The 72,089-nt window shown below is 35.8% G+C and overlaps 3 protein-coding genes across 6 annotated transcripts in view; 2 read left to right on the top strand and 1 right to left on the bottom strand.

Annotated features, from left to right (window-relative positions):
• LOC106883660 (receptor-type tyrosine-protein phosphatase mu) overlaps positions 1 to 900 on the top strand; it is a 51,183-nt gene extending 50,283 nt beyond the window's left edge. The window contains exon 12 of the mRNA XM_089347672.1: positions 490 to 900. Within this exon, the coding sequence (XP_089203798.1) occupies positions 490 to 627 (138 nt within the window). The 3' untranslated portion in view covers positions 628 to 900. The remainder of the gene's footprint in view (positions 1 to 489) is intronic.
• A 13,810-nt stretch (positions 901 to 14,710) lies between these two features.
• LOC106882971 (uncharacterized) lies at positions 14,711 to 43,432 on the top strand. 2 transcript variants are annotated; one of them, XM_052965588.2, is made up of 10 exons: positions 14,711 to 15,040; positions 22,133 to 22,290; positions 24,439 to 24,583; positions 26,143 to 26,336; positions 28,159 to 28,309; positions 33,583 to 33,782; positions 36,019 to 36,203; positions 38,432 to 38,823; positions 40,513 to 41,156; positions 42,353 to 43,432. In XM_052965588.2, exons 2-10 carry the CDS (start codon positions 22,215 to 22,217, stop codon positions 42,409 to 42,411), a joined length of 2,046 nt encoding a protein of 681 aa, XP_052821548.1. In that variant the 5' UTR covers positions 14,711 to 15,040; positions 22,133 to 22,214; the 3' UTR covers positions 42,412 to 43,432. The 2 variants fall into 2 exon arrangements, with proteins under 2 accessions (XP_052821548.1, XP_089203794.1); XM_089347668.1 differs by lacking the exon at positions 22,133 to 22,290 and having other exon boundaries at positions 14,837 to 15,040.
• Positions 43,433 to 51,695: 8,263 nt separating this feature from the next.
• The window catches only part of LOC106882970 (pleckstrin homology domain-containing family A member 8), a 53,355-nt gene continuing 32,961 nt past the window's right edge, over positions 51,696 to 72,089 (bottom strand). Inside the window, exons 2-12 of one of the 3 annotated variants that reach the window (XM_052965589.2) lie at positions 70,085 to 70,201; positions 67,900 to 68,055; positions 67,251 to 67,378; positions 63,940 to 64,110; positions 60,520 to 60,560; positions 59,280 to 59,558; positions 58,696 to 58,781; positions 58,375 to 58,433; positions 56,942 to 57,069; positions 54,643 to 54,775; positions 51,696 to 53,443 (exon numbers count right to left, since the gene is read on the bottom strand). In XM_052965589.2, coding sequence (XP_052821549.1) covers positions 53,246 to 53,443; positions 54,643 to 54,775; positions 56,942 to 57,069; positions 58,375 to 58,433; positions 58,696 to 58,781; positions 59,280 to 59,558; positions 60,520 to 60,560; positions 63,940 to 64,110; positions 67,251 to 67,378; positions 67,900 to 68,055; positions 70,085 to 70,201 — 1,496 coding nt within the window. In that variant the 3' untranslated portion in view covers positions 51,696 to 53,245. The remainder of the gene's footprint in view (positions 53,444 to 54,642; positions 54,776 to 56,941; positions 57,070 to 58,374; positions 58,434 to 58,695; positions 58,782 to 59,279; positions 59,559 to 60,519; positions 60,561 to 63,939; positions 64,111 to 67,250; positions 67,379 to 67,899; positions 68,056 to 70,084; positions 70,202 to 72,089) is intronic. The other 2 variants (XM_089347669.1, XM_052965590.2) reach the window with 2 other exon arrangements.

Raw genomic sequence — 72,089 nt, 5'->3', positions numbered from 1 at the left:
GGTGGTGCCTCAACATGGGCGCAGCCTAATGACTGAAACAAGTAAAAGATGAAAATTATATCGTAAAAATCTACTATAATAATATTCTTGTGTTTTCTCCGTCACAACATTTGAATGAGAAAGGAAGGGGTGATGATAAGCTGGTAGTGGAATGATGGAAATTCTACAGTGAAAAAATCAAACAGCGTTTCAACCCTGTGTGAGTATATATGTGTGCGTATACAAAGGAAGTATGTGAATGTTTGTATGTGTGATTATTATGTACCTTATTTTGTACCTTATTTATATATAAATTACTTCAATTAGCCGTCATTTCCAATGGCACGGGGTCAGCTAGTGTAAATGATAACATTTTAGACAACGGTTAGTTTTATGTCCGAATTTTACGGATTCGGATTATTGCATGTTACTCAAATTTCTAACAATATCCGTATAACGACAGTTTCCCAGCTGAAGAGATCTTATGTGATATCTTTTTTCTTTTTACAGAAGCAGTATAGATTCTGTTACAGCCTTTTGGATCTTTACAATCGTTTCATAACTACTAAAAACAATAAAGATCAGAAGAATCAAGACAAAAATGTACAAAATAACATTCACAAACAAAATACTTCAATTTCCTCATAACCTAAGCGGTAATATTTCATGTAAGACTAATCGCAGTAAGTTTTCTCTGTTGAAAAGTGTCAATTCTCTACAATCGGTTTGTTAATCTTCAAATGAGGTAGTTCAGAGAGAAAACAGGATTTAAATTGGCGCAATTTCTTTCGTTTTTTTTTTTTTTAATGTAACATCCGAAAGAAATTGGGGATCTTTTTGGTTTGACGGGCAACACTTGTTTTCTTAACGAAACACTTTCAAACTTGGGATACTGGTAGAATGTGTCATATAAAACATCTTTTTCTCTTAGCCTTCTTAACAAAAATTAGTTCTTAATAAGTTATTTCATGTTAAAGTTGTCGCATTTCTGTAATTTCAACCAATCACTGACGTCTATTCAGCTGAATACAGTTAGTGCTCTTTTTATAAACAATAATTTTTACCGGTGTCAAGAGTGTTATTCCCTGTTTAATTATATCATTATTCCCTAGTAAGGGTTTAGGGTTTTAGGGTTAGGGTTCGGGTTTTAGAGTTAGGGTTAGGGTTTTAGGGTTAGGGTTGGGGTTAGGGTTATGGTTGAGTTTTAGGGTTAGGGTAAGGGTTATGAGTGAGGTTATGGCAAAAATAATCATAACCCTAACCGTAATCCTAAAACTAACCCTAACTCTAAAACCCGAACCCTAACCCTAAAACCCTAAAGCTAAAACCAGTACAATCACACGAACGATGTCATAAATAAGAGTAACACGGGTAGTTGTTGTTGACAAACAACGGCACTAATTTTATTCAAGGGAAAAGATCCCATGACACCATTGTTTACATTCCACGCCATTAATTGTTTTCACCTCAATAGACGCCAGTGATTGGTTGAAATTACCGAAATACGACAACTTTTTACATGAAATAACTTCGAATACAAAATTTTTTATCTGTTCTATAATACAAAATATACAAGTATACGAAGTTTGAAAGTGTTTCGGTACCAAAAACACTACATAAAACATTAATGAAAAATGTTGCCCGTCAAACCAAAAAGATCCGAAATTGGTGACATGAAACTATGCAGGTTAAGCGTTAAAAAGAATAATCTCACTCAAGCACGAGTTCTGTATTCTTGAGAATGGAGAAAGGAACTAACAAAGCGCCGGTGATTTTCCCAAGGCCAATATTGATAGAGATGAAATGTCTCTGATTTCATTAAGAATTGAGTTCAAATTTCAGCCAAAGATCACAAACGAATTATAAACTTATTACAGGATCAGCAACATCAACAACATAATAAGTGTCACCTACCCAAAATTCAATACAATGGCTGATAGGAGGCACAACAAGTAAAAAAGAATGCAATAATATTATAGAAATTCCACGCATTTTTTCCTGACATTTTAGAATCATGTAATATTATTATCGAATTTCGATTTTGTATACAAAGCAAACATTTATATTTTTTTACTGGAATTATACTTTTCATAACTAATTATATTTATAAGCTTTTCATTCGTGTGAACAGGATGTTATGAAATATTTCCAACTAGTTTCTCTTCTGGAAATAAATATTTAAATCATTTGCGACCATTCAATATCGTTTTATTGTTAATATATTGTCGGTGTTAGTATTATAATTTGCTTTTTAAAATACAATGATCCTTCTTATATAAAAAAAAAATGGTTTGATAACTGAAAGAAATTTGGTTGTTATTATTCATTATATTTTACTCTCAGGTTTATAGATTTGCTCGTTGTTCATCTTCAGAAACGAATCAGTTAGCATCGACCGCCTAAAGATAACTCACCTTGAGTCTAAAACAATGTCGACTTTACCACCTGATCAAACTGATCAAACACCAAAGCATTCTTCTACTGATACCTCCAGTGACGGAAGCGAGATAAAGTCGGCAAGTACACTGGCCATCGCCAGTACAAGAGTTAAATTTTTTTTTTTAAACTGTTTCTTCATCAAAATTGCATTTGTAAACTGATTTCAATTACTTTCCGCTTAGTCACGCATACATTTGAACATATATACATCACACACACATCGACATGTGTATATGCAAGAGCATATAACATGAATTCAAGCACCCAGTATACGCACAACACGGACTCAAGCACCTTGAAAATACGCATTCACTGTTAGCAGTACGAGCATGCATTTACTACATGTTTACCACATGTAGGCAATACTAGTCTACTTCAGTTCCTTTCGTTCAAACTCTAGCAAAATAGCTGAATTGGTTTGCTATGCAACCCACATTCAGTTTCTCATGAACAACATTGTTTACTTGTATGACAGTGACGCTCGTTTTTCAATTATCATGTGATGTCAAGACAAGGGGACACACACGGATATACACACATATATCAATGTGTGTGTGTGTGTGTGTGTGTGTGAGAGAGAGAGAGAGAGAGAGAGAGTAAGAGAGACGAAAAATATCTAGCACTGACGGTGGAACTGCTAGATCACGTGATTTCTGTGTGTTTGCCCGTCATTAGTTGGAGGTATTGACAATCACCGCATGCTACCAAAACTTCGCCTCAACTGATATAAAACAAACCAGTGACTAATCAGTTTGGCTAGCATGCGGTGATTGCGGATACCTGCTGCTGACGACGCGCAACCGCGAAGAAATCATATGATCTAGCAGTTCCGCCGTCAGTTCTTGACATTTTTCGACTGTTGCTGATACTTCTGCGCTTTTTAACGATACATGTCTATAGGAGGTGTTTTCTCCAGACGAACACTGCAGTATTATGGCATTCTTACAATACATCCACGTTAAGTAGGATATGCAGATTGCTTGCTCTCTCTCACTCTCTCTTCCCCCTCTCTCTATCTCTATACACACACACACACAGTGAACTCCTGGTAGTTTCCATCTACCAAATCCACTCATAAGGCTTTGGTTGGCCCAGGGCTATAGTAGAAAACACTTGTCTGAGTTGCCGCATTGTTGGATTAATATGTAATCACAAACTCCTTAACCACTCAGGTATGCCTGTGACAATGAAATTAATTTCTTTACAGTGAGTAGATTTAAACTTATCCTTTGAAGTTTGATAAACGCAAAGGACCAAAATCTCTAAGATTAGTGACCAAAACCTATTTTCATTTTCTCCTAAAAAAGATACAATTTTAATATAATCAGTAAATTAAAACTGACCAGCAGACGAGTGATGCGGCTTTTTCTAATTGGATGCCATATTTCATTATTATTCATTTAACTGGAAGAAGAAAGACATTGTCTTTGGTCCTTCCAGACTGGTAAGATCAATACAGTACATGGTTAGAACTTCTGAAGACTGATATTTGGGGGAAAATGTCGGAAATTAATGAGCGCCAAAGACTGAATTTCTGAACTGGAAAGTTTGAATAAATTATATTTAGCGTTGAAAAGTGGGGATAACGAGTGGAAAAGAGGTGGGTGCAGTTTGGGAGTGGGGACGATGGAACAATATGTCCCGGGTAACACTTTATGGGGGGCACTTCTAGGTCTTCTATATAAGCCTGTACAGGCTGTATAGACCCTAACCCGGGAGGGGTGGCAGACTCAAAGGCTGTCCGGATGGCACACACTCTAGCAACGTCACTGAATGCGTGCATGAGGAACACTTATGTAGAGATATTATAGAGTTTGTAAAGAATAAAAAGTCTTGAATGGTACAACAATGTACTATAATACAAAAAATGGACTATATACCTGTTGTAATTTAGTTATCTATAGTCCGATAATATTTCGGAAGCGACTCTATCTAAGAATATCTGAAGAAGGAATTGTATTCCGAAATATCATCGGACTATAGATAACTAAATTACAACAGGTATATAGTCCATTTTTTGTATTATAGTGCATTGTTGTACCATTCAAAACTTTTTATTCTTTACAAACAATACACAATGCTTCAATACTACAATACTCTCCTATTATAGAGTTTGCTAGTTCAAAAATGTCTAAGCCATTACAGTATAGGTAGAAAAGACAAAAAGGAAGCAACGCATCTGCAGGCCGCTTGGTAAGTTAGCGAGCGAATACTTGCCAATAAGTAGGATGTGGGTTGCAGTTTAACTTGGAGCAGTGACTGATCAGTGCTAAGGCATTTTATAGCTGTGAAAAAGTTTAGCCTTTTGATCACAACTTTGAAAATGTTATAGATGTATGATCACAATGAAAAGCTATCAAAAGTTATGACGCCTAAAAATGTGTAGCATGACAATGTTTAGCTGTGATAGAAAGAAAGAGGAAGCTATCTACAAGCTCTACAGGCATGGCTCGAGAAACACGGGGCTGACCTGCCCGAGATGCGGTCAGAGCGACGAAACCATTCTGCACACACTCGTACAGTGTCCAACCATTTCCGACCTGTGGGCCTATGTCGAACGACTGCTATCGCGTGTGGGACGAGTCAGTTTATCAACCGAGTCTATCGTGAATATTGTCGCGCCTCCTTCCTTGAAACGGGAAGGAAGAGCCATTTTCATCGTACTTGTGGCTATGGCGAAAGAATGTGTATGGTGTTCGCGTCTGAAAGATCTAGAGGCAAACACTTTCCTCTCTGGTGAATTTCTCATCAACTTCTTCAAGTATCACTTGAAGAGGGTGAGAGTAGAGAGGGAAGTTTTGTCAAGTGAATGTTTAAAAAAAAGACGGGTGAATGTAGCAAAGATGGCACTTGTGATTGATGAAGCTACCTTGAGCATAATTCTATGAATCAAAAAAAAGAAAGAAAGGAAAAAAGTGAGTCACTTACTGTAATGCGTTTATTTGCATGACATTATTGCCCGAGGTTACCGTGGTCTTTTCTGTAGGCTTTTCTTTCTCTGGATAAACCTAATCTGTTTCCCCTTTTTACATCATGACATTTCTGTGATACACGATCTCTATTGATCGGCTTTTTTTTTTTTTAACGATCCCTTTTGATCGAATTTCTACCCCCCCCCCCCCTCCTTTCCTTTTTTTTCTCTTCCTCTTCCCAAACAGAAAAACTCTACTTTGTATTTTGTCCCCTCTGTATTCAGCCCTGTGTGGCCAATAAAGAAGCATATCTATCTATCTATCTATCTATCTATCCATCCATCTATCTATCTCTTTCTTCACTCTTGGCATATCAACAAGTGACAATACAATCTTCCCTTTCTCTACTCGTCAACCCAGCGAGGTTAATTTTCTTACTCTTTCTCTTTCCTCCTTCCTTTGATCTTTTAGTGGAAAGTGGGTTATACATCATTAGATGTACACCTGACTTTCCTATATAAAATTAGAATAAAACGGAACGCTGAACTCCAGACTATCAACTCAACAATATTTATTCAAGGTGGAGAATATACATCTTTAATCTTGTTTGTTGAGACGTCTTCGGTGTGTGAGAACATGGTTGTTGGGACGTTGGTATGTAGATGTGAGCGAGCTGTCTAGCGTAAGTTCGAAAGATGGAGAGAGACAGCTAAACACGTCCTTGCTCAATCGCTGGCCAGCAAGAAAGAGATCGATCAAAGCGGGAAAACGTGGATGTTTAATTCCACGCATGCGTGAGACTACGCATGCGCACAGCGTTACTACAATCTCTTAGCAGTCACCTACAGATGAACACAACTACCTACGAAATGGACAACAGAACTTCAACTAATCTTTATATAACAATAACTCGGAGCAGTTGTTTTTATACTGTAATGGTAAAATTAAGGCCATTTCAACTATTATCTTATGCCATTTATTCCATGGACTTCAAAGCAACTTATCCATTACGTTCTTAGACCTGACACCTATGACACATCCTACCAACTCTTGCATTTGACTGGCACTTATTTAAATAAATAAGTACCGACGTTAGAAAAACCAGCCATCAACATACAAACGTTTGCATTTCCCTACAAACTGTTTTATGTTGTATGATTGCTTCCTGATATACGCAGTGGTTGTATTTAGATGCTATTGAAAATATCTAGACTTGCTATATACTCACTGAAGTGAGTCCGATGATTTATATTCATTTAGTTTTATTATATTCATGTGTGCCATACAAATATGTCATAAAGTTTCTAGATTTCATCAGGACGATTGATGGAGTTCGAAGGTTAAGGAGAATTAAGGGTTATTATCATTGGTGTAGAAGTATGTGTTGTTAGAAGTGAAGAATGAAAGTTAGTAAGATACAGAATTATCTTAATTGGGGAAAATATAATCGACTCTTGGATCACCATTGCATACTGTAATGTAACAAACCGTCAAATAGAAAATCTATCCAAAAGATGAGACTATAGGGCAGGATTTGTGACAGACGATCTGTAGAGAGGAACTTAGCTGCGGGCTAGCTAGAAAGTTGGTCGTCAGCAAAAAGGAACTTCCGGTAGGAGAAGAAAAACAAAAGAATGTCAACAGTGAGTGTTAAACGAATTTGAATGGACTAAACAGAAATAACTGGCAACTTAAGCCCTGATGTACGTAAAGTAATAAACCTTTGACAAATGTATTCTCGTCTCCACTAGTTTGTTTGGTTAACAAAGCTATAAGACGTTCGAAACGCTGACAAATACCGTTGTCGGAGGTTTTACTGATGAAAATAACAACAACATTGCTTTAGCCGAAGTTTTCAAGGGCGGGAAACCTCTAATACGTATCAGAAATAAATAGATTTGTGGTTCATCAGACCCTTGTTAAGTCAAAACATTTTCTTGTCAAATAAAAATTAAATGAATTAATGAGAATATAGATTTGCGCTGTGGAAATATACTGTCAGGGTGTTACAAATGAACAAAGTCATGTAATATACTTAGCACTGAGATGCATAGAACAATATTTTTCCAAATCGGTGCTTTCGTGAAAGCAAATTGCGCTTGGAGCAGCTGATCTTAGTACATAATCGATGTGTATATAATCAATTCAAAAACGATCAAAACAAGGTCGACTTGGGATAACGAATTATATACAATAAACTAAGAAGGTTGATATTTTATTAATGCAAAAACAAAAAACCTGAATATTTTCAATTTTCTGTGCGTATTTAAGTGTTTTCTCGGGTTATTCGAATATACACGCATTACTTCTACCACAAGAACACTTTTAAACGCCGATGGATATCTGACTGAAGCACTAGCGTAGCTAGAGTGTGTACCGCCCGGGACGCGGACCTTCCGTTTGCCGCCCCCCGGACCTCACAAAAAACACATATTGCCTACAGCAGACCCAAAAGTGCCGCCCGGCGCGGACCGCCCCCTCCCCAACTTGCTCTGCTAGTGGACCGAAGTAGCTTCAAATGATATCTAACTGTATCTCGGCCAGCCTGTCTTTTTTCCTCGACGGTAAAAAGCTGGACGGTATGACGATTTTTCCCGTTCCGTGGTGGGAAATGCCATCTGCTGATACCGTCTCCAATGACAACTTAATGTCAGCTACCATCCCAGGCTCCGCTGCTCGTCAGGCTGAGAAAAAAAACTGTCATGGTATCGGTTGCTTTCTGACAGATTTATGGTCGAGCCTGTGGCAATGGAGACCTCCCGCGTTCTTGGCTCCCTGACCATATCCCAACTCAATGCTATCGGAGCAGAGATAGCTGTCTGCAGATGCGAGCCCCATAGGTCAGAGTGGCTGTTTCAGCGCATGCCCCTCGCCATCCTCCAGGGCAACGCCTTTTCCATTTTGTCTACTGGAGCCATGAGAAATATTTGTATATTGTGAGAGGCAAGATTTTTCAAAATTAATTCAAATAAAGACAGTGTATTTCATTTACTCGAATTCCCTAGAAAGATGAAAATACATTCTTTTGCTTATTTCAGTCATTTGACTGTGGCCATGCTAGAACACCACCTTTAGTCGAACGAATCGGCCCCAGCACTTATTCTTTGTACGCCTAATATTTATTCTATCGATCTCTTTTGCCGAACCGCTAAGTTACGGGTACGTAAACACACGAACATCGGTTGTCAAGCGATGGTGGGGGGACAAACAGACACACAGACATATATATATATATATATATATATATATAGATAGATAGATATACGACGAGCTTCTTTCAGTTTCCATCTACCAAATCCACTCATAAGGCTTTGGTCGGCACGAGGTTATAGTAGAAGACGCTTGCCCAAGGTGCCACGCAGTGAGACTGAACCCGGAACCATATGGCTTGGAAGCGAGCTTCTTACCACACAGCCGCGCCTGCGCCTATAAATTACGTAAGCTACACTGATTTTCATTGATAATGATAAATTTTGTCTTGGAAACAATCCACCTATCACAATACAGAACATATCCACCTCCTTTGATATACTTTATGGATCTTTTTTAAAACGGGGGCCACATTTTTCATTAACGAAACACTTTGAAACTTGGAACACTGGTACAATGTGTCATATAAAACATCTTTTTATCTTAGTCTTCTTTAAAAAAAAAAGAAATCCAGAAGTTATTCCATGTTAAAGTTGTCGTATTTCTGTAATTTCAACCAATCACTGACGTCCATTCAGCCGATATACATTAAGTGCCAACTACATAAGCAAACGATTCTGAAACAATTAACCCTAGGGTTAGGGTTAGGGTTAGGGTTAGGGTTAAAGCAAATTTAAAATGAAAAAAGCAAATAAAACGAGGGTATGGAGATTAAATACGCTTTACACCAAAGGAGTAAATGTAAACAACTGAATACTTGTCAGTGATTGGTTGAAATTATCGAAATAGGACAATTTTTTACATTAAATAAATTCGAATACAAAAATATTTTTCTGTTCTATAACACAAAATAGATAAGTATACGAAGTTTGAAAGTCTTTCGGTACCAAAAACACTACGTAAAACATTAATGAAAAATGTGGCCTCCGTTTTAAAATAGATCCTATTTTATTAATCACCGCCCTAATGTTTAATAATTAATCATGCTATTATGCAAGTAACATGATAAATAGACAACACAAGAACTTAAAGAAATTCAATAACTTGTAGCATAGCAAGGCAGTCGAATTACTTCGCCTCAGCGTAGCAACACACTGGTGCTGCGTTCCTCTGCTCTTTAAAGGCTAGTGGCGGAGGAATACAAATGACGACTCCCGCCCAAGTAATAACGCGCACTTTTCAAGAGCGTTTTATTTAGTCGCTGTGGAGGCGCAATGGCCCAGTGGTTAGGGCAGCGGACTCGCGGTCTTAGGATCGCGGTTTCGATTCCCAGACCGGGCGTTGTGTTTGTTTATTGAGCGAAAATACCTAAAGCTCCTCGGGGCTCCGTCAGGGTATGGTGGCGAATCCTGCTCTACTCTTCCACCACTACTTTCTCTCACTCTTTCTTCCTGTTTCTGTTGTGCCTGTAATTCAAAGGGTCAGCCTTGTCACACTGTGTCACGCTGAATATCCCCAAGAACTACGTTAAGGGTACACGTGTCTGTGGAGTGCTCAGCCACTTGCACGTTAATTTCACGAGCAGGCTGTTCCGTTGATCGGATCAACTGGAACCCTCGACGTCGTAAGCGACGGAGTGCCAACAACAACATTTAGTCGCTATCTAAAGGTTGAAACGCTAACGCTTGGTTCTCTTTCGTCGCTGCTTCGCTTTATCCCATTCAGATGTAGACATTAAACTATCGACAAGCTTGTGGCTCGTCTAGCTCGACACGCTATGGGATTTCCGTGACCGGTAATAAAGTCACAATTGATTTATGGGATCCGGACAAAGCCCTTGGGATTTTTTTTTTTTTTTTTTTTTTTTTGCCTGGATTCGAGATTTCTACCTCACCTCACTACCACAGCAAAACTCATTGGATATTTTAGATCTGCAGCCAAGTACCGGTGTATTGATGTGTATTAAGGAAGTAACTCATTCTCCTACACCCTGTTGTCTTGTACGCTTATCTCTGTTGTGCCAGCTACTTCATGTGTGAGCAAGGAATAAATTTTGTTTGTTAACCATAAACATTGCCTTTTCATATTTATCGTTACCTTTATGTAAAACATGCATTTATACATTTCAAAGCTCCTTAAATGCACACAGCTAAATATACTTCCTAAACTGGTAAAGTCCAACTCTTCATTGACCTCTTTTTACCACTTTGACACTACTTAAATACAGAGGCCCCGGTGCATCTACGTAACGATATGAAGAGGAGGGTTAGTTTTAGGGTTAGGGTGTCATTACACGTCCACACAGCGTACATTTAAAATGTTTTGTACGTAACACCTGTATTTAAGTAGTAGTACCGTTAAGGGACCTCTGTATTTAAGTAGTACCACAACTTTTTCAATCAATGCCTCCTCCATAATTTATCGACAAAACAAATGCCAAGATATTTTTAACGAAATACAATCGATTGAAATTGTGTTTATTAGAAGAACTTGGGCGACATTTAAACATAGAACGTGTAAAATGAAACTAGATCTTGATTTCAAATTTTGGCACAAGGCCGGCAGTTTGGTGGGAGGAGATTAGTTGATTACATCGACTTTAGATGGTACTTACTTTATCGACTCCGAAAGGATGAAAGGCATAGTTGACCTCGGCGGAATTTGAACTCAGAACGTAAAAGCAGACGAAATACTGCTAAGCATTTTGCCCGGCGTGGTAACGACTCTCACAGCTAGAGGTACAAGGCCTGACATTTTGCGAGCGGGGCACAATTCAATTACATCAACCCCAGTGTTTCATTGGTACTTATTTCATCGACCCCGAAAGGATGAAAGGCAAAGTCGATCTCGGCGGAATTTGAACTCAGAACGTAGCGGCAGACGAAATACCGCTAAGCATTTCGTCCAGGGTGCTAACGATTCTGCCAGCTCACCGCCTTATGTTGAAACTAAATGTTAAAGCTATTTAGTTAGACACTCTGTGGGTCTTACGTTATTAGTCAATGACAGTAAACACTTTTTTTCTTTTTGGTCACTAGTTGAAATATGTTAGCTATTGCCACAATATAAATACAACATAATCGCCAAAGACAGGTAATGCAGCGGTTCTCAAACTGTCAAACAGGACTCATAAACAGGCGGTTCAGGTTCAAATAGGCAAGAAGGAGTCGGAAAGACTTCCTTTTGTACACCCCCCCACCTCATAAAAATGTTTTTAAAAATATTACACATGATGGAAAAATGATTTCCTACCATGTGTTATAATAAAGATGATGAGAAAGTCATAAAAATTAAGAATTTCTATTAAAAAGGCTTAATTTCTGTATTGTGTTTATTCATGTCCCAAGGTTAGGCAAATTTCATAGAGTTAGACAATTTAGGCCTTAACGTTGGGCAAATTGGGACATAATACAGAAATTAAGTTTTCTTTAATAGTAATTCTTAATTTTTATGACTTTCACATCATTATTATTATAAGACATGCCTGGAAATCAATTTTCCACCATGTATAATATTTAAAAAAAAATTTTATGATGAGGTACGAGGGGTGTATGAAAAGTCTTGAGCCTCAAAAAACAAAACATGGTACAAGACTTCTGATGATTTATTTTTCAACATAGTCTTGCCTCGATGGCTGAACACTTTCTCCAGTGGTGCTGAAGCGCCATTATCCCGGCGTAGAAGAACTCTTTTGTTTGAGACTCCAAGAAACTTCCTACAGTGTTTATGACGTCATTGTCACTGGCAAAATGGTGACCAGCCAGGGCTTTTTTCATTATTGGAAATAGATGAAAGTCTGGCGAATAAGGCGGATGGGGAACAAGTTCGTATCCACAATCACGAACTGTTGCCATGGCAACCACTAAGGTGTGGGCTGGAGCATTATCATGATGAAAATGGACTCCTCTGGTGAGCATTCCCGGCCTTTTTTCTTTGAGGCGTTTCAGTAGCTGAGAATGATACGGCCCTGTCACGGTGTGACCCTTTTCAAGGTAATCGATCAGCAAGACACCTTGAGAATCCCAAAAAACGGACACCATGACCTTGCCAACTGAAGGAATGACCCTGGCCTTTTTTGGGGTAGGAGAAGATGTGTGCTCCCACTGCTTTGATTGTTCTTTGGTTTCAGGCTGGTAGTGATGGACCCAACTTTTGTCCATAGTGATGAAACGAGCAAGAAAATTCTCTTCATCAGCTTCAAACAGTTCCAGATTGCTCGTGGACAAAGTGCACCTGGTACGTTTTTGTTCAGGAGTCAAAAGGCGAGGGACCCACCTTGCAGAAACCTTTGAGAACCCAAGTTCTTTTGTCACAATGTTGTCTGTACTTTCTGTTGAGATGCCCAGTCTCTCGGCTATCTGACGATATGACATTCGGCGATCTTGCATTATCATACCAAGAGCAAGGTCATGGTTATCCTTGGTGGTTGCAGTTGGAGGTCTCCCTGGTCTGGGATCATCTTCCGCACACTCTCTGCTACGCTTAAATTCATTTACCCAGCGTTTGACTGTTGGATATGAAGGAGCATTGTCTGTTAAGGTCCTCACCAGATCTTCATGAATTTCTGATGGAGTCATGCCTTTCAAATGAAGGTACTTTATGACAGGACGACACTCAGTTTTTTCCATTTTCCTTGTAAACTCGAAGCTTGTTTATTAAAAAATCTGCAACAAAAAAAAATTAAAATATCAGAATCATGAAAATGGGCAAGAATACTCCGAAAAGACTGTACTTACCAGAAAAAATTGTTTCAGCTATATAGCAGCCCCGTTTCTAGGTTAGGCTCAAAACTTTTCATACAACCCTCGTACAAAAGGAAGTCTATAACTATCTGCGGAGCTTATCCCTAGGTAAAAAAAAAAAAAAATAAATAATATAGAATAAAATATAAAAAAACTTACTACCCCTTTGTGAATTTTGAGTTTCCCCTTTCTGAAAGTCGACTTGTTTCGCCGTGCCAAATTTCTCTCAGAGGTCCTGGTGACAAATACCTCTGGCAAAACTGTTAAGTATGTAAAAACAAATGAGTGTGAATCCCCACCTTTCTTAATGAGAGTGAAGATGCGTGCCTTTGTAGTTAGGGTATTCGACTTACGATCATAAGGTAGTGAGTTCGATTCCCAGCGGCGCAATGTGTCCTTGAGCAAGACTCTTTGTCTCACATTGCTTTATCCACTCAGCTGGCAAAAATGAGTGATATTTGTATTTCAAAGGGTCAGCTTCGTCACGCTGATTTTCCCTCAAAACTACGTTGAGGGTATGTGTGTCAGTGGAGTGCTCGGCCACTAGCACGTTAATTTCACGAGCAGGCTGTTCTGTTGATCGGATCAACTGGAATACTCGCCGTTGTAACCGATGGAGTGTCAGTTATTAGTGAAGAAACTTAAACTTTGCACCCATATAATTCTTCTTTGTTCGCTATAGCTTTGGACAAGATTAAATAGTTTGAAACTATCTTAACTTTATTATATTAGACAATATATATCTGTCTCACTAGTGGAGGGAGGGCACTGAGAGAAACACTGAATTAATGAAATAACTTAATTAATCAGATGATGACATGCTTCGTTCGGTGATATTGTCGGCTGTCGAATACAAACGCATTGTGTCAAATGAAGACCTAATACTTATAAGACAACAATGTAATAGAAACTAATGTACCGTGAGATAGATAGACAGATAGATAGAGAGAAAGAGGCGGCGAGCTGGCAGAAACGATAGCACGCCGGGCGAAATGTTTAGCGGTATTTCGTCTGCCGCTACGTTCTGAGTTCAAATTCCGCCCAGGTCAACTTTGCCTTTCATCCTTTCGGGGTCGATTAAATAAGTTCCAGTTAGGCACTGGGGTCGATATAATCGACTTAATCCGTTTGTCTGTCCTTGTTTGTCCCCTCTGTGTTTAGCCCCTTGTGGGCAGTAAAGAAATAAGATAGAGAGAGAGAGAGAATTAGAGAAAACGGGGAGGGACAGATATGTGTGTGTGTGTGCGTGTGCGTGTGTGTGTGTGTAAGAGAGAAAAAGAGGGAGAGAGAGAGAATTAGAGAAAACGGGGAGGGACAGATAAATGTGTGTGTGTGTGTGTGTGTGTGAGAGAGAGAGAGAGAGAGTGGTAAGTGTGAGGCATAGAAATTGAAAGAGAGAAAGCGAGAATAGTGAGACAGTAAAAAGCGAAAGAAAAGAAAATAGAGAGAAGAGTGAATGATGGAGAAAAGGGGACGGGAAAGCAGAGAGGAGAATGAAGGGTAGTAGAGAGAGAAGAAAGAGCTAGAGGAGAGGGAGAGGGAGAGAGAGAGAGAGAGAGATGTGTGGTGATGCCATTAGAAGTAAAAACCTTTAATTGAAACAACTTTTTAACAGTCGATCTTCTTGTTGCTAGCAACCATTGAATATTGATTGCATTAACACAATCATGGCGAGTCTTTTGTGTATTAGTAACCGAGATCGTTTACGTAACCAGGTGACACTTGTAGTTAAACGGTATTAGGAAATATTGCGAAAATAGAATGTAACTTAATAGCTTTGATTATCGGTTGCTAGGGCGATGTTACCTCTACTGTGACGGGTGTGAATACTTAAGTAACACACACGAAGAGACCAGGGTTAAAAAGGCTAGATTTCAGGTATGTATCTCTTTGCTCAGTTGCTATTATGTAGGATAGTCAGCTTCTGTGTAGGTGTGAGTGCGAGTTTCTTTTTTTTTTTTTTTTCCTTGTAATAATCATGTGTAGTTTGCTGTGTTTATTTCACTCCAGCTCAACCTACAGGGTGTCCACAAAGTCTGGGTACATGGGGATTAACACATACTTCAAGAAATTATTACTTCTTATATTTAATTGTTTATATTATGATTTTATTTACTCCATGTACCCAGACTTTGTGGACACCCTGTATAAGAAAACCTATGACGAAATGTATTCTACCCGTGCCCGTCCAGTCTTATATATTTACTGATATATTCACATAAACAATCTTGCAGACACCCGTTGTTTGTATTTGTAATTATATACCATTTCTCCGGTTTTTTTTTTCGTCCTTGTTTTCGTATACATTCGCTTGTTTTCTTCCAAAGAATCTACTGCTCTTAGCTTAGATTTTCTTGGGGCCGGCCAGATTAGAGCGGTCTCGAGAGGAACCGGCCAAAACTGCTAAGGCTATCTGGTACTCGACTGAAGATTGAAAGCTCCGAATGACCCGTCCTTGTTTTTTCCTGTCCTTTTTTTTTTGTATTGTCTAACTCTCCGAATGTTTTGTTGTCGCCTGTTATGTTTATGTTTCATTTTTTGCTTTGTTTACACACGCGCGCGCGCACGCACGCACACACACACACACACACACACACACACACACACACACACACATATATATTCTTTTAGTTGTTTCAGTCATTTGACTGAAGCCATACTGGAGCACCGCATTTAGTCGAACAAATCAACTCCAGGACTTATTCTTTGTAAGCCTAGTACTTATTCTATCGATCTCTTTTGCCAAACCGCTAAGTTACGGGGGCGTAAACATGCCGACATCGGTTGTCAAGCGATGCTGGGGGGACAGACACAGACACACAAGCACACAAACACACACATATACATATATATACATACGACGGATTCTGTTAGTTTCCATCTACCAAATCCACTCACATGGTTTTGGTCGGCTCGAGGCTATAGTAGAAGATACTTTCCCAAGGTGCCACGCGGTGGGACTGAACCCAGAACCATGTGGTTTTGAAGCATATATATATATATATATATATATAATGTATCAATTCATTCTTAATACGTTTTAGCAGATTCGAACATAAATGACTGGCCGTTGTTAATGCGCGTGCACGTAACATCCCATACTGCTTAGCCAGAAGAATCCGTACCATTGTAGAGGATCTAAAGACCAGAAATCAGCGCCTGATGGAACTGAAAAAATTTCTGATCAAACAAAAATACCCGTCACAACTTATAGAAAATGGTATTCAGCGGGCTTCGAAAATACCCATACAACAACTGAGGACACCGCAAAGAAGAGAAAAACAAGAGCAAATTATACCATTTATAGTGACACAATCTATGCCACCAGAACATCTTCAATATCGCTAAAGCAAACCTACCAATCCTTGCACAAAGTAAGGAATTGAGAAATATCATTACAGATCAAAGTATAACTCAGTAAGAGACAGCCTAAAAGCTTGAAAAAATTATTAACAACAGCAAGGTTTGACCTTAGCAACAAAAATCAAACATTCACTGTGTCCAAATGCAATGATAGCCGATGCGGTACATGCCAATTAATTCATACCGGCCCATATATGAACACAAAAACAGGGAAAATATTCACCAATGCGAACATGAACTGCAAAAGTAGAAATCTTATCTGCTGCATCAAATGCCCAAATTGTGAAGAACTGTGCGTTGGCCAGACAGGTAATGCACTATCAGAACGCTCACGTGCGCTTCGACAACAGATAAAAAAAACCCTTGTTCTAAGGCCAACAGAATTATTCAGTATTAAGAGTTAAGAAATCTCAGAAGTAGATGACATTATTTTAAATTTCTGCTGCATTACATAACACTTAGTTCAAAGTAGCAGCGAATACTGGAGAACAAGAGTTATTATATTTGATGGCATATACGACACATTTTCCCCCCATGAAATTATCTAAAAAAAAAAAAATCACTTCGGGTCCTATATGCGAAGTTGAGCCTCCCATAACTTAATTTTGTCCCTAATGCTCACTGGTATGAGCAGGCAGACTTTGATCCGAACGGTCTCCTCTAACTAAGCTAACTCCGTAATAATCCTTTCTAATATAGGTATAAAGCCTAAAATTTGGGGTAAGGGAGTATGATTTGACCGGTACTTTATTTTATTGACCCCAAAATGATGAAAGGCAAAGTCGACTGCGCGGAGATTTGAACCCAGAACGTAAAACCGGAAGCAATGCCGCTAAATATTTTGTCCAACTTGGTTTCTTTATGCTTATAATAATAATATTTAGTTTTTAGCATTCAGATTAATATAATTAATACAAATGTAATAATTATATATTCACATTTTATAAACCCTGTATTATCTCATAGCTTTGAGATTTCGAAGATGTGATTGTTTATTTTTAGAATGATATTAAAGGGTAGGTGTGAGAGGCTGGATCTGGCCAGTTTGAACATAAAACAAGAAGAATATTTGGGCCGGATATGGCCGATTTAAATACTAAAGGGTTAACATGCAGTAATATGTTTGGCTCTAGCTAAGGTTCTCTTAATATTTTGTAATGTATTACTCTGCTAGTTTGCTTAAAATGTTATATACTTTAATGCACTAAAATCTGTTTTCTCTGAAATATGTGCTGTTGAAAATGAGGTGCGTCAAATATGCCTCTGCTCCTTTGCCAAAAAATACGGTAAACTCCTAGAGAGAAAGTTTTGATTTCGGATAGACGTTTCGCCATTGACAAAGTATGAATATCACAAAAAACCGTCTTTCTTTAAAAACTACAAGATTTGGGTCGAGTTACAAGAAGCTATATTGTTATCATTTTTTTTCTACAAGGAAAGGTACTTAACGCACCTCTTAGCTTAAAAGAACATAACTAACGTACTTAACAACTACAAGGTATTTTGTCCTGGGCTCTAACTTCACTGCCATCCATCACCTTTCAGAAAAGGTGTTATGTTTAACCAAGAGCATAAAATACTCGATTACTTGTTTTTGTTGCTTTTTTTCGCTCATTTTTATTTCCCTTATTTTGCAAACACGTCTAGTATACAGTATTTCACAGTGGCGAGGCTCTTTCGTTTATATCAAGACAGCGCCTGGGGTTTGTGGTTACCTGGAATGATTGATATCTGGATATTAAAATTGTGCACGCGCCTTTGTGTGTTGTGAGCGCGTCACAACAGAACAAGTTTGTATGTTTCGTTACTATATAGTGTGTGTGTGTAAGGATTATGTGCATATGTTCATCAAGGAACCCCTAGATGGAGAATCACTGAAATGTTTTACAAATCTATACTGTTCCTCTGATCAATTATATCTGGAGAATGCGAATCAGTTTGTTTGGTTCTTTTGGGGAGAACACAAATATTTTTAGACTTCTATGCAATTGTTTTTCTTACTTAGCCAAGTGAACCTATTTTAACAGAAACAAGTAAAAATTTATTGCCTAGGTATTAGAGTTGTAGATTTGTCATCAGTTCTCTTTAGATGTTCTACTCTTCAAACTTCTGAAGAGACATTCTCATCAGCGGGACAACTGATCTCTATAATGGTGCACAGCTCTTGTTCCTTGACCCATACAACTATGGCATAACTACAGATTCCTGTCCCCAACGCCGACTTTGGATGATCATAACTTTCAGAAAAATGGATATTTTTGAATGAAATTTTCTACAAATATGTGTTATATCATGCAGATTCCGAATATACAAAACTTTTGAGGGGAAAGTGTTTCTGGAGGGGATGAGGTGAGGAATTTCGGAAAATTCACCGGCGTCCACTTCAATTCGTCTTAACTTCCAAGAAAATGGATATGTAGATTCCGAGAACATAGGAACTTGGGCGGGGTAAACAATTTGGGATACTTTTGAGGACCGTTCCCCACTCGGGGGTGTTTCGAAACAAGTCGTTCATATTTGTTTCATTTTCTCCGTTTTGTGCGTTTGTGCATCTGTAGATAGTCCGAGGTATATTTGTAGAACATTTCATTAAAAAATATCCCTTTTTCTGAAAGTTATGATCATCCAAAGTCGGAGGGTGGGGCAGGAATCTGTTGTTATGCCTACAGCTATATCTGGATTGTTGTGCTTACAACGGGTTGGATGCTGTTTTTATTGGATTGCTCCATTAATATTCTTTATTTTTAAAGGTTTGGATTCTTTTTGGCCGTGGTGGGCCTTTGGTATAGCAATCAAAACACTTCTTTCTCCGTATAGCATTGAAGAGTATCTCAGCGTCAATTTATTGTCTCGTGGAAGGTGGTGAGCTGGCAGGAACGTTAGCACGCCGGGTGAAATGCTTAGCAAAAATCTTATAATCTGCATTCAACAGAGTTATAGGCCTAAAAAAAATTTAATTTGGTTCCCCTTGTTCGGGTCCTTTCCCAACAACATCACCGATCCACGGCTCACAGCACTGGAAATTCTCCCGTTCTGCTGCTAGTTGTAGACATCTGCCAAGAGATCACTGAAGAAATCTGGCGTATGAAAATAAAGCTCGAAGGGTAAACCATCCAACCCTGGAGACTTCTCTCTTACGCAGTTAGTCATCACGTCCCGTATATCTTCGGCTGTTTTCGGTATTTCGTACAATTCCGCATCCCTGGCTGAAGGGATGCGGAATTGTCACTGTGACAGAAGGTGACATCCATCACTGTCCCCGACACACCGTGCGCCCCGTACAGTTCAGCAAAGTGCCGCTGAAATCCTGCGCACGTCTACTTGGACTCGGGTATCATGTACTCATCACTGCTCCTCAAAGACCGAATTGTAGCTTTGTTTCCACGTAACGCCTCCGTCACCCGGGCTCATCGAACGGCTTTCGTCTCCTCCTGTTTCAGTGCACGCGCACAAGCTCTGATAACGCAACCTTCGTTCTTGGCATTGAAGAAATCAAGAGACAATATCGCCGCCAGCACATCAGCCGTCCAAGATACCTCTAACGCTATTTCCTTACTAAACTCTACCGCCTCTACTCTAATAGCCCTTTTCAGAGCTATCAACCATCGGTTGTTTCGACAACTTCCGATAGGTTAACTTGCTAACCCGGTCTCTGAAAGATTGGCGCGCCGGGAAGGATTCCAGTATCCGGGGCCCTGTGTATGGATCCTATCTCTGTTGACCGTACAAATCACAAATTTGTTGTTCGTGTAGCCAACGACTTTGAACTATAGACAACTTACACTATGTCTATCTACAAGCCTACAAAGTACTATTTCTAGATATGATCTGTAAGATCCGATGCGGTTTGCCCAGGTCCACATTGGCGCATCCGAGAAATCCAGTCAGTACTTATCAGCCAACTGGAAGTGACTGAGTTGGTTTGTGGAGCTTTTACTCCCCCTCTCCTATCAGCTAGTCCCACCCTATCCAGACGTGCGTCCAAGATGGCGTTCCAGTCGCCCACTAGTATTAAAGAGCGTGACGTCCCAAGGAAAACCTCCAATCGTCTGAAGAAATCTGGCAACCCCGCCCCTGTCGGAGCGTATACAGCGACTAGTCTAAAGGCACCACTTTCGCTGTTACTCACATCCAGGACCACCTCCTCCGGGCCCAGGAAGATTGTCCGAACCACGAGATCCACACCTTTCCTAAACAGCACTGTCACCCTGCCTCTCATTCCAGGCTGACTAAGAGATGCGTAGATCTCAAAATCATCGAAATTGGGGGCTAAATCACGTGTGTCAAAGATTCTGGTTTCACTGGTTGCTATCACATCTATTAAGGATGTGGCCTTGCTTCAAGGGTGATCTCAGGCCGCGCCCATTTATGCAACCCACTCTGATATCTGCTATGTTGGCCCGAAAGTGTTGAGAGAAATAATAATAATGATTATTATTATTATTATTTCTACTCTAGGCACAAGGCCTTGAAATTTTAGGGGGAGGGTGCTAGCCGATTATATCGACCCTAGTATGTAACTGGTACGTAATTTATCAACCCCGAAAGGATGAAAGGCAAGGTCGACCCCGGTGGAATTTGAACACAGAATGTAGCGGTGGGCGAAATACCGCTAAGCATTTGGTCCGGCGTGTTAACGATTCTGCCAGCTCGCAGTGGTGGTGGTGATGGTGCATTATTTTAAAGATGGAAAGACAGCGTTGAAACTGCTCTTCCAGCATCTGGTCTCACTCCTTTGACTTTTTGCCAAAAAAGTGAGTCAAAGCTACAAAATAAAACACAGATTCCGTCCCGAAGGAGCGAAAATGTCATAAAGCCAAGTAGCCTCGGGTGATGGTGGCTAGTTTGATAACGAAACGAATAACTTTTTTGAAGAACAAAATTCAATAACAACTCAAGCACCAAAACGACGCCTTATTCTTACCAACAAATATTTTTTTTTTTCCTGAGGACAAGTCGATTATATCAACCTCAATATTCAACTGGTACTTTTTTAATCGACTCCAAAAGGATGAAAGACAAAGTTGTCCTCGGCAGGATTTGAACTTAGGCGATAAAGAGCTGGGAACAAATAATAAATACAAAGAAAAATTCATTTTCTAATGCTCTAATTATTTTTTCTGGTTAATATATCTAACTGGAGAGTATTATTATAACAAGTCGGAGAGCTGGCAGAATCGTTAGCAGGGTTCAATATAACGCTTAGTGGCATCTCTTCTGACGTTTTTCTTTCGCAATTCAAATCTTGTCGAAGTCAACTTTACTATTCATCCTTCTGGAGTTGATAAAATAAGTACCAGTCAAGTACTGGGCTCGATGTAATCGACTAAACCTCTTAACCCAAATTGGTGAACTTTATTTTTGATATAATGGTCTAACTAAAGCACTCTTTGAAAAGTAAATTCAGTAGGCGCTTCTATAAAGACTCAGTCGAATCTTGAGTTAATGTTCATTGACATAGACCTTTATTTAATTGAAGTGCCTCACCTATAAGCGAAATGCGTCTTTTTTTTAAAATTCTCTTCCTTTAAATATCCTTTACCTTTAAATATCTAAAACATGTCTTTAAAACATTCATATCAAAATATATGTTCATATGTAATGCAGATTTCACATAAAGTCCGAGTGAAGAGAGTGAAAGAACAGCATCTGCAGGGTTACCTGTTACTCTGCTTGGAAGCAGTGCAATATGAAAAAAAACATTTGTCTCTTGTGCACGCTGCTGTTATTCTTATTCAAACGTGACAACTGCCAAGTCACAAACGGTAAGGAACAAATTTGTTTCTACTACATTAAAATAAAATAATCCCCCATCTTTAAAGTGTGATTGTAATTTTTTAAAAAGGAAGACAAAAAGAAAAACTAGTTCAGTGTTATGAATAGATGATTCTTACTTATCTTGGTGAACTTATTTTTGATATACTGGGCTGTCTCCAACACTGGGCTATGTCTAGTACAAAGACACATCACTCATTAGTAACCGAATCCCCTTGTAAGTGTGTTCGGTGAGAACGTACAGGTAAATGTGCGGTGAGAATGGGGATACTAGATGAATAGATCACAGTGTTAAGGCGATGCCGTGACTTAATCAAAACCATATGTTGATAAGCGACATATTCAATTGGAAAAATACCTGCAGCATCCCAAACTCTTAAGCTGGCAAGTAATATGTGTGTGTATATATATATATATATATATATATATATATATATATATATATGTATATATATGCGTAACCAAGTTTTATTTCGTCGATCTCCGATGAATGAAGGGTAAAGTTGACTTTGACTAGAATTGAGCATCCGACTGTGTGATGCTAAAACCAAACTGACATCTACTCTAATTCTGATATATAATCTTTTTTTTAATAATGTAATTACATGTGCCATAGATAAAAGGATACGCATCAGGTGAACAAAGTATATGAGCAGATTTTGCTGCTTTTTTAATGCAAATCTATTTTCCATTACGCTTCAATGCTATTAAAGACAAGTATGGATAAGTCACATTCTCACTCTTCCACAAATTTACAGCCTTGTACCTTCGTGAAAGATCGTTAAGAAAAACATGGAACAAAATTTAACTGTAATCTGAAAGGCTCTAGTTAGTATTAACATGCATCTCATTCTCGTTCGAAATTATTTTACCTTTATCATACTTATAGGTAAAGGTAGTGGTGGTAGATTTAGTAGAGTACCAAAAAATACCCAAGTGTTGTCTTTCATTTCTGAACTTAAATTCCATCCAATAGCATAAGCATAAGCATAATGGCATAAGCATTAATCACTTACTCATTTCATCTTACTCGACTCGACCCCCATCCCAAAATGTGTAGTCGTTTGCCCATGTTGCAAATTGTGGGGAGAACGGAATGAAAGAAACGATAAGACAATGGATTAAACACTTTGTAACGTGTGGCTACCTTCATTAACGTCTGCTCTCAAAACCTGGTGATGCTGATATTTGCGCTTCATTGTCTGAGCTAATTAAGTCGACTACATCTCGTTCAAAGATGTGTAGTCCTATGCTAATGTTAGAAATCCTTACAATTATCATTAATGATTGTAGACATTGTTGAGACTACAGAGGATCTAACAAAAAGTATTATATTTAGTTATATCCTCTTCATTCTGAATTTAAACTCTTCCTTGGTACTGACATTTTATTGTAGTTGATTCGGTTGGAAAACTAAGCATTTGAACTTCGTTGTCATATTGTTCATATTACTACAATTGCTGCATCACGCATCCTCTCAGAAGTCAACAATGTCAACAATGTTAGGAAGCAATTAGATCTAATATTCTTCCTTTTAGCTATGTACACATTCACGCAACTACTTCTTCTTATAATAGTTGATTGAGTTATTAGTATGAAAGTTTCAAACTGGCATCACCATGAAATAAGACATTACACCTCCCAACATATGACATCATGTATCATGCATACAGAGACATATCTATTCTTCATGCTAAAACTTTGAGGGCTATAATCCATATTGTGAATACATTATCTATCACAAAGTAAATTTCGCGATTTCTAATCTCTTGAGTAGTTTTATTACACGGGCTCTCTAATTAAGTTCAAACCCTCCTTATAATCTGTAACATACAAAAGTGCTGTGAATACACAACTACTCAACAAAGCGGCTTAGTGTTGTGGAATAAAATGGATGATTATTTTTGTTAATGTTTGACATAAAGCAACGTTTTCTGGACGTTACAGAACATACGCAAAATCTTAGATTAAATCCAGAGATCACGCTAAAGATAAATAAAGCTATATGAGAGTCTAATGAGACTCATAATTGTGAGGATGGCTTGCTGTCCGCAACCTACTACAATAATAAGCTTATGTACATAGTACATTGTTATAGCTATTGATTAATTCCAATCTTCACACATCTTTTATTCCAGTTAAAATCGTTCCATTTGAGACAAATGGTTTAAACACCATCAAAGGCCGAGTGGAGATATTTCACAACAATTCTTGGGGTTCAATATGCGACGACGGCTTTGACAACACAAATGCTTATGTTGTATGCAAATCACTCAACTACAAGTAAGTGCGACGGTTTCATAAGAATTTTACTTTGTGTGACTTTCTCAAATGAATTTCCTTTCAGTAAATTTCTGTTATTCCAGTAAAATATTAACAAAAAATATAAAAAGAATTCTAAAAACGCTTGATGTTGCATTCAGACGATTTATTAAGTAAATAATAATTTGTCATACAGTATATGTAGGTGCACGCGCATATGTGTATGTGTTCATGCGCATGTATTTGTACCAAAGTATTATTTGTATGTATGTATGTATGTAGAAATTACGATTCAGTTGAATTAGGTACCTAAATTGAAGCACCAAGTCAGTCCGGTGTTATCCACACAGCTCGAAGTAAGGTGAATAAAATCAAAATAAGTAACAGATTTCAAGTAGTAACACAGTACGACCATTTCAAGCGGCTCCGTTTAATTGAACAATGCAATCATTACATCAATTTAAATATTGCGCTATCTTCAGATGTAAAAATATGGAACTTCAACAGAAAAATACATTAATATAATTTTTCTTAACTATTTTAAATATGTATGTATGCATGCATGCATACATGCAAGCATGTAGGTATCTGCGTGCGTGTGTGTTCTACTAGTGCGTGCTTTTCATATTCTTTGTCATTCAGAAAATAGATCAACTTTTTCTAACGCTTTGAAAGAATAATGAAAAACTTTTAAAGGCTTTTAGTGGCCAGATATCCTTGAAATTTTTTCTTACACAAGATCTTATATCAAAAGAGTACAAAGGTCAAATCATTTTATGTACACTATGCCGTATTTAATATAGAATAAAGGAACACGCATGTAGACAGAAAGAATTTTAATTTTAGTTTTAAAACAAGGTCCTCTTTTATATTTTTATTTCTAATATCTTTGATCTCCGATTCAATAAAAAATTCTCTCTACAGCAAAAATCAGTATACTAGCTAAAGGATTAAAATTTACTCGAACCCCACGAAGATCTAACCACAATGAAATTAAAGACAATATTTCGAAATTCTGCAGAAACAACACTAACTGAAAGACAATATCCACCCTCACTTATAGAAGATGGAATTAAGCGTGCTAAACAATGAGATATTAAAACACTCAGGGCAACAAAACGTAACACCACGCCTCATCTCAAAACACTACTGTATATATCAACCCACAACCCTAGAAACAGTGAGGCATACAACACTATTGTACAAAATCTACCTATGCTCACTAGAGATTCAAAAAGAAATACAAACATTTTTATCTGTTCTATAACACAAAATATACAAGTATACGAAGTTTGAAAGTGTTTCGGTACCAAAAACACTACATAAAACATAAATGAAAAATGTTGCCCGTCAAACCAAAAAGATCCAAACGTTTTTCTTTTAATGTATTTATATAAAGAAATTCAAATGTACCTAATTTTTTAAAAAGTAGCATTTTCGTTCTTCTTTTTCACATACATACATACATACATACATACATACATACATACATACATACATACGTTATATTGATATACGTGTGTGATGTACGTATATATGAATACACATGCGTAAGTAGAATTTTTTTTGTTTTTTGAAAGATCTGGGAAAATTCTTCCTGCTGAAAGTTACGAAGTCGCCAAAGGAAAGATCTGGATGGATGATGTCCGATGTGTTGGGAACGAAAAGACTATTTTCGATTGCCAATATAGTCCCCTTGGTACCCACGATTGCACTCATAAACAAGATGTAATGATAAGCTGTACATCCGCAATTGACAACCAACTAACAGTTTGTAAGTGTATTTACTGATACTATTTAACTTTTCTAAAGATTTTTTTAAAATTCTGTTATTGGCATTGGATAGTAAATTTAGCTTGAAGCATCACTCAATAGCAAACCTAAGACTCTGACTCTTCTTTAATACAGTCTCTTTTCTTTCTTTCTCGTTTTTTTTCTTTTCCCTTGTTTTAGTCATTGGAATGCGGCCATGCCGGGGCCTTGAAATGTTCAGTCGAACAAATCATCTCCTGCACTATTTTTTTTTTTTTTAATTTGGTACTTATTCTCTCAGCTACTTTTGCCGAACTGCTAGGTTACGGGTACCTAAGCAAATCAATACCGATTGTCAACTGGTTGAAGGAGGACAAACTCAAACACAAAGACACACACAGACTCACACAAATGTGTGTGTGTGTGTGTGTGTGCTCAACTTTCCACAGTTTTTCTCTGCCAAATTCACTCACATTTCATTGATCGGTTCGTTCGGAACTACAGCAGAAGACACTTGCCCAATGTTTCACACGTGGGATTGAACCTGTGACAAAGTGGCTGCAACCATGTTTGCGCCTATATTCAACCTTTTTGAAAAACAATTCACGCGTAAAAGAACTTGTTCTTCCAGATTATAAAACCTAAAGATATGTTTCGTCAAATGACTATAAAATGAATCAAAAACGTTTTAAATGTAAATACATCTTACTATTGGTATTATCATTCCTTCTGTGAAATAAATGTTACTAATTCAATTATTCTATCATTCTAGATTGGTGTGGGTGACCAAATGAGTATGATTTTTGACTAGATGCAATACACATAGTAATGTACAGAGATCAATGTTTAATGCTCGTTGTGATACTTTTATGTACTCAGAACAACATCGCGTGTGTGTGTGTTATATGTCAACAAATATTGGGAAGACTCTAGTTAGATGAAGGGTGAAACGGAACCAAAAAGTGCTGTTTTTGACTGCAAGAGAGCACGAATTCCAAAAGAAATCTCGTTGCTAACGTTAGCTTGAACTCTAAAAACTGAACTCTTCGCAAGATGCCTTCACATGGATATGTACATACCTGCTGACTTGAAAGCCCTGCAATTGAACCACAAAACACCTTCAAGTATCATCTTGCAGTGAAGCAGTGTTCTCTCTTCTTGTAACCCCTTTTTCTTTTTCTTCTCTAAAAACATTCCCTCCTCCTCCCTTCACTTCCTCCTTCTTCCACTTCCTCTTTCTCTCAGTCCTTGTCCTACCTACAATTTTCTTTGTAGTTCAGTAATAAATATAGGCGACTATATGTTTAAAATATGAAAGATCAAAATTTACATCAATCAAAATAAACTTTCGTAAATGTGTTTGTGAGAATGTAGGTACATATTTTTTGTGTTCTACAAATTTAATGAAAAGCATAGAAATAAGTGATCATATTTTCTTATTTGTAGAATCAAATGTATGCAAGTAGATAAATGGTCATTAGTAATGAGTAAAATCAAATAATAAACATGTATTTAAACTGTAGGGATTTAGCAAATGGTAAATGATTTTTATTCAGTTTAAGATGGCCTATTCTTTCAAAACAAACAAATTGCCAGATAAAAACTACCAAGAAAGTGTGAAATGATACAGCTCACCTGTAGTCACTGAAGACAGAAGAAGTGAAAAAGAGTTTTACTTCTGTATAAGTAAAGGTAACTTACGGGATGCTGTCTCTGATATGGCCAAAAACATCATGTGATAAAATGGTGAAACTATATTCAACAATCATATAATCTACTATGCATGTATAGATCACTGCTATTCAAAAAAAAAAAAACTAAAGCAGGCATTTTTTTTTTAACAGGTCAGAATTCTTCCAATTTGATACGTTTAAATGGTGCTACTGAAGGTATTGGTTTGGTTGAAGTATTTATGAATGGAAGTTGGACATCAATATGTGATGATTACTGGGATTTAAATGATGCCAAAGTTGTCTGTAGACAACTCTGTTATGAGTATATATCATTTATCAATATATTCTTTCTTTATCTTTTACTTGTTTCAGTTATTGGACTGTGGCCATACTAGGGCACTACCTTCAAGAGTTTAGTTGAATTAAATAAACCCAGTAGTTATTTTTTAAGCCTGGTATTTATTTTGTTGGTCTGTTTTGCCAGTCCACAAAGTTATGGGCACATAAACAGACCAACACCAGATGTCAAGTAGTGTGGGGGGACAAAAACACACACACACAAATATATATATATATATATATATATATATATATATATATATATACATTTATATATATATATTTATACATATATCATCATCATCATCATCGTTTAACGTCCGCTGTCCATGCTAGAGCTAATTTTGATTTTCATCCCTCCTGGAGTCTATCAAATAAATATTAGCTATGCATGTATTTCAGTCAGTTCTAGCCCTGCTCTTCAAAGCACTGGTTTTGTATCCATCTAAAACAAAATCATTATTTTTAAAGTAATGGTACCACTCAAATATTTTAGTCCCATTTTCTGATCTTGCCAGAGATTATATCAATGTTACAACACAAACTGTGCTTACTTTATAAGTTTCCTATATACATGTATGGTTAAGCCTTTGGTAGTGATTTATTAGCAGATGTAAGAGATTTACAACAAATTTGAAATATATATTATTTGCACTGATAAATTTAGTTATATTATTCAGAACTCCATTACAAGATGTGACATGGGTTCTTAATCAAAGCTGCCTAAACAGGTCAGTGCTTGTCAAGACTAAATCCAGATAATGTTTTCAAAGAGTACAAGAGATGATATAGTTGTTTTTAAGTACCCAGTCAGCCCTTCCCAGTAAACATAGGGATTACTAATATGGAAGCAGGTCACAGCTCCAGAACCCTGTATTTACTACAATTCAATGAAAGGGGTCTCTATGCTGTCACTCAGTCCACTAACAATAGCAACCAAATTGCTACTACACCACATGTTACTGTATCAAAAACACAGAAAACTTGATTTGTTATGACTGGATGGCCATATCAGGTATATCTTTGATCTTGGGTCTTTTTTACAAGGCACCAACACAAGTGCTCTTACATGGTGCCAGCACAAGAGCATTTTTACATGGCATCAGAACAGGGCTCTTGCAGGCCAATCTTTGTGTGTGTGTGTGTGTGTGTGTGTGTGTGTGTGTGTGTGTACATGTATGTATGTATGTATATATGCAAAAGACTAGTTGTGTAAGCAAGCTGATAGATGAAACCTGAAGCCTCAATCAACGTGATTTTCATAATAAATTCAACTCAACTAACAATATAGAGGCACACCAAAGTAAATGTTCAATTGTCCTTAAATCTGCTTTAAGATAATGATATTACTTTGATATATTCATAGAAGCAAATATGCTATTCAATCCAAGCACATGTAATGCAACAACAAAATTTTCTTTTAAAATATCATCATCATTTAACGTCCGTTTTCCATGCTGGCATGGGTTGGATGGTTTGAGTGGGGACTGGCAAACCAGGAGGCTGCACCAGGCTCCAATCTGATCTGGCAAGATTTCTACAGCTGGATTCCCTTCCTAATGCCAACCACTCCGAGAGTGTAGTGGGTGCTTTTTACATGCCACTAGCACGGGAGCCAGTCAGGCGGCACTGGCATCGGCCATGTTCGGATAGTGCTTTTTATGTGCTACCAGCACTGGGAGCCAGTCAGGGCAGGGGAAGGGAGCTGGCATCGACCACATTCGGATGGTGCTTTTTATATGCCACTGGCATGGGAGCCAGTCAGGCGGCACTGGCATCGGCCATGTTTGGATAGTGCTTTTTATGTGCCATCAGCACTGGGAGCCAGTCAGGGCAGGGGTTGCTGGCATCAACCACATTCGGCTGGTACTTTTTACGTGCCAACAGCGTGGGAAGCCAGTCAGGCAGCACTGGCATCAACCCATGCATGAATAGTGCTTATTGCATGCCACCAGCATGGAAACCAGTCAGGTGGCACTGGCATCGGCCACAACTACAATTTCCATTTGATTTCGATTTGATTGAGATTATATTCTTACAATGCTATGTACAACATTGACTAATTCCTAAACCATACTGCTTCATGTAGAACTGTTACAATGCAATTAACTTTGACCTTTTATGAATTATTTATCAAAATATGAGGTTTGATAGAAACTAAGCTACTAAGCTAAGGGATCGAATGTTTAAATGATAGTTTTTCAATAATGTATTCATTTGAGTCTCATTACTATTGAGATCAAGCTGAAATTACATACATTCTGTTAATTAGTAAAATAAATATAAACAGTATACTAGTATAACTGGTCGAATAAAAAAAACAACACCTGACTCAGTATTAATCATTATCAAGCATTCAAGATGGCACACCTACAAAGCAATTGCAAATGATCTGCACAATGATATATGTAAGTGACCAGTAAAGGCTATCATGGATAGTCATAATCAATAGATGTGACATGACATTCTTTGCTGCAAACCTCATTATATATGTGTGCATGAGTATGTGTATGTGTGTGTGTGTTTCTGTATGTTTATGTGTATGTGTGTGTGTGTGTAAACATATATCATCATTGTCATCATTTAACGTCTGCGTTCCATGCTAGCATGGGTGGGACGGTACCAGAAGAGCCAACCAAGTCAAAGCCTGCATCAGACTTCTGTGACTGTTATCGTAGGATTTTTACAGCTGAATGCCCTTCCTAACACCAACCACTCAGCAGAGTGGATATAGTGCTTTTTATGTGGCACAAGCATAGGTGAGTAGTGCTTTTAATGTGGCACATAACACATACATACATATACACAAACATATATATATGTGTACACAGATATATACATATACATATGTAAGTATGTATGTATGAATGAACTTAAGCGAGCTGCGCAAAAGCGCACGGCTCGTATAGTGAATGGGGAAAGCTTGGTCTGCAATGTTTGCAGTCGTGTATGCTTGTCAAGAGCAGGGCTCATTAGCCACCAACGGAGCCACAAATGCAAAATATAAGTTAGTCCTAGAGCGCACAATGTTCCTGAAGGTCAGCAATGGTCTTCCTCGGTCACGAGTGGACGGCCATCATGTATGTATGTATACAAGTGAGTGGACAAATGAAAGAAAAAAGCACTCAACACATTTAGTAGAAATTACATGTATTATTTAAAACAGTTTGATTCAGTTCCCATTAGGGAGGGCATCCAGCTGTAGAAACTCAGCCAAATCAGATTGGAGCCTGGTGCAGCCATTTGGATCACCAGTCCTCAGTCAAATCGTCCAACCCATGCTAGCATGGAAAACGGACGTCATCATCATTTAACATTCATTGTCCATGCTGGCACAGGTTGGACAATTTGACTGGGTTGGCATGGTTTTCTATGGCAACCACTCTGAGAGTGTAATGGGTGATTTTACGTGCCATTTGCATGACACTGGGATACATTTACGTGCCACCAGCATAGGTACCAATTTGCATGATACCAGTATCTGCTATGATTGTCATTTTGCTCAGCTTGATAGGTCTTCTTCTCAAGCACAATATAATGCCAAAGATATATATATATATATATATATATATATATATATATATATATTCTCAAATGCAGGATAATGCTAATAATATAGCCTGAACAGGATAAGCTACCCCTATTTTGCATAAAAAAGTGTTGGCGGCCAGCTATGAGTCTCATAGCTGGCCGCCAACACTTTTTTCTGCAAAATAGGGGTAGCTTATCCTGTTCAGGCTATATTATTAGCATTATCCTGCATTTGAGAATTCAAAAATCACTTCTTTAACTTTCTAAGACATCTCAACGGTTCTAAAAGCAAACTTCATTTGTTTGTTTACATTTATCGTAATTTGAATTTAATATATATATATATATATATATAAAAGATAAACAAGAGTGAAAAAACTACAGAAGGCTTGTGTTACATGGTTAAAGTATATATTTAAATTATGTCAGAAAAATGTAATAAAATTTTTTTGGTATATAAACATTGTATTTGGAGAAATAACCGGTTTCGTGTCGTCTTTTCAAATTTCTCTACTTCATGAAGTAGAGAAATTTGAAAAGACGACACAAAACCGGTTATTTCTCCAAATACAATGTTTATATACCAAAAAAATTTTATTACATTTTTCTGACATAATTTAAATATATACTTTAACCATGTAACACAAGCCTTCTGTAGTTTTTTCACTCTTGTTTATCTTTTATACATCCAACCACGTGCTTTCACATACCAATTTTCTCACCTATATATATATATATATATATATATATATATAGTCCATAGATGAGAATCAGATCTTCTCCATAAAAAATACACTTCCCTGAAGACGGAGGCATGTATCATCCAACAATGGAATCAATCTACAAACATTATTTTTTACCATTTAGCCTCCAGAAACAGCTGTTGAATTTGTAATACTTTTCTTCAACCCCTTTAATTCTTAATATCATTTTTATTGTGTAAGTCAGACCGTTTTGTATGTAAACATATACATTTTTTTGTATTTCATGTATTTAATATACTTTATATATTGACCTATCTAACTTATCCCTACATTTATTTCTGTACCAACTCAAGTTTAAATCTCTTGAGCACTACTAAGTCTGTTTCTATACAGAGAACATCTGATTCTCATTTGTGAACTATATATGAATATGTATGTATGTATGTATGTATGTATATATATATATATATACATGGGTGTATGTATTTACTTGTCTGTATGTGCGTGTGTGTGTGTATGTATGCATGTATGTATGTAAGAATGTTATGATTGAGAGCATGAATCACAGCTTGTGACAAACCATGCCTTTCTTTTGCTGGGCTCAAATCTCATTTGCAAATGCATGGAAAACGAACTTCCACCAACTATTCTGCCTATATGTCTGTGCACACCTTTCAATGCAATGTATGCCAGAAGGTTTGCAAATCAGACAGAGACCTCAAAAGATATTTTAAGATCCACAAAGATCAAAATTTAACTGCAGCTCTTGGTGGTCCAAATTGGATATGCAATCTGTGTGGGTGTCTTTTCAAAACATTGTCTGATTTAAAAAGTCACATCAGATGCCATGATGGTTCTAAGGTATAGGTACAGGAGATGGTCAAACTCTACATAAGGTGTAGACAGCCACCATGTATTTATGTATGCATATTCCATAATCTAAACCATATTCACAGCCACTACAACAACTTTCCACAGGGGTAAGATATACTTTTAATGTCTGTTATGTCAACTATTTCAGTGAGAAATATGCTCTTCCAAGCATCAATACTCAGTACCAACCTCCTCCAAGATACCCAATAGGAATTACTAAATTAAACTGCCAAGGAACTGAATCTAAAATCACTGATTGTCCATATACTGCCAATAACGATGCAAATTGTTCACAATCTGAAGCATCAGCTGTTTCCTGTATTCAACAACCCAACATTGTTCCTGAAGGTAAGCTTGGATTATTTTAATAAATTAAGATGACCAGCTGGAAGAATCGTTAGTGCACTAGACAAAATGCTTAATGGCATTTCATCTGTTTTTAAGTTCTGAGTTCAAATTATGCTGAGGTCAGTTTACCTTTCATCCCTTCGGGTTCAATAAAATACCAGTTGTACACTGGGGTTGATGTTATTGACTCCCACTTCTCCTTAAAATTTGCTGACCCAATATGTAATCTTTAACTATTTTGAATAAAGCAGGAATTTACAGTTGAAAAACACAAAAGGTATATTCTTTTATTCCTTTATTCTTTTCAGTCATTTGACTGCAGCCATGCTGGAGCACTGCCTTTAGTCAAGCAAATCAACCCCAGAACTTATTCTTTGTATGCTTAGTCATTATTCTCTTGGTCTCTTTTGCCAAATTGCGAAGTTACAGAGATGTAAACACACCAATATCAGTTGTCAAGCGATGTTGGGGGACAAGCACAGACATACACACACACACATATATATATATACATATATATGTATATACATGTGTGTGTGTGTGTATATATATATATATATATATATATATACATACCGGGCTTCTTTCAGTTTCCGTCTACCAAATCCACTCACAAGTCTTTGGTCAGCCTGAGGCTATAGTAGAAGTCACTTGCCAAGGTGCCATGCAGTGGGACTGAACCCGGAAATAATGTCACTATCAACGTTTGCTATTTATTCTTCTATTTGTTTCAGTCATTTGACTGTGACCATGCTGGAGCACTACTTTAAAGGGTTTTTAGTTGAAGAAATCAACCGCAGGACTTATTCTTTGTAAGCCTAGTACTTATTCTATCGGTTTCTTGAAAGAAGCCCGTCATGTATATATATATATATATATATATATGTATATATATGTGTATGCATGTGTGTGTGTGTGTGTGTGTGTGTGCATGTGTGTATTTGTGTCTCTGTGTTTGTCCCCCTCAACATCGCTTGACAACAAATGCTGGTGTGTTTATGTCCCTGTAACTTACCAGTTCAGCAAAAGAGACTGATAGAATAAGTACTAGACATACAAAGAATAAGTCCTGAGGTCAATTTGCTCGACTAAAGGCGGTGCTCCAGCATGGCCACAGTCAAATGACTGAAACAAATAAAAGAGTAAAAAAGAGTATAGAATAAGTTTTAAAATAAATGGTCAATCACAGCAATAGCAATCATTCCTTGAATATATTTCTAATTCTCTGTAAGAACAGGCATGACTTTGTGGTTAAAAGCTTGCTTTGTAACCATATGGTTTTGGGTTTAGTCCCACTGCATGGTACTATGGACAAGTATCTTCTGCTATAGTCCCAGGTCAACCAGTACCTTGTGAATGAATTTGGTAGATGGAAACTGTGATGAAACCCATCCCATATATGCACATATGTGTGTGCGTTGTGTTTGTTCCTCACAACTGCTTCACAACCAGTGTTGGTTTGTTTACATCCTGGTAGCTTGGCACTTTAGCAAAATAGAATGATAGTGCATGTACTTGACTTCAAAAACAAGTACTGGGGATGAGTTGTGCAACTAAACCCTTCAAAGTGGTGCTCCAGGATGGCCATAGTTCAATGATTGAAACAAGTAAGTAATAAAAGCTACTCTGCTTAAATTTTAATACAAACATCATCATCTAACATCAATTTATCAATGCTTGTACGAGTCAGATGGAATTTATTCAGGCAGACTTTCTTCAGACGGATGCCCTTCCCTCTCCAAGTCTTACTTGTTTCCCAACAATGTAATATTTCTCAAGGCCAGACATGTTTTTCATTGAAGACTGGAAACAAAAAAATATCACTTGTATGACAATGATGCTTATTAACAACCAACACATGATGTTAAGACAAGGGTACACTGAAACACATACACAAACACAAACACACACACACAAATAGGCTTCTTTTAGTTTCCATACACTAAATCCACTCACAAGGCTTTGGTCAGCCCAATGTTAAACAGCTCTTGCAGAATAATTGCAATACATTGTATTATAAGTTTTTATTGTCTTAAATAAAATTATCTGTTTATAATTCCACACACACACACACACACACACAAACAGGCTTCTTTCAATTTCCATACACTAAATCCACTCACAAGGCTTTGGTCAGCCCAATATTAAACAGCTCTTGCAGAATAATTGCAATACATTGTATTATTATAAGTTTTTATTGTCTTAAATAAAAAAAATCATCTGTTTATAATTCCAGAACCAAAAACCAGTATTGTATGCTCACATTCTGACATGACAGCCATAATATTCAAAAACAGTAACTCTACAATAACATCTGGAACTTTATCATTTGCCGAAGCATGCAATTATAAGCAAACATCTAATGACACAACTATTGCAATAAAGATTCCACTTGGTGAATGTGGATCAGCAAGCAGAGTGGTTTGTATTCTTTATTCTGTTTTTGTGGAAGTTAAAAAATCCACTTTTTACAAAAGGGGATCATGGCTTCTAAAACTGTGAATTTTGAGGACCATTACAGGTGTAAAGAAAATCCTCATCTCATTCAAAGTAATGTTTTTGGTTCTAAAAATCTTAAATGGCCTTAAAATTAAGTGTCATATTTTCATTCTTTTACTTGTTTCAATCATTAGACTGCAGCCATGCTGGGGCACCACCACAAGGAGTTTTAGTCAAACAAAATGAACCCAGGACTTTTTTGAAGCCTGATACTTATTCTATCAGTCTCTTTTGCTGAACTGCTAAGCTACAGGGACATAAATACACCACCATCAATTGTCAATCAGTGGTGGGGAACAAACACAAAGACACACACACATGCATATATATGGCAGGCTTCTTTCAGTTTCCACTTAGTAAATTCATTCACAAGGCTTTGGTCAGCCCAAGGTTATAGTAGCAGACACTTGCCCAAGGTGCCACACAGTGGGCCTGAACCCAGAAGCATGTGGTTGGGAAGCAAACTTCTTATCACACAGCCACACTTGTACCTATCATATGGATTTTAATTCACAAGAACTTATGAATCAAAGTTTATTTTTCTGGTCATCTTCAGGTAAAGATGACATCTTCAGATATAAACAAGGTCTGAAGTATTGCATTCTACAATCATGTTAGTATATGTGAGTTTTCATACATAGTTGTGTGCATAAGATTTTCATATATATATTTTTATGTTGTACATTGTTTATTGCATGCTACAAGCTACTTACTGGATAGATCAACCATTCAAAATATTTTCTTAAGATGTAGTATACAATTAGTATTTGGTGCTGACCACTAAACTATGATGTGGGATCAGAATATATTTTTGATTAGGATAACAAAATTAGGTTTTCTATATATATATTCTAACAAGGTAAACGATAGCTTTAATAAAATCTTTATTCTAAATTTACTTTTATTAGATCCAAAATTTTACTGATTGTCCACTTGCTTTGTGCTTCCAAAGCCATGTGAAATAAAAGATCCTTTATTTGAAAAGCAGATAAGGGTTAGCATCAGAATGGTCATCCAGCAGTAAAGCAATGGCTCAGTAACATAGTCCTCTTATCCATGCTAGCATGGAAAAACAGACATAAAACAAATTATTCAAAACCAACGTTTTTTTACAACCCATTATTTTGTGGGGTAAAAAAATAATAAAAACAGGCAACAGGATTTATAAAAGAAGAATAACTATGTAAAAAAGTTGTAAGTTTCAGAAGATATTATAGAATGATATCAAAAAGTTCCTGGACTAGTTATGCTTGATAAAAAAAAAAATAACTTCTTTACCTAAGCTTTAACATTGTCTTTGAAATAGTCACCTTGCACAGCAATTACACTGGTCCCAGCACTCCTGCCACTTTTGGTATCTGGCCTGGAAGTCATTTTCTATAAGCAAGTTGAGGACCTTCTGTTGATCTTGACAACCATATTGAAATGGTGTCTTTTGAGCTGCAAATAGGGTGGACGCAGAAGCGATACCATGTTGCTTTTGGTGAGAAATTCATGAGTGAAGAGAGTTCAGTGACAAGGTCCATGGTTGTCATGAAGAATCCAATTCTTCGCACTCCATGGATCCGATCGTTTTCACTGAATGTCCTCCCTCAGACACTTCAAAACAAAGCAGAACTCTTGATTGATGGTCTGGCCCTGGGGGCCGAATTCTCAATGCACAATCCAAGGTATGTCGGAAAAAACGATGAGCTGCAAATTTGTCATGCTTTTTGAAGAAGCGCCTGTTCCACTTGAAATATTGCTTCATCACTGTAAGCTTGCCGAAACATGCTCAATGTATCTGTGGCAGACTTCCAAAGTTTAACGCAAAAATTTCATGATGGCTCTTTGTTTCAAATTCCAGTCCATGACAAAATTCACAGACTACAGCATACATATCATCACAAAAATACAAATTTCACAACTTGCGAAGTAAACACAGTGATGTCACTCAGCACTCTACGTCATGAAGGTCACTGCTAGCTCTCACTGTGTGCTACCATCTGTTGGTGTGCTACAGAAGTAGTCCAGGAACTTTTTGATACCACCTTGTATTTGGTATAACCTATTAAATTGCCATTTATATAAAAACAACAAAATATTTTTCCAAACTAAAAAGTATCTGTAGAAAATTTGCTCTAAAATATATTTTTTAAACTATATTTCAGATAAACAGTACACATCTCCTCTTCACCATGACAATTTTTCACAAACCCGTCACAAAAGATATCATTGTGCGAAGCAATACTATTCGGATGACTTTTCAATGTGCATATAAACGTAAGGATGACATTATCCAAAATCCTTGGGTAGTACAGACTGTTGCAGTAACTGAACGTTCTGCTGGATCATTCCTTTTCAGACTTGAGTTCTATAAAGAGAATTCGTTCACTAATGTAGTGACCAACTTTCCCATGAAAGTCACTCTGACAACATGGCTGAATGTTGCAATTACTTTAGTAACAAGCAATTTAAATTTGAAATTAATAGTACCAGCATGTTGGGTAACAACATCTCAGGACAAAAACAGCAACCCAAGATATCAACTTTTTGAGAACAAGTGAGTCCTTCACTTACCAATTTTTTCTTAATCATTTCTACTTACTGAGTCTGGAGGAAAGAGCAGTGTATGGGACATTCTGGGAAGGAAGGACTGAACAAATTTGTGTTGGGCTTGAGGAAGGTGTTGGATATAACAAGAGTAAATTCTAATCTTTCCATTTATATGCAAGTTCTTTTATGACTTGCTTCAGCCCTTTACTTTCTGGTGGACATAGGCCATTCATGACTTTGCTCCACTGTTCTCAACTCTAGGCTGTTTGAGAGAAAGCCTTCTCCCAGGTTTTAGGTTTGAATTGTCAATGATGTACCTGTAACTTTGCTTTTTTTCCAGGTATTGATGTTGGTCCTCTGCAAATCCATTTCTATCTCTGGAAAGAAATAGTCCATATTAGTGTGGCCTCTATCCTTTGACCTGTCCAACATGGAAGGCTCCACCAGAAGCTTGTACTTTGCTGGCATAGTCTCAGTGTCACCAAACTGCAACATGGTTTAAATATTGTGGTGGAAGTCCCTTTACTATAATTCACATTATACAAAATGAGATACATTCAAATCAATTTGTTCTGATTTTTTGTGGGCATGTAAATTTATATTATTGCAGTGATTGTGTGTACATTTGTCCATCTTACAGTTAACTTTTCAATCAAACAGTAAGAGTGAACCTGTACTCAGTTACCATGATGTAAGCCTTAGATAATCAATAATTCAGAACCTTAAGCTCACAACCATTCTAACTCATAGAAAGTTTTTACATCTCCTATTTCCAAGAGTTAGTTTGAAGATTTGCTGTCATCATCCACGTAAGATGAGAAAAACAAAGTAAACGTAAGAATAAGGGAAGATAACTCATTGAACATTGGAATGGAAATATTCTTCGCCCCTTGTGGAGCATAGGGCCGGTTTCCCAATTTCCATGGCATATGTGTTCCCCAGTAACTGGATGGGACACCAGTCCATCGCAGTTTTTTGCTCAAGAAACAGGAAGAAAGAGTGAGAGAAAGTTGGTGCAAAAGAGTACAACAGGGGTCACCACCACCCACTGCTGGAGTCTCGTGGAGCTTTAGGTGTTTTCGCTCAATAAACACACACAACGCTCGATCTGGGAATCAAAACCACGATCCTCTGACCGCAAGTCTGCTGCCCTAACCACTGGGCCATTGCGCCTCCACCAGTTGAACATTAATACGTTTCTATTCAACTTACTGATTGTGTTGAAAGTAATGGAAAAGTGGGTGTAACTTTGTTTTATTAACTAACAGATACCGTTCATGTAACCCATACCAAAATATGAAAAGCTTCAAAATATGTAGGCAGTGATTTCTTATTTACAAAGTATCAGCGAAGTCATGGTGATAGTAGAAATCAATTACCTGAAATTGCAGCAAAATTGAACCTAGAACTAAATCGTTGCAAATCAAATATTTTAACAACACACCCATGCCTCTACCCAATTCATATGAACAGTATCTCCAGCGTGCAAACCTAATAAGCGGCAAGTTCTTCCTCATCATCATTATCATCATTCAATGTCCTTGTTCCATGCTTGTATGGGCTGAACAATATGAGAGGATCCAACAGATCCAAGGACTGCATCATGTCCCACTGTCTACTTTGGTTATGGTTTCTATGGCTGGATGCTCTTCCTAAGCATAAGCTACTTATATCTTTTTTTTTCCTTTCTTTTCAGGTGTACATTAGACAGAACTGTATCATTTACACCAATAAGTCAGACCATGTTTGGTTTTAGGTTCCAAACTTTCCGTTTCTTCAATAGTTACAGCCCACTTTATCTTCACTGCTCTGTCTTTGTTTGTCACTCAGACATAAAGAATGCAGAATGTGACAGAACTTGTAGTTTAAATAAAAGGAACAAACGAGAAGCAAGTCAATTTGAAGATGGCTCTTCTTATAAAGAAGAAGTAGTAAGCAATGCTTTCATTTTATCAGAAACCCAAAATGATACTGAAGACATTTCCAATGTAATTACTTCAACAGTTTCTATTTCTAAAGAACAATCTACATATCTAAATCAACAAAAAGTAAATCCCAGTTCTGTATTAACAAAATATATCACATCCCAAATTTCAACAAAATCCATTCCAAAACACACGACAGAAGCATCAGAAAACTTTTCAACCCCAACGAACCTTCACAGTGAAATTCTGGTTAATACACGCAAAAAACAACTTGTTACTGGTAAAACAGAGTCACCAGTTACTTTAAGCACATTACAACTTAATAATGGTGAAATTAAAAAAACTCTTGCAAATAATTCTTTGTTGACCAAGAATAATCCTAGAACATCCAAGTTTATTTCTTCATGTGGCTCAGGTGAGTGTACTTTATCTTCTTAGCTCATTTTTTTTTAATGAACTGTGGTAAATAAATCAAGAATCACCCTCTGAAAATAGCAAGTTGACATTCAATGATATATAATAATAACTATATAAAGACATTATAGTGTGCCATAGTTTATAGGCACACTAAATTAAGTACCAATCAAGCACTGGGGTCAATGTAATTGACTAGTGTCCTCCTACAAAATTTCATGCCTTGTGCCTATAATAGAAAGGGTTATTAATGTGTGGTGTGAAACTATTGGATAAAAGGAGGATTGAGGACTTGAAGGGGATGCTGGGGTTGGAGGAATCAGCGAATGGAATGTGGTGGTATTGGCATGTTTTGAGGAGGGATGAGGATCTTGTTCTGAGGAGAGTGCTGGGGTTTAAAGTGAATGAACCACGAAAGCGAGGTTGACCATAGAAAACGTGGAGGAGGAGATTCTGAGGATTGGCTTGATGAGGGAGTACGCCCTCAACCAGGCGAGATGATGTGAGAGCGTTTGCTGTAGGAGTCAGGTAGATCCAGCCAGCCCCGTTAATGGGGGCAAACCTGGATTTAAAATATTGGACATTGATCGATATTGATTAAAGAGTGAGCTGGCAGATTTGTTAACATGCCAGTCAAAATGTTTTGTGGCATTTCACCAGTTTTTATGTTGCGAGTTCAAATTCTGCCAGGGTCAACTTTACTTTGCATCCCTTTTAGGATCAATGAAATAAGATACCAGTTGTGCACTAGTGGTGATATAATTGACTTAATCATCCTGCAAAATTTCAAAAAAAGAATATTATTATTATTATTATTAAGATAGCCCTCTACTTTTTCTCTATTCAAGAGAAGTAGTGTAACTAGAGGGGTGGTCGGGGGCAAAGGCACATGTGCTTTCACATATATACACCAAACAGGCTTCTTTCAGTTTCTGTTTACCAGGCTCAAAAGGTATGGGTAAACAAGCCCCTGGCTTTGTTTACATATTCAGTGAACAAATTGTTTGCTTAATGATTTTTTACTGATACCATTATTATAATAAAGTAATAGAGGAGATTAGTACACTGGAGGAAATTACCGTTCTTTTGTTTTTTTATTCTGTAAGAAGGGGAGATCTTGTGTTTAGCTTTTTTTTTTTTTTTTTTAAATATAACTAACACCAGACTAATAATTCCTCAACCAATTTCTCATTTCAGGTGTTTCAAACATGATATTCTTCACATTCTTAATTACATTTTTAAGCCAGACACTGTGAAAAGGCGACCAGATTTAAACCAAGAAAACTCAGCATCTTCAAATAAATTTGCAGATGTACAATTTTATATCAAGCATGTACATTATTGCTTCTCTGAAGTGTATTCAATTGATGAAGTAGGTTGATATTTAACTGTAAATACACACACACACACCAGATAAACAATGACTCAACAGCTAGCCAGCTAAATATACAACAGCTTAAAAATGACCACACAAGTTTTGTCCTTGGATTTCTACTCCACAATCAAGCTACCTTAACTAGAGATTTAAAAGTAAAGATCATTACTTAAATATTAATTATACAGGATACTTTAAGTGAATTCACATGTAAGAGACTGAAGTCAATATGATGCTAAGAAGAAGAAAAAAAAACAAGAAAATAATGGTGGATCAATGTTACTCAACAATGTGGACTCAGTTTGTTCAACTGAATTACTTGCTCCTGGATTAATAAGTGCCTGACCAATCCATGAGCATACAAAACGCTTTATCCCCTTCCCCAAAGATATATCTAAAACAGAATCATCCAGGGACCTATCTGCAAAGGTGGACATGACAAATTTTAATGCACTAAAAACTTTTTTCCTTGAATATGCACTTCTAAAACTGGGAGGCATCTAATATGCCCGTGTGCCATGTCATCAGACAGGCTCCGCTAAACAAAACACTTGAGCAGAATCAGTATGACAAGGCTGGACTAATGAATTATAAGTACAATCAGTTTGATAAGCTTCTATACAGTTTCTATTAAATCAATATCACTCAAAAGCTATGGATTGACGTGAGGCAACTGAAAATTACATTTGTCCAGGATTGATCATAGGACCTCGTGGTTGCAAAATAAACTTCCTAACTATTTAACAGTATAAACCAAAAGGTTAGGACGGGAATTTTTCTAAGTTCATAAGCAGTAGGTTACTTGAATCTTCCAATAATTCTGTTGAAATGCATATGCTTTTGTTTTAATTTATTTTAAAGATAATGAAGAGTTTAATAAAATAACTTTGGTGTGAAACAAATTTACATAAAATTTTGATGCAAGGTATAAATTTAAATCCCATTAATACAGAGTTTGTATAATAGAGCCAAGGACAGTCTCAAACAGACTGATATCAAAAAGGGTTAACAGCTAACAAAGATATTTACGAAAAAGGTATTACTATTACAGCTTAGAGAAAAGGGACCCAACATTTTTTGTAGTTCTAGTCAGGACAATATTACTTCTCAAAGACATAAATAGCAACATTTAACTCTTACTGCATGGGAACCCAGTATACTTGGTTCTGTGCATGTGCACTTGAGAAACATGAACCAAGTCAACTTGTTTTTGTTTGTGGGACATTTTTCAGAATTCTCCACGTTTCATTTGATGTAGAACACACATTTTAATTTTAGCAGAACAATAGAAACAGGTTGCATAAACTGATTTGTATATTTACATCTGCATGTTAGCACACAAAAATTTAGTTTGCACTGTGAGGGTTATTATAAATACAATTAAATGTTGTTAGCCTGCATAACACTTGAGATACCACTGAAGATTTTTACTAATTTTATTCCTGCAGATACAGAGTGGTTCAAAAAGTCCCTTTAGCATTAATATAAACCAACAACTGAGACCAGTTGAACTACTTAATATACAATTTTTTTTATTTCTCTCAACTCCCACCTAATATTCACATCCTTCTCCCAACTACATCCATCATTCCCCTCTCAACACTAGTCCCCTGTTGACTATCATAGCTCAGGGAATTCATGATACTAAGCCACTGTCATTCATACAATCAGCCAGCAGCAGATGAACTAAATATACCTGGACACTTGTATGGAACTATCATTACAGTGTGCCATTTTTAGAACGAGGATTATTCCTTCATCTTTTAATAATGACATATTTCTAAAATAAATCTATCTTAGATACTTGCAATACAATAGAAAATGTAGCCACCATCATCATCATTTAGCATCCATTGTCCATGCTGGCATGGGTTGGACGGTTTGACAAGGGGTGTAAGCTGAGGAGCTGCACCAGACTAATCTACAACTGGATGCCCTTCCTAACACCAACCACTCAGAGTGTAATGGATGCCTTCATGTGCCACCCCACAGGTGTCAATTTGCACGACACCAATATCTGTCGTGACTGTTTCACTTGGCTTGATGGGTCTTCTCAAGCACATCATTTGTCATAGCCTCTGTGAGTCTCAGTGTTCGGAAGGTGCTTCTTAAGTGCCACCAGCACGAGTGCTAGTTACAAGAACATCAGCCACATTGCCTCTTGAGGCCCAACACTCAAGATGTGCTTTTTTTTTTCTTTTTTAGCATGCCACCGGAACAGGTGCCAGTTATGCAACACTGACAACGACCACAGCTATGGTTTCACTTGGCTTGATGGGTCTTAAGAAAAATTTTATACATTTAAATACTAAAAGGAACTTCTAAATTATCTTGTACATTTAGTCTTGTCTTATAATAAAATAGGATCCAATCATTTGGGGGTTTGTCACCAATACTGTTATGCATGTATGGGCCAAGATACTTAAACATCTACACAGCTCATCCCACCTACTATAATAACATGCACTGCTATGAGCAGCTCACCTATGGAAGAAGTAGTACCACAAAAGTTTACATAGTACTGAATTCAATTTTTTACTTTTGATAGATGTGATAAATTGGCATCCTACCCCAAGGAAGACTTATCTTAACACCATGGAAACTAGGGATCTGCAAAGATTTCTTTGATTGAAAATAATTTTTTTTTAAGTTATACAGAATTTTTTTTTTCTCATCTTACATAAATTTTCCATATATTCTTGTCAAATCTATACCAGATGATTCTTTATACATTCATACACTAACTGGAGAATATGTTTTCCTTTAGTCCATGAAAAGATTTAAACCTCACAACAATAAAATATTAAGAGAAGAAAGAAACCTTGTTGATATAATTTGGATTGTATATCTGTGGTACCTATTTGCTATTTGGTGAAATAAGTTTTTCAAGTACAATAACTTGCATGTTAATTAGCAAGTAGACTGTTCTGTTGATTGGATCAACATCATTATAACTAACCGAATGCAAGTGGCTGAGCACCTCATAGACACGCATACCATTAACAGTTCTCAGGGAGATTCAGCATGATACAGAATGTGACAAGGCTGGCCCTTTCAAGTACAGATACAATTCATTTTTGCCAGCTGAGTGGACTGGAACAATGTGAAATTAAGTCTTTAGCTCAAGGACACAATGTGCCACTGGGAACCAAACTCACAATCTTGAATCAAATACCTTAACCACTTAGCCATGCACCTTCATGGTTTTAAGTAAATATTTGCTAATGACAATGATATGCTAACGGAGATTCAGGTATATCAACCAGTGGACTAGCACTTCAAGCTCATCATGTCTGTGGCTATATTGTAATTGGCACAAATATCAACAAATAACTAAGCAAATTAAATAGAAATACACTGGATACAACTACGACACAGTATTCTCTATAGAATTATAGATAATGCTGGAAGAGATAATATTTTCCATATTTAATTCCCTGAAGAACAGAATGTGTATAGAACTTAAAAAAAAAAAATGGCACAATATTTAACAGAATATGGAAGGTAGAAAAAAAAAACAACAAAAAAATCCAGAATTAACAGTTTGTTTCTCAGTTTTAATTATGTACGGCTTTTGCCATGAAATCAGATTTTACAGGCAAACATACCATTCAGTCTAAATGAGTTTAAAAAAAAAAAAAAGAAAATGTTCATTTATTTTATATACAGTCAATCCATTTGAATCAAGGAAAAGTGGATAGCTTTTCCAACAAAATCATATAATTGTACATTTACATAAACATGAAGCCCAAGATTTTTAAGAATGGAGAGATGGGAAGTTTTTGACATTCATGCCTGCTCAAGGCATTAGTGGCAAAACTGGAGTAAAATGGTTACAATTAAGAATCAAACTCAGGTCAAGGACTGCCCACTAGGAGCTTACCTCTACTTTATGGTGCTTGCTAAATAATATAATACAATCATTATTATTGTTATTATTAATGAAATATTTTATGTACAAGGTGAGAAGTGTATGTATGTATGTATGTATGCATAATTGAATTAGTGAAACTGACTTTTTTTAATACAAAAAAAAAAAAATTCAGCTTAGGAAGCACATTTTCAAAGAAATAACTACAATATGAAACATATATATTTATATATATACACACACACACACACATATATATACATACGCATAGTAGTTTGCTTCACCATAGTGGACAAAGTTTTTCCCACTACAAAAAGTTCAACTCAGAAACAAGGGCTTTAACATAAAGCCACAACGTTGTTTATTTACAATTTGACAAAAATTCCTTTTTTTTTGTTTCCTTTCCTCTAAAAGGAAATTAACCATTACATTCTATACTCTCTTTCTCTCTCTCATACACACACAAAAACTATTTTGTACATCAAATTTTATTTAGCTTTTCTTATACTATGCTGGTGCCAAAGACTATGGCTGAAACAAGTAAAACTTGGAGGGGTTTAAGTTAAATAAAATGAAAAGATAAATTTGTTGCATATGCTATTACACTAAACGCTCACCAAATATAAGAAACATTTTGCTGGTTTAAAAAAAATTAAAAAAGGAAATAAGAAAATAAGAGAGAGATATGTAGAGAGAGAAATACTATGTTTTAAAAGGATCAGTATGATGGAAAATCACATTCATATCAAGAGCTTGAGTTACTACTCTATGCTTCATACAACATAGAATTGAGAGTGAAATAATGAATTCAAGAAATATTTTTTTTTTAAATAAGTGAGAAATTATTTATGAAAAAAATACAAAAAAAAAAAAAAATGCTTTTCTAAGTAGACATGAATTCTCTTAAGTTAAACTTGATTAATTTAGGATAAAATATAATATAATTTGCATTTGCTACTTCTGCTGACTGGCTTAGAAAATGTAATGAAATAAACCCCAGTGAAAATGTGAAAGTAGTAGTCATGTGTAAGAGAAATTAGAAATGCCTGATATGTAAAGAGAGTGAATTTGTCGACTCCATGTTAAAAGCTCTTTTCTCCTTACATGAAAAGATTTTCTTTGAAAAAAAAAAAAACAAAAAAAAACAATTATTAAAAAAAAATGAAAAACAGCAATGGAATGGCAAAATGGCATCTAAGTGCCTTACAGTATTTAGCTTTGTTTCTGCAGTTTTGAGTTCAATTACCATCAAGGATTGACTACCTTTCATCCCACCCTTGTCAACAAATACCAGTCATATACTGAGTCAGCTCAAACTGCTTATCTTTCCCCTGTGGTCTTATGTCAATATAACAAGTCATTACCATGAAGTACAGAAGTCAAAGACATTTACAGTAAGCAATGTCACATATATATCAGTACCATTAATTCATAACCATACAAAAATAATAGGCTAACCTTAAAAGTCAACCAAAAATAAAGAATTTTTTTTTTCTGTTATCAAAAGAAAAAAAAAGTCTTTAAAAATTATCTCACATGCATTTATTTTTTCTCCTTGAAGATAAAAGTCTGTTAATGAATATAATGAAAAATTTTAGGTTGCTATAATATATAATGCTGCAACTCTTAAGGTCTATATTTAAGCAGCTGAAGATGGGCTATTTCCTATTTTCCCTTAAATTTAACTGCTCCTCACCAACCTTCAAATATTGACCGCAAGTTGTAGATAGACAAAAGTTTCCAGACAGAATACAACTTAAAGTTATTGAATAAATAAAGCCAATGTTAACCATTATCCAAAATAATACATACATGGGTCATCACTTTGCATTTTTATTATATTTCTTTTACATTGAAAAGGAATATCATAAAGATAGGGCATTACTATGTCCATGTACACTTACATACTTCTGTATATACAAACACCTACATACAATTAGCATATATACAACTACACACATTTGAATGACTGAACAAATAGCAATTACAAAAAAATACTACAACTGCTTGAAGTCAGAATCGGAAAGACTGAACAGTGGTATTCTATAGAAAAGTTGAATTTATGGACAACCTCTCACTGATTGTGCAAGGATGCAAGATGAAAATCAAATTAGAAAAATACATTGTGCTCCTCCTTGAAAAGACAAAACACTATAAAGCCATAATGTGGGGAAAATTAACGAATCAAATGGAACAGAATGCAATACTCTCAGGCAAGTTAAAAAAAAAAAAATTAAAAAAAAAAAAAAAAAAAAATCGCCCATACGTATAACATTGATACTTCATCAACATAATACTGATTTTTCCATGTTTGTTTGAAATATTTGAGTTAGTAGTACTACACATTTCCATTGGATGAAAACATGCCATGTAATCAACTAGAGAAATCTTTAATTAGTAGCTACACATGAAGTGGAAGGAAAAGAATGGCCCCCTAAAGCACATTTCAAACAATACTGACATCATGAATGTTTCTAACAAAAACAGACCTTTTCAAAATATATGTATGATACACACAATATGATGCTTCACTGTTAGCTATGGCTTGAACCACATTATTGGCTGAAATTTGTGATTATGTAACTTAAATCTCCTCAACCTAACTGACTGCCATTTGGAATCCTTTCTTTTTATTATTCCTGCCCATAAATATAATCCTTGCAGCCTTCCCACTGAATTCATTAAGCAAGTCTGTGCAGAACAATTAAAAAAAAGAGCTTTGTTTCACAATTCTACTAAACTTCATAGACCAAAAGTTAATGAATAAAGTAATACATACTAAGAAAATAACTTTCTTTGTTCTTACAGGAGTGAAATGTGTGTGTGTGTGTGTGTGTGTGTGTGTGTGTGTGTGTGTGTGTGTGTGTGTGTGTGTGTGTGTGTGTGTATATATGAATGAGAAGAAGAACTAGGATGTTAGCATGCCTTAAAGGTTTATAGGTCCTTGATACAATTATCCATCTCAGAAGATGATGATGATGATGATGATGAAGATCTGAAGAAGGAATTGTAATTCTGAAATATCATCGGACTATAGATAACCAAATTACAACAGGTATATAGTCCATTTTTTGTTTTATAGTGCATTGTTGTACCATTCTAAACTTTTTATTCTTTACAAACAATACACAATGCTTCAAGCGAACTATAATACTCTTATATATATATATATATATATATATATATAATCTATTTTCAAAAAAGCTGTATGTGAATTCATTTACTAATTGTAGCCCTTTAGTTTGACTAGGAAATGGTTGAGAAAAATTGTTTTAGCCAGCCAAAAACTTATGATTATTGTTATGACTAAATTATTTCAAAATGAAACCTGTTCCTTTTGTTTCTGAGCATTGGTTATTTTATCTAGCAAAAATCATAAGAGGCTGATAAAAAATACAAGAGATTTAAAACAACTAAAAATTTATTCATTATTCCAGATCATATGTCTAACATATTAACTTAAACTTTAGCATTTGAACTGGCCACATCCAGCCAAAATATTCTACCTGCTTTGTATTCAAACTGGCCATGTCTTGCCTTTCACACATACCCTTCAGTGCAAAAATAAACAATCACATTGAAATTTTGAGGCTTCAAGATAATGCATGATTAATTCAAAACAATGTGAATAAATAAGAATTACATTTAACAGAGTAATCTGAATGCTAAAGGATTAAAATAGCAAATACTGAATACACTTCAGAAAATAAATTAACTAAATCTGTATCATGGGGTACAGTACTTCAGATCGGTTACATACACTTTATCACCATTTGATAACATATTTCAGTCTTGTTTCTATTACTTTGTATAGAATTACCTATTCTCACAGTACCTAACTATTAGGAAGTGAATAGGCAGAATCAGGAGAATATCAGACAAAATACCTTCTGGTATTTATCTTACCTGTTTCAGTCATTAGACAGCAGCCATGTTTGGGTACCTTCTTGAAGAATTTTAGTCAAATGAACTGAATAGAGGACCTATTTAGTTCCAGAACTTTACATTCTAAGTTCAGATCTCGCTAAGGATAACTTTGGTGTTTCCCAGCCTCTTCAAGCAAGAGACAACAGTATGGCTGAGAATCCCAAAAGAATCTTCTAAGTACTAGTTATGTTTTTAAGGGCAGATGTACGTAAATCTCAATAACCTCAATATTCCCTTGAATAGCAGCAACCCAAGCTTGTTTGAAAGACATAACAGAACAGCGTTACAACAATCCTGTAATTAATGGGATATGTAATTTATCTATCATTGGACCCACTGTAAATTAACTTTTGCTTTTTCTAATACGAGTTTAAATCCTTTCAACAAATTAAACTTTGGCTGCCAAACTCAACACAAAGTTACAAGCTGACTACATTATCCTCATTTAACGTCCATCTCACATGCAATATTTTGATGCAATCTCTGCATATTCTTTAATGATTTAAAAAAAGAAATATTCTCCAAATGCTATGACTTTTCAATTTTCTCTAAGATTTTAATTATTTGTTATTTCAACAGCAAATGCTACAAAAAAAAAAGAAAAAAATCAGATATGTCTGTGTTTTTGTTTTAATAGTCACTTTCATAGTATAAAGAAAGTTTTCTTACTACAAATGATATAGTTATTACACTATTTAAGTTGATATTAGCTGAAAGAACAAACACGAGAATATGGAAGACATCCAGCCTGTGTCAATAATTTTGGAATAGATTTTTCCATAAACTACATTTTGACATTGTTTTCAAGTCAACAAACCAGACTGAAACCATACTTGATAATTTCTAAACTACCAAATAATTCAGAAACTGCTTTCGCCTAATTTGAAATTCTAGTTTCTCTTCTGAATTAGAATTCTGGATAAATGTTTGAGAATCAATTCTGATTTATAAGGATGGAAGACAAATCTTTAGAAAATTGATTAATTCTCCAACATCCACAAAACTCATACGGAGAATAAAATTATTATCCACAAAGTAGTCGATTATTAATTAACATTAGTCAAAGTCTACACAGCAATTAACAGTTCATGTAATTTATTGTTCTTTTGCTTTCAATTATTGTTCGATAAATAATAATAAAAACTTTGTTCATAAAGACAGAACCATGGAAATGTGTAGAAATATAATACTATGACAAAATGTTCTGGTAAACTTAATCGGGAAAAAATTTTAATTTGTTCATGATGAAGGGCAAAGTGAGGAAGGAAACTAAAGGGATCTAGACATTTGGAAAAGAAAACAGACAAAATATATTTCAAGGAAGGTGAGGAGACGCCAACAGTTAAAAGAAGGGAAACAATAAAATCTTTAGGTTTTCTAAAAAAATATTTTTAATGTAAAACTTTTTATAAAAATATTTCAAATAGCAACTCATCTTAGAAATGAAAAATGTCACATGAAATCTCTGAATTTTTTGTTTAATATTTCAGAAATCAAAGTTTTGAATGATTAAAACATTGATAAATAAGCAGGCAATTAATATATTACATTTGCAAATGCAGTTGGAGGTTTTTTTCTATCTAATTCTGTGAAGAGAATAAGAAGTACATCAAGCAATTCATATGTACCATTGAAACAGCCAGGCTCTATTGATTCAAGACTAAGATTTGCTGTCATGATCTGATATTTCATGCTAAAATATTTCCAGCTTAGGATATTATGATTTAAATAATGAATATAAATTTATGTAATATCTATGACCCTTTAGGATTGATGAAGTAGTTAAAAAGAGAAAAGTTAACAGCTAACTATAGAATTTGGTGACTATAAATTTAGTTGAAAAGTAAAATAATTTTTGATGAAATTTATTTAGTATTCTACTAATATGTATACTTAAATTATGATACATAAAGTATATCTAAATTTAAAAGAATATTAGAAATATAAAAAGAATGAAGCATTAAAGAAATGAAAACGTACCCAAAATAGGTTGGGAATGCACAATGCAAGTTTCTAGTGTGGTAGAGAAAATTTTTCAGAACACTTTTGAAAAGCAAAAGATATCTACTATATTTGTTTAATATTATAAACAGTACAAAATCAATATACTTTTCCTTTGACAATAAATGTCAGAATGAAAATGTCAAACTATTTTGTCTTAACTATTACAATTCCAGCAAAGTTGTAAATCGAGAAGGAGTAAATTTGTACAATCAGGATTTTCTAGAAAGTTGTTTGGAATGTGATAAGATATTCTTGAAAGGACTAGAAAGCTTTAGTATATTTTCCAAGATACAAATGATTGATAATTTATATTCAATGGCAAGGACTTCCTAATCTATGGATGATGCACCCCTAGATATTTCACATATATACTTCCTTATAGTGCAGGGCATACTTTCAACACAATCAGAGCCATTCAGAAAAAAATAAATAAAATCTTTCAAACTCAGAAAAAGAAAAAAAAGGAGAAATTATACAAATGAATACTTCTTATTACAGAGGACCACCATTTTATCACTGGGCTTTATAAATATATATATATATATATATATGTCATCCACCAAGAGGGTTTGGTTTATAGATTCAATCTTTCCAGTATCACATTGAAAGAAAGAAAATTATAAGAAGCAAACAAGAAAAAAAAAAAAGCTGTAACAAGACTTGTCCATTATAATATCGCTGCACCAACTCAAAAGAGTGAGAACAAAGATAAATCTGTAAATCCTTATATATACATATGCACATAAGGGTATGCACACATCATGTATACATATATACAAACATACATACAGGTATATATTTTTCCAGTTTAAAAGGATGTTTAAAAGTGTTTTGTTTTCATCAATTCGTGGTTGTGTTTTTTTAGTTTTGTTTTGTTTTTTTTGGTGGGTGGGGGTTGTTCTTTTCAGTCTGCTCACACTTGTTCTTCTGAATCAAGATTATTGGCACAGTAAAAGTCATTTATGGATTGAATAATTGGTTTCAGAGAATTTATAAATGTTACCATATGATGGTCAAGTATTCGGTCAATATCCTCTTTTGGGACTGGATAGCTAATAGAATGTAATTGAGCTAGAAACATATCACGAGTTGGAATGGCTCTCATAGCAACCTTTATGGAAGATAAAAGCAAAATTAATTAATAAATAAATAAATAAAAACAATATTTATAATTAAGATTTTACTAGAACAAGACAGATAACATTGGGAATATACTTTTGCTATTGATATCAAAAAATATTACATTGGTACCATAATTTTAATTTTTCATACAAATTTCATGGTAGAAGAATATAAAGTAAAACTTCAGGTATATCACAAAATTTGAAGTAATAGCTGGACAAATTGATGAATTTAAACTCCCTTGACCATTTTAACATTTAAACTGATTAGATCTAGTTCAAGTATTCAACCTGTTCTATGTTCAAACTGGCCAGGTCTGGCCTCACATTTACCTGACCGTGTCTTAAAAATAAACATATGCAATACCTAGTAGCTTAGAGATAATGCATGATTAATTCAAAACAAAGTGGATAAATAAGCATTACATGTAACAGTAATCAGAATGCTAAAGCTTGGCAGAAACGTTAGCACACCGGGCGATAATGCTTAGCGGTATTTCGTCTACCGTTACGTTCTGAGTTCAAATTCCGCCGAGGTCGACTTTGCTTCGGGGTCGATAAATTAAGTACCAGTTATGCACTGGGGTCGATGTAATCAGCTTAACCCCTTTGTCTGCCCTTGTTTGTCCCCTCTATGTTTAGCCCCTTGTGGGCAGTAAAGAAATAAGAATGCTAAAGGATTAAAAATAAATATAGGGAGTGTTTCTATCATATATTTTCTACCCAAACATTATTCTGAACTCCTACAGAATAAATAGGACAACAAACTGCACATATACATTACAAAATATAGAGATATTAAACACAGTGTATATTAATAATATACTGTTTATACAATGAATATATTAAGCATGTATGGCAAATACAAACACACAAAATACACATGGATATTCAAACTGCATATCGTTTTAACATCCACTTTTCCATCTTGCGTGGGTCAGAAGGAACATGTTGAAGCAGATTTTCTATGGCTGGATGCCCTTCCTGTTGCTACACATGCATCTGATAAATTTGGATAAGTGAGTGATGATAATGCTACAATAGATACGATTAAAAGAAAAAAAGTTTCTTTCACCAACTGACCGATCTATATAACTTCTACTGAATTCCTAACTGAGAAACCTTAAAATACATATGATCACTGCCCCTCTTATTTTGAGCTAATAAACAAAAAACTAAAAATACTTACACCAAATATACTACGGGCAAACCTCGTATGGAAAGGTTTCAAGGTTCTATTATAAGCTTCTGTTGTTGCTTCACTCAAATCAGCCTTGCCATTGTGAATTTCAGATATGAATTCTCGAATAAATTCTAAAGCCCTGCAACAGAATATGTCAATTATTCTCCCTGAAGATATAATTCAATTTCCTACAAAGTTGATATAAGCACCAATATAAAGATGACAACTTTTAAATTAAACTTTATACTTTCTAGTACTTTACTGCCTTTATTACCTCTGCCTTAGCGAAGGCAGAGGTATTGTTTTCAGTCATGTTTGTTTGTGCAGGGACAAGATATCTCAAGAACTGCTGGATGGATTCAGATGAAACTTTCAGGGATGTTTGGCCTCATGGCTGCTACAAACTGATTAAATTTTGGGATCAATCCAGTACTGGACATGGATTCTGGATTATTTTTCTGGTTTTTTTTTTTTTACTTAATTTTTGAGTGCAGTCAGGTTCATTTTTACTATTCTTGTTTGTGAGAGCAGTCTAGTTTATTTCAGATATTCTCATTTTAAAAATCATCTCTGGCTAATCATCGAAAGGAAGTTGGTATTGCCTTGGCATAGGTTTGCACTCTGAGCGCTCGTTTTCATTTATTTTCTTTTATCTCCTTCATTAACCTCTCCTTCTAATGGCATTTAACTACACTGACATTTTATGTCCATTCATCAAAGTTGAAATGACAGAATAAAATGATAATATATATATAAGATTATATAATTTAACGATTCTTTCCATTTTTATGCCAGTAGCAGATGGTGTGAAGGAAATTTTTCTCTCCCTCCAAATCACTTCCTATTATCTTTACAAACTTCCACAACAGGCTGAGTAACTGTATTGTTGATCCTCGTAGTTTAGCGTCCACTTTTCCATGCTTGCACGAGTCAAACAGAATTTGCTGAGGTAGATTTTCTATGGTTGGATACCCTTCCTGTCACCAACCCTCACCCGTTTCTAAATAAGGCAATATTTCCACACAGTTGAGCATTCTTCTGTACAAAACTGGAAACAAACAACATCGCTTGTATGATGGTGATGCTCGTTTACAATTATCACCTTATGTCAAGACAAGGATGCATGCAAACCTGCACACCTACATACAACAGGCTTCTTTCAGTTTACATCTTCCAAATCCACTCACAATGCTTTGGTTGACCCTGGGCTACAGTAGGAGACACCTGTTCAAGCTTCCATGCCATCGGACAGAACCCTAGACCACATGATAAGGAAGCAAGCTTCTCAATCACACAGCCACACCTGCACCTTGATAATGAATACTGAGAATAGAAGTAGTGCACATCATCATTTAACGTCCACTTTCCATGCTAGCATGGGTTGGACGATTTGACTGGGGACTGGCGAAGCGGATGGCTACACCAGACTCCAATCTGATCTGGCAGAGTTTCTACAGCTGGATGCCCTTCCTAACACCAACCACTCCGAGAGTCTAGTGGGTGCTTTTTACATGCCACCGGCACTAGGGCCAGTCCGGCAGTACTGGCAACGGCCATGTTCAAATGGTGTCTTTTTATGTGCCACCTGCACAGGAGTCTGCCAATGTTTTGTTCACATGCCACTGGCACAAATGCCAGTAAGGCGAAGCTGGAAACGATCGCGCTCAAATGGTGCATTTTATGTGCCACCGGCACGGGACCAACGTATAGAAAAGAAAGGGTAGGCATTCATCATTGTTTGTAATATAAAATTCACATCTTAAGAGGAAGATATAGTTAGCTAACCGATATTTTAAATTAACTAGTAATACATTCCTTTTATTCTGGTTTCAGTCACTGGACTGCAACAATGAAAGAGTTTTTAGTCAAATCACATCAATTCCAGGACTCATTTTAGTCAGATTCTTATTTTACTCGTAACCACTAAGGTGCACTTAAAGTTGTGTCAAATACAGAGATACATATACAGACATATGCATATGGATGTAACAGGCTTCTGCAGTTTCTAAGACTATAGTAGAAGGCATTTTACCCACGATATCAGTAACATTGAATCTGGAATTATACAGCTACAAAGTAAACTTCTTAATCACATACGTATACCTGTACCCATAGCTTCAATGATAAAAAGGAAACCCACAAAACAGTGTAAAACAAATAAGGTAATCGAGTTATATCTCTTGATGGTTTAGTGTATGTTTACTCAAGTAATGTTCAAAATGACAACATTAATTCTATGTCAGTCAAGTAAAACGCTTCAAGCAATATGCAATTATATAAAGCAGCGTGATTTTTAATAACATACCTTTTCATCCATAATACAGCAACTGCAACAGAATTTGATAAATGTTGTTCATTGGCTTCTAATTCCCATGTAATCATTTTCTGTAATGTTGTAAATTCTGAATTGGTAGCATATTTCTTCTCAATTTTCTAGTTAAAGTAAACAATTATTGAAATATGTCAAACAACCACAGAATTACTTCATACATCCTGGTATTTTCATTTGAAAATAATTACCATAAAACAGCAAAATTTTATAATGAATATCTAACAAGTCTGTTATAACAGACATGTAAACATGCCCGTTTCTTAACTTTGCACATATCAGACACTGAAATTAATTCTCTCTAGCACGTAATGTCTGTAAGATTTATCAATTTCCATTTTTTTACATTCAGAAGAAACACAAAGATGCATGTAGGCATAATTCAAAACAACAGGATAAAGAAATAGCTTTAATGAACTTTAATAACTCTCTTTTTCCAAGTACAAAGACAAGTAGTACTTATAACTGTTAGAGGATAAAATAGACTGGGAGAAAGAGATAGCTTGAAAAAATTGATATTGAAATCAAAATCGAAATCAAACCAAACTCAATGACTGGCACCCATGCCAACCTTTCCTTCATTGGACACTAAACTCTGCTTGCGAAGACCTGTTGGGGCAAGTGAAATCAAAATTGAACCAAATTCGATAACTGGCACCTGTGCCGGTGGAGCACTAACAGCACCATCTGAGCGTGATCATTGCCAGAGCAGCCGTCTGGCTCCCGTGCCGGTGGCATGTGAAAAGCACCATTTGTGCGTGATCATTACCAGCGTTGCCTGACTGGCCCTCGTGCCGGTGGCACGTAAAAGCACCCACTACACTCTCGCAGTGGTTGGTGTTAGGAAGGGCATCCAGCTGTAGAAACTCTGCCAGATCAGATTGGAGCCTGGTGCAGCCATCTGGTTTGCCAGTCCTCAGTCAAATTGTCCAACCTATGTTAGCATGGAAAGCAGACGTCAAACGATGATGATGCTGATGAATGTATGTATATTGATGTGAGCAAAGAGGGAATTATAATAGACTTGCACAAGCAATAAGAAAGTGATGTGTTTAGGGTGTAAGACAGTTTTCTACAGTCATTTTTGTATTGCTGATTCAATACCAATTAAATTCATTTTGACGTTTCTTTTATTTTAATGTTGCTCCGCCTGTCAATCTTCCTTCCTGCTCTGTCTGCTCTCCTACCTGACCTGAGAGGCAGATGCTGAACACAGATGCAAGGGAGGTGTTAGAAAGAGGAGCTGTGGGAGGGATAGGTATTAGGAAGGAGTTGTAGGGGACAGATTCGACAAATTGTATGCAGGGGTATAACAATAAATGAAATGCTTATAGGGCAGCATTTTTGCTAAGATGACTGGGTCTTTTCATGCACAGCAAAACCAACAAAATTAGTTAAATAAGAATCACCTGAATGTTGCTAGAAAAATCCATTTTCACTGTTGCAAATGCTGTACTATTCAATTTATCTGGAAAAATAAATTAATTGTGTTATTCCAATGTCATGTACAAGTTATAAAATGCTCAACATAAGACAAAATAAAAACAAATCTGATTTAAATTGAAAGAATTGATTTATAAGTTTGTGGAAAAGTCTATTTTGAAATATGGTTGGATTGCTCTTAAAAATACGAACATTCTATACTGTACACATTATAGTTGTTAATGTTTTCATGATTTGGTTCTCAGTCAGATTTATTATAAACTTATAAAAAAATAAGCATGACTCACCAAATATAGGTAAAATTGATTTACAAGAATCAAGGAATGGCTCAACAGGGACTTCACCAGCACTATCAAGAAGACATGTTTCAAAGCTTTAAACAGAAAAAAATAGTGAAAAGTGAATCCCTCTTATCCTTATTAAATCTTTTAAGGATAAGTTAAAGCAAAATCCATTATAATATATATAATTGTGTAGTATACATGGATCTGATCTTTAATCACATCATTATTTTTTACTAACCGACTGAGACAATTTCAAAGAGGTGCTCTGTCTGAAACATCAGTGCTTTGTCTCTATAGAGCATACAAATTTAATATATTTTACAAATTTTATGTTTGTGCTTGACAGAGGTGAAGAATTTCAGTCATTTAGTCAAAGCTGCAATTTACAATAAATAGTTTATAAATACTATCTAATGGTTCTTGACCAATGAACAAGGTCTTCTGAATAAGGGTTTTACTATAATTTGAAATATACATTAGATAAAAATACTTGGAATTTGCAAAAGAAGCTAAGCACAACATTTACATGTTATATAGCTTTCCTTAACATGAAATACATATACATGTATAAAAATATATATCCAAACCTGTGTGTCAGATAAGAAAAGAAAGTGTCTGTGGAATTCATTATGATTAAACTTTCATCTGATATGTGACGGGGCCTCAGATCTGACGGTACGGCAGGCATTATTCTAGTATCAGAACTAAGGGAACGGTTACTGTTGTCTTCACAGCCAGATATTTGACAGTCTGAAGAATCTGAAGTTACACTGTCCATTCTGTTTGGAGATTTCTTTTGTAAATATTGGTCACTATTTGAGTATTTCATTGATTTATGGTCTTGAATACCATTTTTCATAATTGGTCTGAAATGAAAATAAAATGTTTAGCTTAGCTTTGTAAGTAAAATTATTATTTTTTTTTTAAATGTTATTTCAGAATTCCTACAAGCTTCATACTTCCACAGCATTTTCTTACAGCAGTCTCTCATTGCCAGCAATTTGCATCCATATTAAAACACTGGAATCTGGTTATAATATTCCAATCAATATTATATTATTAGTTATAAATAAGAGTTGAGTATAATTTTATAATTATTTAAATCTATTATGCTTGAAGGCAAAAAATCTAAAATATGTTCACAAATAATAATTTAGAACTGTCTGAAGTTCCTATTAATTTCTATTTTAATCATAATGGTTTCAAACTTTGGCAGAAGGCCAGCAATTTTAGAAGTGAATGATTGACTCCAGTGCTTGACTAGTACTTATTTTATCCATCTCAAATGGATGAAAGGCAAAGTCAACCATGGTGGCATTTGAACTCAAAATGTAAAGAGCCTGAGGAAATGCCTCAGAGTTTTGTCCAGCACAGTAACAATTTTCCCAGCATGCCACTGTCATAAAAATCACAGCTATCATAACTTCTATTTTTCCAAGTTGGAATGAGCTGAACAGATCTGTCATACAGGATGTTTCCATTCATCTCAATCTTTGGCCATATCATTTGTGAAGACAAGTATCCCAATATTTGACTTCACTTCTTTTTCCTCCCTGTCATGGATACTCTGTACCAACAACACTCAATACTCTTTCACTCAGTTTTATAATACAATATAATCTTCATATCAGAAGAATAGCATGATAACATAAGTACTAAACAAACAGAGGAAATGCCTTGAAAATAGGAGTTAGCAAGAAATACAGTATTACTGTTTTGTTTATTTTTAATAATGTTTCAGAATTATTTTTAAAAGCAAAAAAGTTATTTCTAGATGTCCACCTTAGATTTCAATGGTTATTTAATTTTAAAGAAATATATTTTTACCTGTCTAAGGATATTGATTTTCGAATGTTATTCTTTGTTGCCTGAAATCAAATTAATCAAGCTATATATTACATAAGAGCAAATTGCCGAAACAATAGCAAAAATAGCTATTTTATAATATTGTAAAACATGAAATCAGAACTTTTATTCATAACTTTTGAAAAATTTAGTTTTTTTTGTACTTTTTTTAACTGTGTCATACTGACTCATTTTAATACTTATTGAATAACACTAATTAACAAACAATGTGCACTAACTAACCATCAACATCTTATTTAATCATTGTGAGAACCTTACCAACCAACACAGCCTAAAAGAGTGTATTCAAAGAAGAATCCCAAACAGGATTAACTATACCTCCATTACTACAATTTCTATACTTTACCATCTCATCAAATTCACAACAGACTTCATTCAAAAATCCCATCAAGCACAGTATTGAAGGAGACCCATGTTCAAAATATGCTGTCTTCACTTAAGATTCCCTTCATAGGGAACATTGATACTACAGATCATTTCTAGCTCTTGCAAATGTAAAAGATAGCTTTCAACCCAGACGTTTCCTTGTCACACTTCTGTAACTACTCAATCATTCATAGACATGCTGATAGCAATGAATATTTTTTTTCTTCTTATAAATCAATGAGTCAAGAGAAAAGTTAGCACCCATGAGCTTTTTTAGGAATTTAAGACTGTGGAAGGAAGGAAGGAAGTTATCCTCAAACTAGAGACCTAACTCCAACATTAATTGATAGTGTTAATCTGAGTAACAGACCAGGCCAATGTCAGATATATACCAGCTGCTATCCATAATTCTGAACATTTTGTTTTGACAGGCATTTATTTATATGACCGAGATCTTGACAAATGACAGACCTTTGGCAATATGCTGCACTTAAAAAGGAAGATCTATCAAGCTGAGTGAGATTGTAGTTGTGACAGATGCTGGTGTCATATAACAGGTGCATGTACCAGTGACACGTAGAAGCACCCATTACACTCTTGGAGTGGTTGGCATTAGGAAAGGTATCCAGCTGTAGAAACTACACCAAATCAGACTGGAATCTGGTGCAGCTCCTCAACTTACCAGCCTTGGTCAAACTGTCCGATCCAATGCCAGTATGGACAACAGACGTGAAATGATGATACCAACAGCTTACAAGAATATCAATAATACATGTTGATATGCAAGATGTATGCATTACTCTTGAACCTATTTTTATGACATATGGGGACACTGTTTTTATAAAAACATGCTCTTATCTAAAAGCATACAATAACTATAATGCTTTTGATAATGTTTAGCATTGAACTATCACAGGAACTTGACAGTTTCAACAATGAACAGCTAATAAAATCAAGATTTCTTTTTCTGTATAATTTCCATTTGAAAGTGGTAAGAACATAAACATCAAATTCTGTAAGTTGTTTGATGATTTCAATGCTTTACCGACTAATTCAAAATGGCACATTGACAACAGGAGTCATTAATGTTAAGCTCTACAATGTTTTAAGAGAAAACTGATGCTAGGAAGATTTTTATTAGAAACCAACCAAGAAAGAAAAAGACTCCTCCTGAGAACATCTGGTTCTGCAGGCCACACATTAAGCAAACATATCGCCAAAACTATTACATCCACAATACAAAAGAAGAACTGAGCATCAAACTTAATTAGGACCGTCTGGACAATCAATTCCAAAAGAATATGCACATTATGGAACTGCTAGGTTGGAAATGCCAAAAATTACTTTAGAAGTTTGTACATTAAAGAAGCCATATTCATTAGACATTTACAAACAGAAATCAACAATCATCAGGAATTTCTTGACTATTAGAATTTCATTATATAATTTGAATATCACACCTCAATTACCTTCCCTGCACTGTGCATGTTTGAGTAACATGCAATTAAAATCCCAAAAGTTGCTGTTGAAGCTAAATTTTACAATCTCTGATGATTCCATATACAAAATGTAGCCAAAACTGCATCCTAAGGATGCAACCTTCATCATCAGGGTGAGAACCTACTTAACTCCTGATCAGTCACAAATCCTACAAATGACAAGTTCTTGCTAATACTACATACAAATATCCTAGGAAGGCATGTGATTGGTTAGTAATACACTAGAACTGCTGTCTATTTTATACCCCTACAGCAATAGTATCTGCTTCTCTTAACTGGTTAGTTGCTTACAACATCTACCCCATTCAGGAACAGTCAGCTCTTCTATGCCCTGCACTGACCACTCATTCCAATCCTTCTTTCCCAGAACATCATTCCTCTGGAATTCCTTCCCTAGCCACATTTTGCTGGTAGATGTCAACTAGGGGATGTTCAAGCTGAACTTCAACTGGATTGCTGTTACCAGTTTTGGAAGGCTTGTGGAACTTATAGAGCATGTCCTTCCACAAAACAGTAGAATAAAAAGACGTTATGAATATCTTCTTCAACATTAGCATCTCATTTTAAATTCTTCAGTTCACAACCACAGTTTATTAAAATTTAATGATTAAACTTATTTTCCTGTGTGTTGTTATACAACTTTCAACACCTTCCTATACCTGTGCATATTGATATCATGTAAGGCCAGTAACTAAAATAATTTTCCTTCAAGTATCTTATTCCTGAGGGTTTTTGGTTGTACTGTGGGCTTTTGAATATTGCTGTACTAATTTAACAATGGCAAGGCATAATGTCAATCTTAATACTCATTTTTTGCCAGCTGAGTGGATTGGAACAATAGCAAGTAAAATACATAGCCCAAGGCCACAATGCCTCTCCTGAATCTGGAATTGAACACACAACCTTATGATTAAGAACTCAGTTGCCTAACCCACTAAGCCATGTTATAATTCAATACAAAAATAGCTAACAAAGCCTTACAGTTATTTTAGCTAATTTAACTTCAAGTATATATAACATTAAAGTGCAATACAGGATACAAATTGGAGACTAAACTGGTTGTTTAATTAATATAGATAAGCTACATAAATTCACATTTATCAGTGGAAGTGCAAGAGATAAGCATAAATTAAAAAAAAGATATTTAGATGTTGCATGCTTTCTTTTTTTATCTCTGCAAAATGTAGAGCATTTTGATTAATATATGTGTCAGAAACAGGTCACAATGCCCAAGATAGCTTGTGCAGTTAATATTAAGAGGAAATACAACTGAAATATCTGGTGCATATACAAGTTTAAACCAGTTACAAAGATCCAAAATTACTAAATGAACTGCTAAATCAAATCCAATATTTTAATATATATAATTTTAATAACAATGACTATAAAACATTTAAATATTTTTCTGAAGAATTTCATAACTCCTAAAACTTGTTTGAAACTAACAGAATAAACAATTTTTTTTTATCCTTCATTTCTATTACACAAAAGTATTATATGTTTATTAATAATTTACCAATTTATAGTTGCTTTTGGTTGGAGATGAAATTGGTATGGAAGAATTTATTACATATTGGTTAGGCACTTCATAAGCTATTGTTGCATTGGCAATTCTCATACAGTCTTCAAGGGTTTGTATGAAGGTATCACAGGTCGCACTCAACAGAGATGTGGCATCATTCAGTTTCTAAAACAGACAAAATATAATTTTTTTTAAATATTTAAAAAATTCAAAATACACCAGTATACAATATTTATATAAAATTGCAATTACCATCATCGTTTTAATGTCTACTTTTCCATGAATGAATGGGTCGGACAGAGTTTAGTGAGGCAGATTTTCTATGACTGAATGCTTTTCCTGTCACCAATCCACATCCGTTTTCAAGCAAGGGAATATTCTCTCATGGCCAGACATATTTGAGCATAATATTGGAAATTAATGACATTCGTTTACAACAATCACACAATATCAAAAGGACACACGCACACACAATGAGTTTCTTTCAGTTTCTGCCTACCAATTCTACTCACAAGACTTTTGTCAGCTCCAGGGCTGACACTTGCTCAAGGTGCCACAACTTACCCTTCCCCATTTTTTTTTTCCAGTCTCAAGAAATTTATTTCTCCTACTTATAAATAAAATGTTAATTTTATAGTGGAAAGTAAAAACCAATTAATTTTAATTTTCCCTCAATTCTCCATCTGTTTTCTTTCTTCGCTCTTTTCTGTAGAAGACTGTAGGCTCAAAATGTCAAAGACTTTTTCCATTTTTCCAGAGCATCAAAGTAATACACCTTGTTTGTTGTTGCCCTCACCTGTCTGTCTTTTGTACAGTTTTGAACCATATATTTTACTAGCTTCACTTCCAGATTTACTTTATTTTTTTGTCTCCATTGAAGTAAATCTAGAATAAGAGGTAGATTGGAATGAAGAAGCCTTCTGAGTAAACCATGTTCCAGCAGATCAGGTCACAATCATCCAACTTAGAAAATACAAACAATTCAAAGACTACGACTTTCTTCAATCTCATTCACGTCCAGATACAAATTCATAAGCATGCGTGCACAGGTACTCACATGCATGCAAAAACACAATACACATACAAAAAAAATCATTTTATTAATTATATTTTATATCCATTTTATGACTTTTCACTAAAATCAAGACATATTTAATATTTCTATTTAATAATGCATAGACTGCCAAACATATACAACACCAGTACAGCCTTAACTTCACACACACACACACACACACACACACACACACACACACACACACACACACACACACACACACACACACACACACACACACACACACACACACACACACACACACACACACACACACACACACACACACACACACACACACACACACACACACACACACACACACACACACACACACACACACACACACACACACACACACACACACACACACACACACACACACACACACACACACACACACACACACACACACACACACACACACACACACACACACACACACACACACACACACACACACACACACACACACACACACACACACACACACACACACACACACACACACACACACACACACACACACACACACACACACACACACACACACACACACACACACACACACACACACACACACACACACACACACACACACACACACACACACACACACACACACACACACACACACACACACACACACACACACACACACACACACACACACACACACACACACACACACACACACACACACACACACACACACACACACACACACACACACACACACACACACACACACACACACACACACACACACACACACACACACACACACACACACACACACACACACACACACACACACACACACACACACACACACACACACACACACACACACACACACACACACACACACACACACACACACACACACACACACACACACACACACACACACACACACACACACACACACACACACACACACACAGAGAGAGTCAGACTTTTCAAATGCATATATATACTGTTACATTCTACTTGCACACATTTTAAAATTTTGTTTTATTTACTCAGAATATAAAACAGTTTCATACAAAATTCTAAAGCTATCTGCTATCAGGCTGTTCATGATATAAAGGTAGATGATTACAATATCACTAAAAGGTCAAAATTCAGATCAAGTCACTCCACTCCTTGAATTAAGTTATACTTGGCAATTGAGCTGTTTGGTTTATGATTCAATTCAATTCCAGAAATTACAAAAATGATCCGATATTTTGAAGTCAGCCGACTTGATTTTCAATTTACTCTGGGGAAGCAAAGAGGTGTGATCATAGCCTTTGAAGTATCTAAAGTAAGAGGTATGTCTTAAGTTGAACTGAAACAGTGGAAGATCACTTAATGAGGTGGCAGTGTTTAGCTCCAACTCAGTCCTGACCAAGCAGGCCAGCTTCGCCTTACTGGCACTTGTGCTGGTGCAACGTAAAAAACATCATTTGAGCGTGGCCGTTGCCAGTACCCCCAGACTGGCCCTAGTGCCGGTGGCATGTAAAAAGCACCCACTACACTCTCGGAGTGGTTGGCATTAGGAAGGGCATCCAGCTGTAGAAACTCTGCCAGATCAGATTGGAGTCTAGTGTAGCCATCCGGTTCGCCTGTCCCCAGTCAAATTGTCCAACCCATGCTAGCATGGAAAGCAGACGTTAAATGATGATGATTCCACTTGAAACCATCCCCACATTTTTCTAGGGCTATGCAAGACATTAAACACATCTTTTCCTTATTTATGAGGAAAGGTGTGATTTGAGGGAGATTTGGCTGCTATTATTACTAACAGGTCAAGCAACCATTTGGAGGCTCCCTTATTAGGTTGTTGCTGGGGGCAGGACAAATATTGTAAGGCATCTGATCTGATGTCCTTACAAGTTGATCAATTCATAACCTTAGATTGATATTTTTGTACTGACTCCAAAAGAATGAAAACTAAAGTCAACCTTGGTAGGATTTGAACTCAGAATGCAGTGAGTCAGAACAACTATCACAAAGTATTCTGTCCAACACTATAATAACTGCCTATACGCATTTCATTTAAAAAAAATATAAACAGTGGAATATTACTAAAGTTTATTATAAGTTACACCCCTCCCGTCCAAAAAAAAAAAAAAAAAAAAACTTTATATAGCCTATCGAACAATATCATGACAGCAAATATTTAACAACACTGAATCTAATAAGTCTATATTATAAACAACATTCTACTGAGAGAGAGTGGGGGTAAAAAGTCCTTTCAAACCTGAATATCCGGAGTTTCATCTGGGTTTGAGATTGCTTGTTTTACAGAATGGACTTGCTTCATCAGAAGATCACAATACAATCTCAGTTCTGATTTTTTGGTTTTGACAATATCAGGGGAAATTTCTCCTAAACAAATAATAAAAATCATTTCAATGTTTCCTCTTAGAAATCTCAAAGCTAAATATACATAATGGAGTAAATATAAATGAAATTTCCCTAAAAAGTACAACCAGAGACACTCGTTATTTGATAGTATAGAAGCAAAAACAATTTTGGTGCTAATCATGAAACCAAAGTTTGAATAAAGAAGGTCTTTAAAATGAATGAGGTTTCATAAATAAACTACAAAAGAAAAAAAAAAAAAAACCCAGGATAATAGAAGGAGCTCATCTCAAGAGTAAGATTTCCTAAAGCACTAGCAGTAATACAAAGCCACTTTAGAATCTCAAAAAGTGTTAGTTAACAACTGATTATAATGAAGGACTTGAATGAGATAAGAATTTAAAAAAAAACAAACAATTATGACAAGATAAATTGTCGTTAAAAATCTGTTTTAATTTCTTTTCAATTTTAAAATGTAATTTTAGCTCATTTTTCTTTGTCCATTAGTTCATAAAATGTCTTAATATCCAATGTAGCGAACAAACCTGTACTCTGTGGGGATCGTCCATTTGCCAAGCAAGCTTTTGATGTACCAAGGGCAATAAGCCACTGTTGGCGTTCATGAGGTGTAGCTGCTTTTAGGTAGAAGTGCTGCTCTCCAGGAATAACCAGGTCTAACCGTGTGGAATCTGATGGGTGTACTGTGAAAATAGAGCAGATAGTTTAGGAGCAATTTTCTTTTGCTTTCAAAATGAAACTGGAATTCACAAAAACTACAAGAGAAGGGTAGTCCTGAGGGTTCTTCAGAGGGAGATGTATTTGATCCTTTAGCATTCAGATTGCTCTGTTAAATGTATTGCTTATTTATTCTCTGTTTTGAAGTAATCGTGCATTATGACATATTTTCAAGAGATCAATGATGTGATTGATTATTTTTAGAATGACATTCGTAGGAGAGGTGCGAGAGGCTGGATCAGACTGGTTTGAACATAAAACAGGTAGAGTAATTTAGGCCTGATGTGGTCAGTTTAAATGCTAAGGAGTTAAATGCTTAAGATAAGCTCTGAGTAAATATGTTTGAAGAATGTGTGAGAGAAAAAGAGTTAAGAAAAGAGCAGTGAGTAACCAGTTAAGAAAATGGTGTATATAGAGAAGAATAATGGCCAGGGCAATGAAACAAAGAGAGGTGAGAGGAAGGAGAGTAGAGAGTTACACAAAGACTGGAAGATAATTATGGAACATGAGGGAAAGGTTGCAACAGATGAAAGAGTTGTAAGCAAAGGAACACATGTATATAAAGGATACATATGAATCCACATAAAAATATATTAAAACATGCAAGAAGGAAAACTAGGTTAGTAGGAGAAAAAAGATCAATAGGCAGCTGTAAGGAAGGCGGGGGGGGGGGGGGAGTGTGTGCATGCATTTGAGCATGTGTGCATGCGCATGTGAGTGAGTGTAAAAATGAGAGCGAGTGTGCAAGTGATAGATTGAGTGTGCAAGTGATAGAGCGAGTGTGCAAGTGATAGAGCGAGTGTGCAAGTGATAGAGCGAGTGTGCAAGTGATAGAGCGAGTGTGCAAGTGATAGAGCGAGTGTGCAAGTGAGAGCGAGTGTGCAAGCCTGCACCCAAGAAATTTTTTGCTTCCTTTTCTTTCTAATTAAAGCAATAGAATACAAGTCTCATGAGGTGATTACTGTAGATTAAAAAAACGTTATAGTATTTCTTTGTGCTCTAGGTTTTGAGATCAAATTCCATTAAGAATGATTTTTTGGTATAAAGTTATGTTTTTGTGCTGATGTAAGAAATTGTTAAATATAAGTAATTATTGTTAAGCCCTATCGTTTTTATACTGGTTCCCACCAGTTACATAGCAGTTATCTGAAGAAAAGGTAATCTCTACTATAGGCACAAGGCCTGAGACTTTTGAGCGGGGGCTAGTCAGTTACATTAACTATGGTACTCAACTGGTATGTAGTTGATCAACCCCGAAAGGATGAAAGGCAAAGTCAACCACAGCAAAATTTGAACTCAGAACATAAAGAGCCTGAAGGAGTGCCAAGTATTTTGCCCAATACAAGAATAATTGTGCCACCTTCCACCTTAGAAAAGGTAAATAATAAAATAAAGCATGCTTTAATAAGTGAAACTTAAGATCATTTAGCAAAAAAATTGCATGTGTGTGCATGCACATTAAATATATATATATATATATATATATATATATATATACATATATATATAGGTTAGCTTTGAGAGTTGCATTTCCTCGCTTTCAGTAAAAATGTGTTTATTATGGTAGTTTGACCTTAGAGTCCCTCTTAGCGTGAGGCATTCATGTATAGTAATGCCCTTATATAAATAAATATATTTTGGAGAATAAATGATGGATTTTTCCCTTATGAGGTTTTTTTCACGCTAGCTACTTGATAAATTCTTATAAAAGAATTCATCCTATTACTAATTAATTAAATATATATACGATTTCTTTAACAAGAATAGTATTGACAGTGACTTCAAATTTTTGACTAGCTGAGCCATCATCAGACATTCCAATGAGGACTTAGTTGGCTAAAGCTTCAAAGACAGAGTAAATACTATTTTTGTTAAAGAAAAATAAATTTGTACTCCATAAAAAAAATACTGAGTAATCCTTTTTAATGTAAAATTGTTTTTTTATAACATAAAAAACATTGACAAATGCATAAATATATATGAGCAATAACTCACCAACTACATCACATACTGTCATCTTTATTGACCCTTTACAGCCACTATTGACTACTTCTTGAGATTTGTAGTAAGATAAAATACCATTTTCTAAAATGAACCATCGAGGTTGCCAACCTGAAATGAAATGAAAAATGTGTTCTTGTATAAAAACAACAAAATAAAAATGATCAAGAATGTATGAAGAATCATGAACATAAGTTTAAAAGTCAGACACTAATAGAGTTTAATAGGCACCGACTTAGTTTGAATTGTTTAAATAAACTGTGTAACAAATGCCGATCTAACTTCCAAATAAATTATACAGCTGTCAGCTAAGAAGCAGATGTTTAAGCTTTGAAAAGTCAAAATGTGATAGTAATCATACAATCTCTCAAACTGGTGTCAAATCAATAGAGTTGAGTTTCACTTGCTAATGAATGAAATGGTGAATGCATTGACACTGAATCCGGAAATATTACCATCCATCTTCACCATAATTGATTATTAGCTATAACTATTTTGATAGAAGATGTCTGAATTATAACTTTTAAATCGGAGATTTCTGAGAAACAACATTTTTAAGAATCACAAAGCTTCTCGTGTTCCAAGAAAGTTGCAAGAAAAAACAAAATTCCAAACAAAATATTATTTCAGTTTTTTGGGGAGAGATTTCAGTCATCAACTTCTTCCTGATATAGGTATTTTGCTACATTTTATCCTTTCATTTACAATTGTGAATGTTCTGTGGTATTGTCTGAAATAGTGAAATATATGTATTGACCCAATTGAGGGACCAGCTACCTGAATCATCCGTACTTTGGTAGATAAGAGATATGAAAACAAGGAAAGACCCCAGTCCATCAGGAATCACTGCCGAGATGCTTAAAACATCTAACTGTGTGGGATATGGTTTAGTCGCCTGTATTGTAATTCAGGTGGTTCACAAAGAGTCATACCCGGTGACTGGTGTGGCAGCAGAATAGTCAACTGCTACAAAGGTGAAGGTGAATCCTTAGATAGAAATAATTACAGAGGTATCAAATTGTTGGATCAGATGATGAAAGTTACAGAGATTCATTGCCCAACTAATTAGGGAGAAAGTTAGCCTAGATGAGATACAGTTTGGCTTTGTGTCAGGGAGAAGCACCAATAATGCTATATTTCTGGTAAGACAGCTACAGGAGAAATACACAGCCAAAAAATAAACCTCTATACTTGGCCTTTGTTGATTTGGAGAAAATAGACACCATCAACAGCGGAGAGGGAAGCTAGGGGTAGTAGCTTCAGTTTGTGAAGATTGCCTCACAAGAATTAAAGAAATCCTCATGAAACTGGAACACCACGTGACCATAGGCCATGGGTTATGGTCTCACTTGGCTTGCCAGGTCTTCTCACACAAAGCAGATTTAAATGCACAGCATAATATATAAATATATATAAATATAATATATATAAATATAATATATATATAAATATAATATATATAAATATAAATGTATATAAATATATATATATATATAATTCTTTTACATGTTTCAGTCATTTAACTGCAGCCATGCTGGGGCACTGCCTTGAACAATTTTAGTCAAACAAATCAATCCCAATGCTTATTTTTTTAAAAGCTAGTACTTATTCTATTGGTGTCTTTTGCTGAACCGCTAAGTTATGGGAACATAAACACACCAACACCGGTTGTCAAGCAGTGATGGGGGAACACAAAGATACATACATACATACATACACACACACATACACATACACATACAATGGGCTTCTTTCAGTTTCCATCTACAAAATCCAACCACAAGGTTTTGGTCGGCCTGAGGCTCTAGTAGAAGACACTTGCCCAAGGTGCCACACAGTGAGACTGAACCCGGAATCATGTGATTGGGAAGCAAGCTTCTTACCACACAGCCGTGCCATATATATATATATATATATATATATATTTATATATATTTATTTCATTATTGCCCACAGGGGGATAAACATAGAAGAGACAAACAAGGACAGACAAAGGGAT

This window comes from Octopus bimaculoides, chromosome 2 (assembly GCF_046866305.1).
Source record: "Octopus bimaculoides isolate indiv1 chromosome 2, ASM4686630v1, whole genome shotgun sequence".
Lineage (NCBI taxonomy): Eukaryota > Metazoa > Mollusca > Cephalopoda > Octopoda > Octopodidae > Octopus > Octopus bimaculoides.
The sequence above is the reverse complement of the archived record's forward strand: the minus strand, read 5'-3'. Positions and strand labels throughout refer to the sequence as shown.

Excerpts from the sequence above, each read along its gene's own strand:
- LOC106882971 (XM_052965588.2), top strand. The coding sequence starts at position 22,215 with ATGAAAAAAAACATTTGTCTCTTGTGCACGCTGCTGTTATTCTTATTC. Across the intron at positions 24,584-26,142 it reads TGCAAATCACTCAACTACAA|ATCTGGGAAAATTCTTCCTG; the intron begins GTAAGTGCGACG and ends GTTTTTTGAAAG. Across the intron at positions 28,310-33,582 it reads TGTAGACAACTCTGTTATGA|TGAGAAATATGCTCTTCCAA; the intron begins GTATATATCATT and ends CAACTATTTCAG.